Raw genomic sequence first — 72089 nt, 5'->3', positions numbered from 1 at the left:
GCTATCTCTAGGCTGCCTTGTATAGCAGACCACCGATCAATACCTTCCTGAATTGGTTAACCCAAAGGAAGCTGCACAGTGCGAAAGGTAACTGCTTAAGGCACCTGCCAACCAGACAGATGTATATTCTGCTGCTTTTGTGGTTCTCTGCTTTAGCTCCCTGAACCACTGGGATCCAGTCTGGCAGAAGTGATAAAAGTCAGGCAAACCAAATCCCTTCTAGAGCAAAATATATTTTAATTTTTGGAATTAAAAAAAAAATAACCCTTTCTCCTAAAACTTTCATAAAACTTAATAATTAAAGGGAAAATGAAGATTAAGCTTTCTTTTCCAAACATGAGCTTTCCTGCTTGTTTTTGAGATGAGATGAGTAAGTAGCAGGTAAGACTGACCACAGCATCACTGCTCAGTGTGGCTTCTAGTTTCACTACTGGAAAGCTACGGTGATCTTGTGCAATTTTATGAGAATGTAAGCATATGAAGAACCTATACAGAAGGATCGCAGGACTGAAAACATTTCCAACATTCTCCTCCCATTGGTTTGAGACTTTCCAAGGGAAAGTTGTGAACAAGAATGTAAGTCTTTCATCCATTTGTCAATAGAGTAGAGTATGATGGAAAAATGTCTTTAAAAGAGCTGTCTAGTGATGTGTTATTGTCAGTGACCTGTTAGGACACATATCTCAAAGAATAAAAGAATTGTTGAAATCATCAACAGTTTAGTCTTTGGAATTCCAGAACACTACAGCTAGAGAAAAATCAAAGCAGAACAGAAAATTAACAGTTATTGAGCTTCCACTCTTCTTCTCAGCCCTCTGGGGAAGGAAAAGTGGAGATTATTATAAAACTCTGGCTCAGAGAGCTTAAGTAATATGCCCAAGAACCCCTACCTGTCTGTTGATGTGAAACTGGAACCTAGGGCTATCTGGTTCTAAGGTGTTAACTTTGTATTCTCAAACATAATGGATGAGAAAACTAAGGCTCAAAAAGAGGGAAGGAACACATTCAAGGTTTCACTGCTAGTTAGTAGTTAAACCAGAACCAGATCCCAGGTCTCTTGACTCTCAGTTCAGTTTGCTGTCCCTTCTTTGTATTGTCTATTTCACAGGCCACCCATAGCTTGTGGTCTACGTTGGAAAGTGACAATGGATTCACCCTGGCCTCAGGCTTTAGCAGTAAGTCACTGGAAAGGGTAGAGATAACAGTTGCTGTCACTGATGGGTGGCACTCATCCCCCCTTGGGAAGAGTTTGCAGACTGGCTAGAGGCCTGGTCAGCAGAGATTCTTTGTAGTTTCTTGACTTGATAAGATGGGGGCTGTTAAGATTCCCCACTTGTTGCTTCTCAGCAGACGTCTGTTAAGCAATTGAGAACTAGCAAGGCCCCTTTCCAACCGTGATACTGGGGCATAATCATGAGGACCTATATTTATTTGTTTGAGTTTGCATAAAAGAAAGCTCATTTGCCTATATGGATAATCCCAGGGAGGCCCCAGTGTGATAGTTCAGGCCATTATTTTTCCAGGTCCATTCTGGTTATCACACGTTCCACAGGCCTGGCTGGCAGAAGCACGTTCAGTAAACCCTCTGAAAATGTTTTGAAGGGACATCTTGATCGCTAATTGCTGCACTTAATGCTAGGGTGTTAGAAATTTTTGTTTCAAGTAATAGAATGTTTTTCATGATGTGAAAGAATTGCCTGCCTAATGAGCTCCATGTTACAATGCATTGAATACTAACTCTATGTGTGTGTGTGTGTATAAATGGCAGGGAAAATTACCACCACGGCAGGATGTTGAACTGTCTGGAATATTATGAGGGCAAAGAATAAATGACAGAAAATCTTTTCACAGACTCAGGGAGATTGCTGACAAATAGGAAAAACATGCAACAAAATTAGGATTGTTTTTATCTTAATTGTATTTATTGAATTGTTAAAGTGTTTGTCAAATATAGCATATGTCTTTCTATGTACGCTCTGTATAAAAATTAACTGGAGTGCAAGAGGATAACGTGGTGAATTCTGATCCCGTAGTGGAAAGGTCTTAAATTTAGAACCATACGAACCTGGGTTGAAATCTATGTTTGCCACTTAACTGTTGCGTTACCCTAATGACTGATGTAAACATTTTGAACTGTCTGTACAATTAGGATAAGAAGACCTAGCCATTATACATAAGATAATTAAGCATCTAAGAGCATGAAGGTCTTACGTGAGTGCCCAGCACATTATATAGATTGAGTTATTATCTTTAATTCTTTCCCTTTCCTATATCCACACTCTTTGCTGTGCATCTTTACAGTGCTATCTCGCTACGAGCACCCTTGCCTCTTGACTTAGGTTTGGTTGTGAAGTATGCTTTGGACAATAGCAGACTGTGACATCATGCCAGTTCCTAGACCAGGCCTCAAGAACCTGTGTGTGTTTCTGCTCTGCTCTTGCTACTCTGCCATCACTGCGAGAATATGCTAGCTTGATAGTCTGAGAATGAGGATAAGAGACATGGGGAATTAGTTAAGGAACTGCCTTAACTAAGCTGCTCTAGCCTAGAGCAGAGGCTCTGCCACTTCCATGCCCCAGCCACCCCAGACATATGAGTAAGCCTAGCCAGGAGGACCACAGCCACCCAGACAAGCTCATAGGTCAGACCTGGATTCCTCCCCTTGGCCCCTCTATGCAGACTTTCATCTTGATCATCCCAACTGCTTGGCTTTTCATTCCGATTGCTGATGGACACTGTCTTTCACATGATATTTGTCTTTATGCCAACAGCTCGAGGAGCCTGGGACACAAGTTCTGAATTCTCATTTCCCTAGGAAAAAAGACTGAGCAAGAATTACCCAGTATGATAATGGCTTAAGCAGCACTCTCATTGTAAGTTCTGTTAAAATCACTTGGCCGAACACTTCTTACTGTGGTACAAAGGCAAAACAAATCATTTGTCAATCATATCACAATTCTCCTCCCAGGCAAGTGGAAGACCAGAACACTGGAATCCCAGAAGCCTGTAATGGGCAGAGGGTATAGTGAGACTGAGATTTGGGTCAATAGAGACTAGAAATGAAGATGGTCCAAGAGACAACATTAATGAGTGAAATCAAAATCAAAATCCAAGTAGACAGTTCAGCCAAAGTGCTGATACATAGGACCTAGGCCAAAAGGCACAATCCAGGGTTGAGGCAACAGGTCAGAAACTAGAGACCCTAGTTTGCATGGGGATTTAAATATTTCTCCTGGAGAAGGAGATAGGTCCTGGAGAACTTCCCTAAACTATTCATGAAGCTTCCTGAAAGCTCAGCTATGGCTGGAGGAAAAGAACCCCATGTCACATGCCAACTCCAACTACATCTCCAATGAACTACAAATCAACTAATCGCTACTGCCGGAAGATCTCTAATGGCTCTTGGGCTGTATAACACACATTCAAAGAGTGAGTCCCATGCTAGCCATCTTTCTCCCAATTATCCCGATCATTCCACAGTAGAAAAGGGAACAGAGCAACTGCCCTAATTCACCGCACTCGGGGGACAGCTCAGCTTTCTCATTTCCCAGAGATCCCATGGGTGAAGGGAGACGTAGTTTAGAGTGGGGAGAGCTGCTGTCTGTATATGAAGAAAATTGTTCATATCTGCCCATGGGCCATGTGTAGTCACAGAATTTTAACACAGAAATAGGGGGAAAAAAAGGGCGACAGGGATGAGAGGATTTAAAAGGAATCTATCTTCCAAGAGGTTAAATTAGTGGAGACCTAGGTAGGGATGTAATTTCAAATCTCTAGCAAATCTTTTTGCCCTTCAAAAATAGTTTGCATCTCTGCCTGAAATAATATCATTAGAGATGCATTTACTTGGTTAGAAGACTACCTCACATATTTCTCCAAGAATATTCTACTATAATACAGTGGACCTTGGGAGGGATAAGAATCCAGCAAGAATCCACTAGTCGTTTTAAACCTTAGTGGCAATTAGCTTAATAGAAAGAGGTTGGGGATAGACAGACAGACCTGGTGGAATTTCATGGAGGGTACCATGAAGCTCTGAGCACCTGGATATGAAAATGATGGTACAATAGGGACCGACCAGGAGACAAAGAAGTAGAGGAAGCAAGGAAAACAGAAAAGGTGAGAAAAATTCACATACATAATAATCAGAGTGTTGGAACAAATAGGAGACAAGGACAAGCCAGGGGCCTAATCTTAAAATCTTCATAAGTGGACTGCTAGGAGGACCAAGAAAAATAATGTCTGTAAAGCATCTAGCACAATGCTTGGCAGGTACTAGGCATCCAATAAATGACAATGTTATTATTATAAGTAACTTTCATTTCACTAAGGAGATGCCTTTGTTTTGAAAACAAGTGCCCAGACACCAGTCTTTGAGGGTCAGATCCTAAAGCTCTTAACCTCCTCCAGACCCACATCTTCAATCCTTATTCTACCTAATCCTCCCAGCTACTGAGTCTGCTGTCCGTCTCCCATGTGAACCTCCCACCCCGCCTTCCATCTGGATATACCCTCTGGTTCCATGGTCCTTTCTTCTTGCCTATTTTCCTTTTACTTGATTTGGTCAGTGTTTACATGGACCTAACACCCTTTCTAGAAAAAAAACACCTTCCAGATTCTCCTTCTATAAACGGTTCCCCTTGTGGACACCTTTCTAGTCTGTCCTAAACTCAAAAGAACCCCCTTAATGGAAAAAAACTTGCACTTTTGAGAAACCTAAATGTGTCTACAGCCACACCACTCGCAACGTGCCCAATCTTGTCTGATCTCAGTAGCTAAGCAGGGTTGGGCCTGGTTAGCATTTGGATGGGAGCGACCTGAATGTGAGATCTGGCCCTGCTTCTTGGTAGCTATGTGACCTTGAGAAGCTCACTTACCTCTGAGCCTCAATTTTCTCAACTATAAAACTAGGATAACATTTCCTGCACTATTTATTCAGCATTCAAGCCATATTTATTAACAGCGTACGAGGTAATGAGGATACTACAGTGAGTAAAATATAGGCATGGTCCTTCTCTCTAGAGAGCTTATAATCCAGGGGGCATTCAGAGATTAGTCAAATAATGTAAATAATCATAAAATAAGACATTTGACTTACAAATAAAGATAAAATATCAACTGTGGTGGCAGGTGCTATGAAGAAGGGGTATTGGATGTATAACTGAAGGATTTTATATAGTTATAGAATCAGAGAAGATTGATTTTTCTTGAGGAACTGAAGTTTGAACTAGGGTTTGAAGAACAAATATGGGCAAATTGGACCAAAAAAAAAAAAAAATGAGAGAAGAGCCTCCTGAGCAAATAGAACAAGATAGTCAAAGATCTCGTGGTCATAACAAATTTGATGGCCCACCTGACCCCCTTGGAAAAATGAGAAAAATACTCCTTTTTTCTAGATACTTTATTGCCATCTGCCAGAAGACTGTTAAAATTTAGAATGATAATGATGTTAATTGATACAATTTAGTATTATGCATTACAAAGCCTGCAAAACAGTATGAGACAACTCCAGTTTAAGAAATGAAAGATCTATGCAGCTCTCCATCTGGGAGAGTTAGGGGAAGCCTGGTGTAGAATAAGTCAGGAGGGAAAGACAGTGGTCATGTGTCCTTATTTTACAAGTTTTAGGGAGTCACATGATCAGATCCACATTTTGCAGAGAGTACTGGCTGCTGTCGGAACAAAGGATTAGAGTGGAGTCAGAAGGACTACAGATAGTATACAAATTAGGAGGTTATTAATGCAATCATTCAAACTATGATGGTGAGAACCTAAGTGCAGTGGTAGTAATGTTGGAGAGAAAATTAGACAAATCAAGGCTATATTGAAATGGTAAATTGACAGAACTTGTTGGAATACATAGACAAGTGGAGAGGGTTTTAAGAAAGATCTCCATACTTTCTAGTGGATAAATGACAATTCCATGCACTGTGGGACTGTCAAGAACTATAAAAAGTCTGAGATTTTACTTTACTTAGAAATTAACAATTTAGTCTCCCATAGTTTTACAGATGTTGGCAGAAGCCACGAGACTCCTGGTTCAGAGACAACTTTATTATGCATGGCATGGCAAGCAGTATGAGCTTCAGGTTTGCATCAGTTGCCCTTGCCCACAAGTTCCACGGGGGTTCACAGGTGTACAGGTGGGTGCTGTACACACAGTGGCTTTGCATCACAGCTGTGTAACAACTCCAGGCTTAGGAAACCCAAATCTTTCATAATGTTCTGTATGAAAACCTACCGTTTGCCCTGGAAGAAGACATAGTCTTTATTACACTGAACAGTGAACAAATCCGCTCTTTGTTCCAGATGTTGGCCCTCACTATGGAAACATCCTTAATAAGACAGTCCACAAAAAATGCTGTCAGTGCATCTACAAGATATACAGAAACATGAGAGAGCCATGCAAAGGAAACTGTTTCACAACAATGGAAAACCCCCCAAAATACCATGAGATTTTGTGACTACCTTGGCAGATTTCATGAGACTCAAACAACACAATGGATGCTAAATTGCCTGCAAAACTATGAAGAAATAAGCCTTAGTAACCATGCCACCACTTTTTCTTAGTGGAGTCATGCTACGCATTTCACTTGAGGCTTCGTGATCAGCAGGAAGGAAAAGAGTACATACAGGAAGGGAATTGGCATTTGGTAGTAGGAAAATTATTGGGAACTTCCTACGTGCTAGGTTGAATGCTAAGATATAATATCTTATTTAGTTCTCACAATCGCATAAAATTATCTCTATTTTGTGGATAAGGAATCTCAACTTCAGAGGGTCAATAAACCTTCTTACGGTCACTTTTTAAGTGAGTGGTGAAACAGGTATTCAAGTCAGTGTTCTTTACCACTATGTTACACTATATACCATTTTGCTCCTCCTATATCCTATGTTATATTTTACATATATTATTTCATTTTCTCTTTACACAGACTCTATGACAGGCGTCCTCAAAATACGGCCCACTGGCCACATGCAGGTGTTTTTGCCCGTTTGTTTTTTCACTTCAAAATAAGATATGTGCAGTGTGCATGGGAATTTGTTCATAGTTTTTTTAAAACTCTAGTCCAGCCCTCCAACAGTCTGAGGGACAGTGAATTATCCCCCTGTTTAAAAAGTTTGAGGACCCCTGCTCTATGAGGTTGGATTATCATCTAACTTTTTACTTAAAAAAAACTAAGGCTTAGAGAAGTTGAGTGATTTGCTTGATTTTTACACAGACAATTTATAGATTATAAAGAATCTATGTATTATATGTATCATTATAGGTTATTAAATTACATGTAATATTATTGTATACATTATTACATAAAAACAATAAATGATAAAGTTTCATTGTTGGGTCTATGTGGTTGCCTGATTCATGTTTGCTCACTTGCCTTCCTTCTGATTTTCTTAATTAATCGTATACCTTTTGAAAACTCATTGTTTATTATACAAGTAACGTATGTAGATCATAGAAACCTATAAAATACAGCTAAGCATAAATAATCTCATAGTAACCTCCCATCTAGAAATAATTGCTATTTATACATTATGTGGATATGGTGGTTATATAGACTGACAAGAGACGAGAGGGGTTCTAATGTCCCATAAAGAGCAGATGGCATTTGCTTCTGTGAGGTACAGAGATCTGATGGGCCACCCTTCCTAAATCTCAGTGATCAGAATGCTAATAAATGAAGAGGAAGGGGTCATGGCAAGTGGCTACCTGGCCTCAGCCAATACGGGCAGAACTGGCATTAATTGGTTCATTTTGGGTTGATTAGCTAATAATTATCATGGGTGAGTTTTAGGTGAGTCTTCTAGAAATGACAACTTCTCTGATAGCTCTTGGAAAATCAGTAAACAAGCCTTCTTCTGAATTTTTTTTATATAATTAAGCATTGCAAAGACACCTAACATAATCAGTAAGAAACTAGCTAAATAGATCCATGCTACGAGATACTGTATCAGACATTAAAAAATAAGGTAGATGTACACGTATTAACATGAAAATAGCTTCAAGAGACCGGATGTGGTGGCTAATGCCTGTAATCCTAGCACTTTGGGAGGTTGAAGTGGGACGATCGCTTGAGCCCAGGAATTTGAGACTAGCCTGAGCAACATAGACCCCATTTCTACAAAAAATTTAAAAAAAGACTAACTGGGCATGGTGTTGCACAACTGTAGTCCCAGCTACTCAGGAGGCCGAAGCAGGAGGATCGCTTGAGCTCAGGAGTTTGAAGTTTCAGTGAGCTATGATGATGCCACTACACTCTAGCCCTGGCAACAGAGCAAGACAAGACCCTGCCTTAAAAAAAATTAAAAAATAAAATAAGCTTCAAGATATATTAGTATGTAAAGAAAAAGCAAGTAATGAATAATATTTACATTATTTTCTAAACTTATGTAAGAAACAAAAATGAAAATTTATGTTCATGTGTGGCTATATGTAGGTAGACTAATAGAAAGAGGCTCAGAAACCTCAAATCACAGTCAGCACCAGTTGACTCAGCAGAGAATATGTGTGGAGGGACAGAGGGACCAGTGAGGGGGTGTGCCACTTAGAGCCACCTTTCCATTTTGCTTTATATATATATATATATATATATATATATATATATATATATAGTATACATTATTCTTACAATAAGAATGTTTTTCTATATCACTTATGAAATTAAATGTAAAGATAAGAAAAACTACTTAATCACCACTTATATTTGTCACTTCCAAGTGTCTTCCATGTGCACGGTATATGATACATGGACACATTTTTAATTTTTACTGCATGATGTGCATTTAAACCAAGTGCTTGAATTTTGCATGTGCCCAAGTACCTTTTCACCTTGCCCATGGAAGGATTGTCATTTAAAATATGTTTTGTACTGCTTTTGAAACACATTTAATCTCTCTCCATTAATCTGCTTTCCGTAAACCTTTCCCTAATTCTTCTCAAGGATTTCCCACCTGCTGGGCAGGATACACAGAGTGACTCTAATCATGTTTGGAATTATTTTTTATCAATTTAATACATATTTGGCAGTTAATTTCGTTCCAGAGTCTTAGACAGTTTAGGCTGTATGCTGATCAATTTCTCAGTGTTACGTGACATTGGCAACAGATCAGGTAATAAATGGGTAATTATCTTTTGAAAAATAATAGCACCTCACATAGGCTAAGCCACACTTAGATCTATCAAATGTGTTTGAGACTTTCCAATTGTGGAAGGTGTCTATAACCAAAAATAATGCCCTTTTACCAGATTATATACTTTTTAAAAGTGTGTTTGTGGGTTAACTGTTTTGGCTGTTTGAAGGGATCCTTTTTGATACAAAATCTGGTTTGAGACTTTAAATAGACAGAAGGTCAAGTGGCTCAACCTTTGAGACTGCACCTATCTAGACTGGACCAGCATGTCCTCTTGTCCTTGAACAGCTGGGGGCAGATCCCTCCTGGGGTGGTCACCCCCTTGGCTGCTGATGCTGAGTTCTGCTTTCTCACCTGGCTTTGAATTCACGGCGCGCCCCTCACTGTTTCTTCCTTTGCAGGAAGCAGCAGCCATTGGGAACATGGGGAAGCAGTGAGATTGGCATCAGAGAGCACACGGCCAGCCCTGTGGGATGCATTGTTTGATTTTGTTTGTTTGTTTGCTGTTCCTTTGGCAGGGATGGGAGCTATGAAATGACACCTGGCCATTCTGATAGGAGGCTCTGTGTTTTGAGCCATGGAGTTCACTACCTATGTCACCTGCTGTGTGATTTGGACGCTGTCTTCATGATCTGTCTGTGCTATGAATTCTGACCTTCATAAAATTATATCCGATAATCTTTTTTTAATACTGTTGTAAATCACTGAAGATCCTTTACGTAAGATAAGCCTCACGATGATGTAGTGTGTAAGGTCTTCCAGTATCCAAGTTTTTATGGGTCCAATTGTGGCTCTGCCCCTTACCAGCTGTGTGACTTTGGACAAGTAATTTAACCTCCTAAAGCTTCACCTTCTTCATGGCTACAAAATGAACTGCCCTTGTGAAATTGTAAGGAGAATAAAATGAGACAAAAGTAATGGAGCCCTGAACCCACCCTACCTCTGCACTTCTCATCATGTGAAATAATAGATTTCCTTATTGCTTAAAATTCATCACCTGGGGATTCTTTTACTTGCAATCAAAAGCTTCCTGAGCTACATGCCATGCTTGACTTTTTTGCTTCCTGCCAAGAGGCTTATATCTCAACAACTACAGCCTAGTCTCCCAGGATTCTTCCCTGCAACAAGAGCCATCCATACCTCCTGCCCCTCTTTTGCTACATCCTGACAACAAACATCTGTTAGAATCTAGACTTTTTCTTTCTAATTCTTAGATATCAGGTTTCAGAATTCTCACCCTGTGTTCTCTTTAATTGCTTCAAAGGGACAAATTCTTGACTCTCTTAACTATTCTACTTGGAATCCAAATCCCAGGGTTCGCTGAGTACCTATCATATGTTTGTGTCTCTGGTCCGACATTCAGCCTCAAGTTCCTGTCACCTGGTTTCCTTCAAAGCTACTGCTGTGACTTTCCTGCTGAACATTTTCTGCCTGCTGCACTACCTTCCTCTGCAAGGGGGACCATGCTCCTTGCTGCCAAACATCATAATTTCTCCACAGCTCTTCATGAGGAAGACACTGCTTGGGAAAAATTAAACAAAATGATTGCATTTTCTTTCCAGTTTCCCTTTCCTATTAAACATATTCCTTTTCTTTTTCTAGTCATATATTAATGCAGCAACTGATATGTATGAAACACTTAGGCCTCAATTTTCTCAGATTTCTAAGCCATTTCATCAGATTTTTTCAAAGCTCTCCACTTCTTCCTCATCAATTCCTCGTTCAACTGGATATTGTGTGAAATGATCTATCTGACCCGGAAGTGCATGCTCTACACCACTGTATTTGGCTAGAGGAGGACCAACTTTCCTGACTACTGGACAGATGAATAGATTTCTGCTGCCTAATAAGACAGTTCCTTGTCACCTGTGATTTTTAAATTTAAATTCACTCTAGTTAAATAAAATTAAGATTCAGTTCTTCAATCACATCAGCCACTTTTTCAAGTGGTCAAAAGCCACATGTGGCTAGTGGCTACCACATTGGACAGCACCGATTGTAGAACATCTCCATCAATGCAGAAAGTTCTATTGGACAGCACTTGCTGCTCTGGATCATGAAATGTCAAATTTCAAAATCTGAGTGTCAGGTTTCCAATTATGAAAAAGATATGGGTTGAAATATGGTGATAACTTGTGCAGCCTCAGGCTCACACCTTTGCTTCCTGACCTCACTAACCATGTGACCTTAAGCAAATCACTTTACTTCCTTGCACTTTAGTTACTCCGGATCTATAGAATGGTGATAAAGCAGATTACTTACTTCCCTAAGCTGTTGTACAGGAACATGCTTGTATTCACAAAACTCTTCTTGAATTTTGTTGGAGACTGTAGGTGGGGCTCATAGTAGACATGATCACCATGTGACTATTGCTTACTCTTCAAATGCAGGAAACCATTTCAAGACCACTCTCGCAATAGATGTAGGGAGGGGTGTGGTAGCGGCCACAGCTCTGCCAGCCACTGGGCTGGCCTCATGCTATTTTTGACAGGTAGGTCACATGGTCAGCCTCACCCAGGAACCCTGGTTCTGTCAGATCCTAGTTGTGTGTTCTCAGTTCTTGGGATGCTCTTGGCAGGCGAATGACCAGACACACCAAAAGTAAGGCAAACATGAAACAAAGTTTATTGAGGAAGGGCAAGATAGGTTTGCAGAGCAGGAGCAAGATACATTCACCGCAGATGAGGGACAGGCCCTCCTGTTGCAACAAAAGGGCTCTGGTTATGGTCTGGGGTCTTGTTTTATAGCATCTGGATTAGGCCTGCTACATGGTTCAGATGTCACCACTGAACCACTTTGATGGACAATTAAGACATGACGATTAACCTTAGGTTACTCTAGGTCACTTTCCCGATCCCATTGTGCCCCCTCCCACCTCAATGCCCTGCATTCTTTTGCGGTTCCCAGGGGTTCCTCCTGCCCCCAGGTGTGGCAGTTGCTTGAGGCAGGATCAAGGTGGGGCAACACAAAGATGGGCCTCTGTCTTTGTCCCTAGGAGAGCCAGAATCCCTTACTGTCTATGTAACAGTTCCATTTGGTGGCTGATGGTGACTTTCTCAAGACCAAATGTAGGGACTATTCTTTCCTTTGATACCAATGCAAAGGTGCACCAGTCACCCTGGGCCAATGTTCTCATACAGCAGCATCAATGAGCTGACTCTTAAATAATCTCATCACAAACAACATGCAAGCCATTTGCAAAGTCCCACAATTTATGCCATTTTCCCATGGAGGACATTAGAAACTCAGCCCCATTTCATTATCCATTTGAATAACTTTTTCAATTTCGAGCTTGCTGCCTAACCATGAGGGATGAATTATGACTAGATTCTTAGATTCTCCCTCTATCTTCCTCTCCATCCCTGCCTCGTGGGAGCACTAAATAGGTAAATAAAAATCACTGCAGAATAATTGTAGGTGCTGTGGGCTAGAAGCCAAACTGGGCTGATCCAAAGCCTCTGAGCCTTGTCTGTCTGAGTTTTTTTTGTTTTTTTTGTTTTTTTGGCCCATCATTATAGGGGATTCAATTATTTCCATGAGCACAGTGGAAGTTTGCATACATCAACCCTGGGGCATTATTCATCACAATGCATTTTGAGAGTGAAAGTAAAAGAAGGAGACATCTCTGGTTTTCCCTAAAGCTATATTTTTCATTTGGAGAGTTGGTCAAATTTTAGCATTTTTAACCCTCCCCTAAGTCCCCTTCTCAAACATAAGCTATTCTCAGAGTGCTCACATGCAAATGCTGGAGTATGAAAGCAGGGCTTGTTGGCATGTCCTGGAGAGGGTGGCTCTCCAAAGAAGCCAAGCAAGCAGAAAGAAATTTAACCCTAGGAATTTTTCCCTTTCCAGGCAGGCTTTTGGGACTTCAGGATGATCTTAGGGAACGTTTCTACTGAAGAAGAGAGAACTAGATCTGAAGGAGTCTGCTTTTTCCAATACCCATAGCCTCTCCTAATAATGACAGCCTCCACTGTGCTCCCTCCGGGCCAGGCACTCTTCTGAATGCTCTAGAAGCATCAACCCATTTGCAATTCACAGAACTCCTTTGAGGAAGATAGTGTAATTATTCTTATTTTGCAGAGACAAACCTACAGAATGTTTTAAACCCTAGTCCAGTTCACAGAGCCAGTAAATGGTAGAGACAGCCTTGCTCTGGAGCCTCTGTCTCTAGCTGCTAAACTCTCTGGGATCACAGGTATTGCTTACTGCCCTTTGGCCTTACTTCTGGTGGCCTAACCTAACCTAACCACAAACTGCAACCACTGAGTTTCCAGCAAAAGAGGTATGTTCGATAGGGACATCTTCAAGCCCTGCCCCTAAGATTAATATTATGAGTCAGAGCAAAAGAACAAAGGGAGGTCCACATACTGTATGTCCAATTATTTAGAAGATATAAATCCAGCTGGGCATCATGGAGCACACCTGTAGTGCCAGCTACTCAGGAGGCTGAGGCAGGAGGATCATTTGAGCCCTGGAGTTGGAGGTTGCAGTGAGCTATGATTGGGCCACTGCTCTACAGCCTGGGTGACAGAGTGAGACCATGTATCAAAAAAAAAAAAAAAAGAGAAAGTTAATAACTCACACCTAAAAACTGTTAAATAAGCTCTCCTTTGAAAATAGCTATCTTCATAACAACCTGGAAGACTAGGTATAAAGTTAGAATTCTCCCATTCCCAAGAGTTCTGCTTTAGGACTTGACAGTGTAGGGACAGCCAATCTTCTAGCCCAGGCCAGCCCCCACCCCTGGTTCTGCCCACACTGTAAGAGGCAACACTCACGCTCCTGCCCACATGTCCACACACTACAGTGCTCTCCACAAACAGCTTCCCCATGGGTGGCCATCCTTCAGGACTTTGGGTGTAAGTACTGGCAGTGTGGTCTGCAGTCAGGTCCACAGACCTATGAAACCTAAAGGGTCCCATTTGGGTACAGAATTCCAGTGTCCCAAGTACCCAGAGCATAGTCTCCCAGAGAGGGTACAGGCTCCAGGTGGGCAGGTCACCTTGGATCCTGGGTTCCTAGCCCCATGGAGAGGGGCCATAGGAGGGTCAGAATAGGGCCCAGTACAGTGTGGAGCCCAAGCAAAGGATCTGAACAGATATATCTCCAAGGAAGATACACAAATGGCTAATAAGTACAAAAGAAGATTCTCAACATCATTTGCCTTCACACACACTGGGATGTCTAAAATCAAAAAGAAAATAACAAGTGTTGACAAGGACGTGGAGAAATTTGGAATCCTCATACATTGCTGTTGGAAATGTAAAGTGATTCAGTTACTTTGGAGAACAGTTTGTTGGCCCTCATATTGTTAAACACTAAGTTACCATGTGACCCAACCATTCCACTCCTAGGTGTGTACCCAAAAGAAATGAAAACATATGTCTACATAAAAACGCTTTTATAAATGTTTATAGCATTATTCATAATAGTCAAAAAGTGAAAACTATCCAAATGAATAGTTAAATAAAATGTTACATAGCCATACAATATCTTATATATTGATATTATATATAGATATTGGTAATACCTATGGTTGGTAATATGTATCAAATATTATTTTCCAATAAAAAGAAATGAAATACTGATACGTCCTTCAACATAGATGAACCTTGAAAACATTAAGTGAAAAAAAACTAGATACAGAAGGCCACATACTATATGTTCCTATTTATTTGAAATGTCCAGAATATGAAAATCTATAGAGACATAAAGTAGATGAGTGATTGTCTAGCATTTAGGAGAAATGGGGAGTGACTGTTAATGGATATAGGGTTTCTTTTGGGGTCAAATGATCCATTCTAATATTGATTGTGATAGTTACATAACTCTGAAAAGTCACTAAATCATACACTTTAAATGATGAATTTTATAGTATGTGAATTATATTTCAATAAAACTGTTAAAAAATAATACAAGGTTCAAGACAGAGGAGGTTTCTTAACAGGAGTGTGGGCTGAGCAGGTCTCAGAGCATTCATGTGTCTGGCTGGGAGAAATTAAGTGAGATATCCCCAGGAAGACTAAGGATCCCAGGCCAACAACTTTAAGAAATGGAGCTAGCTTGCATCTGATAAGACCTAGCTCAGGGATCTAGGCCAAAAGGGTGGGAATGGCACAAGAACAGCAGTCACTCCTGTGATCATCAGCATCAGTGTCATGAATCAGAGAGGTTGATACAAGACAAGACAGGATCCAGCTCCCCCTGCCTACCAGAATTGGGAGGTTCTTGCAATGAAGGCATCAGGCCCAGCTAAAAGAACCAAACAAGGTTTAGAAGACAAACTCAAGTACTTCTGGGTACCTTGAGTGAAAATCAAGAGTCAGAACTTACCTAGAAATTCATGGTGGCCTTGGATACCTGTGGAAGGCAGTTTCTAAGATACCCCCTAATTACCGCTGCTTCTGGTATTTACAATCTCTGTAACCGTCTCTCCTTGGGTGTAGTTGGACCTGCGATTTGCTTCTAACCAGGAGAACACGGCAGAAGTCTTGATTTGTCACATCTGTGATTAGGTTACACAAGATAGTGACTTCGTTCTGCAAGCAGACTTTTGCTATTCCTTAATGGCTTACGTGCTTTGATGAGGCAAGCTGCCACGTTGTCAGAGGCCCAATGTGGGAAGGAATTGAGGGAAGTCTCTAATTAACAGCCCACAAGAAACTGACAGGCTCAGCCCAGTAGGCCCAAAGGAGCTGAATTCTGTCAACAATCACTTAAGCTTGGAAGTAATCCTTCCCAGTGGAGCCTTCAGATGAGACCACAACCCTGGGTTACACCAAAGCAGAGGAATCAGCTAAGCTCTGCCTGGAGCCCTGACCCACAGAAACAGTGAGATAATAAATATTTGTTGCTTTAAGACAGTAACTTTGTGACAATTTGTTATGCAGCAATAGATAACTAACACAATACTTAGGTCCTGTTCACCCTGAACACACAACACTTCTGCATAGAAAGAACAAGGAAAAGCATAATATCAGACTTGGCTATCTTTAGTTCAGAACGTGGAAAAAGTTAAACTTATAGTCAACATTTTCATCATGGACACCTGGGCATGGACAAAACAGTCTCGGAATGCTACTTTGCATTTGCTGTAGATACTTGTATCGACCCGGTAGACTCTATTCCTAAAGGCAGGAAGCAGGCACATCCTGCTCATCTCTGTTTCCATCCCTGCAAAGTGGTTCCCACAGGGCAGATATTCAAAGGAAGTATTTTAAACAAATATTGAACCCCAGTGGGTGGTAAGCTCCTCAAAAGTAGGGATGATCTCTTCTCCATATTACTTACTGAATGAAGAAGAGAATGGTTGGATGAATGACTAAGGCAGTAGGTCCATGACACCCCCAGAACTGCTAAAAGTGGGCAACAAATACATAAACAAGGAGGAACTGGCACACCCCCAGTCTCAGGCCTCTTCCTTGATTCATTATCAGACTACTTAAAAGAATTACATAGACTTGCTGCCTCTATCTACTCACCTCCCACTTGCCCCATGACTCCCTCCATTTTAACAGATCCCACCAGGACCACCCATGATACCCCTGAATCCAGTGGGCCCAGTTCTCTTCTCTGGCCCCCAGCAGTTCTCAGCACCATCAGCTGCACCCTCCACACAACATTCAGCCCTCTTGGCTGCCATATGCCTCTGTTTCCTTCTTGTCTTTCCCTGAGCATGCATTCTTAACCTTCTTCCTAACTTTTGAATGTGGCAGTTCCTCAAACTACATTCCTAGCCTTCTTTCTCATTTCCCTGCATTCCCTAGGTCAGCGGTCCCCAACCCCCGGGCCTCACATCACCACCTGAGCTCCACCCTCACAACCCCTAAGAACACCCCCATATACGGAAAAATTGTCTTCCATGAAACTTAGAAACTAGACAGCACAGGAGGTGAGACGCAGGAGGTGAGTGGTGGTCCAGTGAGCAGAAGTTTCACCTGTACTTATAACCACTCCCTCATTGCTTGCATCACTACTCGAGCTCTACCTCCATCTCCCCTACCTGCACCCGATCCGTGGAAAAATTGTCTTCCATGAAAGCGGTCCCTGGTGCTAAGAAGGTTGGGGACCGCTGCTCTAGGTGATCTCAAACTCACCCTTGGCTTCAATCGCTGAGTAGACACAGTACCTGCCAACGCACATGTCCAGCCCCATTCTCTTCTCTGCATCTCAGCCCCATGCATCCAACTGTGGTCATCCCTACTTGGATGTCTCAAAAGTGCCTCAACCCAAACCTGTCTAAAGCTACCCCCCACAAACCTCGACTTCCAGCAGTTTCTCATATAATGGATGAATTCTCAGTCTACTTATTCAGATCTCAGTTCGAAGGGCACTTCCAGGAAAATCTGCCCTGACCCTTCACTTTGGCTCTGCGTGTTCCCTCCACAGCACTTACCTCTCCACTTGTAGTTCTCCAACGGTGTGACCATTTCATCAGTGTCTTTCTCCTCTGCTCGAATGCAAGCCCACAGGAGCAGGGGCTGTGGCTGTTCTGCTCACAATTGGCTCCCTTGTGACCAGCACAGTGGCTGGAACTATAAATATCAGTTACATGTGTAAGTGCAAACTGAATGCCTCTCTCTTTCTCCTCCACTACTTTATTTAGTTGATTGATTTGTGTCTGAATGTAGCCAGATTTATCTCTCCTTCCATAGAGTAGGGCTGCATGATACTATCGTCCTATTTTGTTCTTTGTGAATTCCTATAGAGGTGTAACACAAATAGGATTGCCCAGAGCCATTCCCACCTCAGTAAGGAACTGTAGTTGAAGATCTGCTTACCACCAGCCTGACGTGTTTTCCTGGTTATTTAGATAATGGCAGGCTCTTAGTGCTGGGATGCATTTTAAAGTATGAAGTCTCATTATTTCACTTGGCTTGCCCAAGGTAATGGATTATTAGCAACAATAAAACCATACTCATGCTTGCTTGAAAGCTATGCCACGGTATTTCTCATGTGGTATCTAGCTAACCTGTCTAAACTCTCCCAGGTAAATTTTTGATGCATCATCAAGAAGGCAAAGGTAACAGAGATTTGTCCAGTCTGGAGACCCAGGCCAGGCTTCCGTGGAGCTTCTGTTTTGTATGGAGGGATGGGTCATTAGGGTCAATACAATACGGAGCAGTGATAAACGAGGGAGGAGCAGCTTACGGGACAAAGGAGTTCAGGCTGTCCTGGATCTAAGCTCACAGATACCTTCCATCCTTCCTGGGCCTGGACACAATGTGCAAGCAGGGAAAGACTGGTACTCAGTTGACCCCACTCAGTGAGGGTGGAGAGCCATTCCCCAAGGAGAAAACATCAGGACTGACAGCAATGGAGCCTCCAGAAGAACAATACGTGGGAGCCAGAGCCAAATTTCTGCTACCGTTGTGAGCAGATTTTTCCCATGTCTAATAGGAACTGAGAAAACATGAAGATGCAAGTATCGGCTTTACCCTCATGTGCTGTTTCTCTTCAGGAATGCCTGGAGACAGAGTGGGACTGGCAAGGTCAAAGATAGCTGGGTCCGTGCCCCAAGTATAAACTTCTCCACTAAATACAAGGGGTAGGTAGGGAGCGTGCAGGGGAAATTGTAAATTTAACAATACAGAAAAAAAAAACAAAAAACTTAGACTTACAATCAATATGGCAGAATGAGCTAACAGGAAGGATCCAGTTCCTGCTTCAAACGCATAGAAATGCTGGGGAAATTTTAACAACAGTCATAAAAGTAGATTAAATGCATGACTGCGTCTATCAGAGTTCAGGCAGAGAAAAAGAACCACTAGGAGTGGCACATATAATAAGGGATTTTATTGTAAGAATGTGACTTTACGTCACTGTTAAACAGATTGCTGAAGGCTTTGGGTCTGAAGTGTGAGCCTGCAGTCAGAACAGCCAGTCAGGAAGAGAAGATGGAGATGAAGTAGGGGAGAATAAGAGCAAACTGGGACCCAGGCTTGTATGAGCTGAAATCCACAAGAGCAGTTTGGACCCACTGGGAACTCACTGTATCCAACCCTCCAACTTCCACGGTCCAGGGGTCTTGTAGAATGTGGTGTCCTTTGTCCCTTGTCACAGAGCTAAACGCCCACCTGAGCCAGGACCTGGAGAAGCTGAAGGAGGCTCCAACAGGAGCTAGAGAAGCTGCGGGCCTGGCTACTGCCCCACGTCAGTCAGGTGGGGACAGCCAAGTGACAACTCACATCAGCTGCAGCAACCCCTGGTTCTTCTCCTGCAACCAAAATCACGCCAACCTCCCGTATGAGTTTCCTATTGCCGCCGTAACAAATTGTCACAAATGAGCAGCTTCCATACAACACAAATGTATTATCCTACAGTTCTGGGGGACACAAGCCCAAAATGGGTGTCACAGGACTAGAATCGAGGTGTCAGTGGCTGTGCTCCTTCTGGAGGCTCCGGGGAGGAAGTCATTTTCTTGGTTTTCTCAGCTTCTAGAGGCTTCCTGCATTTCTTGTCTCATAACCTCTTGATCCATCTTCAAGGCCTGCAACGTAGGATGGCGAGTCCTTCTCGCACTGCCACCCGTCTGCTTCTCCCTACTCTCCCCTACCCCTTCCACTTTTAAGGTCCCTTGTGATTACATTGGGCCCAGATGGAAAATCCATGATAATCTCGCTATTTTAAGGCCAGCTGATTAACAACCTTAACTCCATCTGCAACTTTAATTCTCCTTTGCCGTGTAACCTGCCAGGTTCACAAATTCCAGGGATTGGGATGTGCACACCACCGGGGGTCCATTACTCTGCCTACTACAGCCCCTCACCAAGAGAGGATACAAAGACCCTTTATCCATCTTTAGTGATTTCATTCTTCTACCTGAGCTGTTTAATGTCCTATCATTTAAATACCGAGGTGGAAGTTTAACTACTATTAACACATCGTATGTTAAATTGTAAGGGCTTCTGAGAAGAGAAGAGAAGAGAAGAGAAGAGAAGAGAAGAGAAGAGAAGAGAAGAGAAGAGAAGAGAAGAGAAGAGAAGAGAAGAGAAGAGAAGGAGGGGAGGGGAGGGGAGGGGAGGGGAGGGGAGGGGAGGGGAGGGGAGGGGAGGGGAGGGGAGGGGAAAAATTGTTTACATATAAACAGATATTTTCATGTCAAAATAAGAAAGCATGACTCAAAACTACTACAGTCCTCATGTCTGTGTCTGCATGTGGTTAGGTGGTCATACCTCTTATTTATAACTATTTTCTTATGCTACCCATTCTATATTGCCTTTGTGCTCAACAGATGTGTTGGCTGGTTGTGGTTCCTTGCGAGGTGGGGTGATCTAAACTTCATTCCTGAAGAATCTTGATCCTAAGCAGTCCTGCTTGTATTGGGTGGTTGTAGTTTTCCATTTAGCCTAATCGTAGGGCAGGGGAGTATTAAGAGGCTCCGGGGGGAATTTCTTACATTCCGGACATAGTCTTCCTCTCTCTTTTTGTACAGTAGCAAATGTCCCCCTGGTAGTCAGGCCCAACCACCCCAGGAAGTATAATAACTCCCTTCTCTGCCTGTTGATTCACTGTTTTGAGGATCCCAAAATAGCCAGACGTCAGTTTCGGCTTCCACTTTCAGAGAACCATCGCTGTGCCCCATGATGGAAGCATTTCTCCTTGGGAAAGTAAAACCTCTAGAGCAGTAGATGGCACAGTTGTGGGGATGGGATGCAAAAGTGATTCTTGTGGGTCACTAGGGACAATAGAGAGGGGAGTCTCTGCCATTGCCGCCCCTGAGCATGGTCCCATGAATCCTGTCTATGGGAGAAACCATATATTGGTTGCTGATTTAGAGCACATATAGCCTCCTAGAGGATACTTTCCCAGCCCTGCTCTGTTTTTCTACCAAGCTGACACTATCTGAGCCTTAAAAGCCAGTCCACTATTCTATCAGGCCAGCCAATTTAGGGGTGACTGGGGAATGTGGTCAGACCATGAGCCCATTGCTGTGCCTTGTTTGCTACAGAATGGGATCCTTGCGGACACTAGGCTGCGTTGACTATTATGATGGTGAATAAGGCGTTCAAAAGTCAGTGAGTGATGGTTTTGGCAGAAATATCATAGGTAGGGAAGGCAAATCTGTATTTAGAGTAAGTACCTATTCCAGTGAGAATACAGCTCTGCTCCCTCCACAGTAGAAGTGCTCCAATGTAAACAGCCTGCCACCAGGTGGCTGGCTGATCGCCCTGGGGAATAATGCCACATCAGGTGCTGAACAGGTTGTTGGCAGATTGGGCTCTCTTTGGTGGCAGGAGGGATTTGGATTTCATGAGCGGAAGGCCATGTTATTGAGCCCATGCATAAATTCCTTCCATGTCACCATGGCAAATTTATTTGTGATCCCAGTGAGCGAAAATGGAGGTATCTGAGGAAGGAGACTCACTGAAGACCACAAGAAAAAAGTCCTCTTGTCCACCTGATTAAATTTACAATAATCCATAGTCATGGTCCATGATCTATATGTCTTCTGCATTGTTGAATAGAGATGTGGCAGGAATCATCATGCCTACATCTTTCAGGTCCCTCAATGGTGTCACTAATCTCCATTCTCTCTCCGGAAATGGTATTGCTTTTGGCTTACTATTTATGTAGGTAGAGACAGTTTCAGTGGCCTCCACTCGGCCATTATTACCATAATAGCTCCCATTTCACGGAGGGTGGCCAAAGTAGAGATTCTCCAAGTTTCTTAGTATTTCCATTCCATTTATACATTCCAGGACTGAGTACATAACCAAAGTGGTTTAGGTGCCCACCAGACCCACTGTGAGATGAATCAAACCTCCGTTGACCGCTTGGCCTTCCCAATCCTTTACTCTGACTGTAGATGCACAATGGCATCGGGAGTCACTAGTCATTACGATCAATTCCAAACAAGTGCAAGTATTTCACCAAAGTTTGATTAGTCCCCCTTCCCCCAACTCACAGTCACCCTTGAAAACATCTCTAGGTTCCTTTATGGATGGCAAATAAGATTTATAGTATAATTTTTTCGTTGTACAGCAGGGTTTTTATTCAAGGAGACATGACCTCCCTGTCATCCAAGGGACTACTCTGAGTCTGTAAACTAACTCAAGTCCTGGAAGTTGTGGAGTGGCCATGACATTCGATTGTGATGATTTAAATTAGACTTCTGTTCACCAGGCTTGGTATTCTTCTGCCTGCACAAATCAAGCAAGACCTTTGTAGATCGATTGCCCATCTATTTCACTTACAGCGACACCATGATAACAACTAGTCAACACTAAAGAGGTCTACAAGTCAGATAATTCTTATGACAACTTTGGCTCTACTGCTTATTTTAGTGACCATGCTCACTCAGTCTTTGGCAATTCAGTGCCACCATGAATTGTCTGCCATATGGAAATCCTATGATTTACATTGTATTCAGAAAAACTTACTTAATGATGGCAATTCTTCTTGTCATCAATAGCCTTTAGAAAATGACCACAACAAAACTCTTTAAGGAAGCCGAAGCCCCTCTAGCAAATGTATTTTCCACAGCCTTGTTTAGAAAGAAAAGATTGTGTTTATCATGTTGCAGAAGACATGAAGAGAGGGTGTGTGAACAGATCTGGCATGATCAGCTCACTCTAGCATTCCAGTTCTCTCTAAAACTTTGTGTTTCTTCCTCTACAGTAGTACGTCAAGAAGCTTCTGGCTTTTCCACTTCATTTAGTATTGGCCACTTTTAGGCCTAGGTTTCAGTCAACAAGTTGAGCAAGCTTTTAAAGCCATTTCTAGCCCCTCAATCTAACACATTGAGTCTGCAAGCCCAGCCCTGCACTTGCACAACCCTGAGAGTTTTGTGCCCTTGGGTGCCTTGCTTACCTTTCTCTAGCCCTGACCCTGGAAGAATCAAAAAGCAAAAGAACCTCTCATTAACTGAAAAAGGTGTATGTCATGTGTTGTTAGGCAAAGAAATAATTCTCACAGTTTCGAAAACTGGAACTTGGGCATAAAGAGCTCACCAGAGACTGCAGGTTTTGCTGAAAGGAAATTCATGGTCCTACTCTCAAAATATTTAAAGCTAGTGGTAAACAGAATCTAACTAATGCTGTATTAAATTATAGAGCCACATAAACTGTTGTATAAGAGATAGAATAAGCATCAATTAGTGCCCTCATGAGAAAAGAGATATGCTCTTTTCTAAGGGTAAATATCATTTGGTTCAGTTTCTACACATTTTTATACACAATGTCCGTGTATAATTTTTGAAATGATATTATCAAAGAATAAAAAAAATGTGAGCAAGGGAAAAAGAGAAAATGTTAGAATTTTCAAACAGGGACTTTAAAACAAGTATAAAAATATGTTAAAGGATTTAATGGAAAAAGGTAGACAACACATATTAACAGAGAAGATATCTTTGCAAAAAGATGAAAACTATAAAAAGGAACAAAGTAGAAATTCTAGAAAGGAAAAACATGATACCAGAAAAAAATAATTTATTCAAAAGGTTTTACAGCAACAAGAGAAGCAGAGAAATTAATCAGCAAACTTGAACAATGTTAAGTAGAAATTAAACAAACTGAAACACAAAGTGAAAAAAGAATGGGAAAAAATGAAAAAGCAAATGAGAACTGAGAAATAGTATCAAGTGACTTAATTACATTTGTAATTGAGATTCCAGAAGCAAAAGTGAGAGAGAATGGGGGTAGAAAAAAATATTTGAAGAGGGAATAATTAAAGAGCTAAAAATTTACAAAATTGATAGAAGATATCAGACCACCTCTGCAAAATGCTTTGCACACTGCAAGATAGGTACGAATTAAACCAAATCTAAACACATCATACGCAAATACACTAAGGTTAAAGAGAAAAATCTTTAAAGCAACCAAATTTTTAAAAATACATATTATATATCAGAGTATAATGGTAAGAATGATGGCTGACTTCTCAAAAATAATGGAGGCCATAAAAAAATGGAAAGACATCTTTAAAATACTAGGAAAAAAACCTGTCGACCTAGACCCTCATATGCCCCAGCTATCTCCTTTGTAACTGAAGACAAAATAAAGACATTTCCAGATATACAAAAGCTGAGATAATTCACTCCAACATACATACACTAGAATGTATGCTACAAGTAACTTATCTGCTGAATGAGAGATTAGGCCACATGGAAACCAGATCTATAGGAAGGAATGAAAACCATCAAAAAGAGTAAATATAAAATATGTTTTTATTACCTTTATTATTTATATTTATATATGTGTGTTTTAATATCTTTAAAAGACTGCCGAGCATTTGAAACAAAAATAATAACAATGCTTCATAGCATTTATAGCCTACGGACAAAAGTAAAATACATGATACGAGCATAAAGGATAGTGGGGTAGTGACATAAATTATACTATTTTAACATTCTTATATTGTTTGGGAAGAAGTATAATATTTGAAAGTACACTATAATAAATGAAAGACGCAACTAGAATTTGAAAATAAAACAAAGAAATATACCTGAAAAGTCAATAAAGAAGGTAAAATGGAATGTTTAAAATTATTTAATTCACCCAAAGAAGGCAGGAAAGGCATAACAGAGTAAAAAATGAAATGGAAGGGACAAATATAAAACAAATACCACGCTGATAGTCTCTCTCTAACTGTATCAATAATTACATTAAATGTAAGTGTACCAAACGTTTCAATTAAAAGGTAGAGATTTTCATGCTAGATTAAAAGGCAAAAGCTAACTGTATGCTCATGTTAAAATCAAACATATAGACTAGTTGAAAATAAAATTAAGAAATACTAAGCATCAAAAAGCTATCGTGGTTATATTAGTATGAGGCAAATAGAATTCAAAATAAAGAGAATTATTATAAATAAAGCAGGGTATATCATAATGATAAAAGGATCAGTTCATCTAGGAGATATCATAAATCTAAATGTGTTGACTGCTAACATTGTATTTCAAAATACATAAAGCAAAAATCAATATGACTAAACAGAAATAGATGAACACTTAATTAGAGTTGGAGATTTTAACATCCTCTTCTCAATAATTAATAGAATAGTCAAATAATCAGTATGTCTATGGAAGATTTGACAACGCTAACCATCCAATTAACTTAGTTGATATTTATGTAATAACACATCTGACAACTGTATAATATACATTCTTTTGTTTTGGACCATAAAGCAAATTGAAACATTTCTAAAGATGTAAATCATAATGTATGTTTTTTGAGCATAAGAGCATTAAATTAAAAATCAATAACAGCAAGCTATGTAAAAATGCCTCAATATTTGGAAATAAAGCAACACTCTTTTAAGTACCCCAGGGTTTAAAGAAGATAGCATAAGGGAAATTTAGAATTTCAAACTTAAGTATAGTGAAAATACAATAGATAAAAATGTGTGGCATGCTCAGAGGAAAATTATGAATTTAAATGGATATATTAGAACTGAAGAAAGATATAAAATCAATGATCTGATTCTCCTCCTTAAGAAGCTAGAAAATAAAGAATGAATTAAGTCCAAACCCAAAATAAGTAGAAGAAAGCAAATAATAAAATTAGCACCAGAAGTATATGAAATAAAAAACAATTAATAGAGAAAATCAACAAAGTGAAAAGGTATTACTTGTAAACGAATGTTCATGGTATCTTTATTCATAATAGCCCCAAACAGGAAATAACATAAATTTCCGTCAACAGGTAAATGGGTAAACAAATTGCATTATATTCACACAATTAAATATGAAATGAATTACTGATTATATCCAATAATATAGATAAATCTCAAAAACATTCTATCAAGTGATAAAAGCCAGACACAAAAGAGAAAATATTACATGATTCCATTTACATAAAATTTAGAGTAGGTAAAGCTAATCTTGCAGTGTTCGCCTAAACCAGAGGGCAGGACAGATGGGGATTGACTGAAAGAGAGTACAAGAGAATTCTGGGAGGGATGGCAATGGCTTATATCAGGAATGGAGTGATGTGTTTTTCAACTGTACACTCAAAATGGGCATATTCATTTTTTAACAGCTTTATTAAAGTCAAAATACCATACTGTTCTCCCTTTGTTGGATGATGTTTTAGTAAACGAAACATCTGTGCAACCATTATAATCCAGCTTTAGAATAATTCTATCACCCCAACAAGTGCCCGATCTTTCATTTGTAGTATATCTTCACTTGCATCCCTGGTCCTAAATAATCACTGACCAGATTTTTGTCTCTAGAGTTCCGCCATTTTGAAATTTTAGATAAGTGAAATCCTAGGATGAGCAGTCTTTTGTATATGACTTCTTTCACTCAGGCTAATATTTTCGAGGTTCATCCATGTAGTTGTATGTATCAGTAGTTCCTGCCTTTTTGTTGGTTGGTAGTATTCCATTATGGAGATATTCTATGTTTTATTTATCTATTCATCTGATGATGGCCATTCAGTTTGTTTTCACATTGCAGATATTACAAATAAGCTGCTATTAACATAAGCATTTAAGTCTTTGTGTTGGCATTAGAAGCCAACAAACCTGAACTGACTTTCCAACCCTGGGTACCTAGCAGCTGAGCAACTCTGGAAAATGCATTTAACCTCTGTTTTCTCATCTGCAAATGAGGGCAAATAATTCTGTATTTTATCAGTGTTGTGAGAATTCATTGAGATAATGTTTCTAAAGTGCCTAGTAAAATACAAAGAGAAGGAGCTTAATAAAAGGTGGCTAAAGAAAATAATAAAAATAGATAGTGCCTCACACACTTTGTTATTTGGGGACTAGGATTAGCATAAGCAGATGGTCCACCGATATCCCCAGATTCCCAGCCAGCTCAAACATACGGTAGGTGTGGTCTGAAGTGTTTGCTGATGTTTGTTTTCATTCTTCTGTCTTTTCTGGATCCTCACTGAGCATATAGACAAGCAAAACCCTTCAAATGCAGGCCACCAGATAAAGGTGTTGATAGGCAGGAAACCAAAATGCAGGAGAATACAAACCAGGAAAACAACAGTAGTCTTACAACTGTGTCGAGAAAAACCTTGGATCTCAGAGGTTCTCAGACAATAACAGGAATGGAAAAAGGCATGTCACCTTATCTAAATCTAATGTAAAAATTTTATCTCTGCACCTAATATGTGCCTAGGAATAGGTTGTTGGGGTGTTCAAGACACGTGGAAGGACTATAAGTGTTCTTCAGCATCAAGAAACTTCTATCTAGTTAATAAGCCTAACATCCAGGAAAGAGTCATCCATCTATCTACACAAATTAGTACATAGCCAATGCTCAGTTATGTGTTCCAGATTCATTCACTGTGGGAGTCTGGAGGGGGAAGATATTTACGTAGGAATGATGGAAACCTTTTTGAAGAATGTAGCATTTGAGGTGGATGCCAAGATTTCCTCTTTTAAGACAGATAACTTTAATGAGGACTCAGAGAAAGAAGAGATACAGAAATAGCAGACAGATGCTTGGAGGGCAAAAGGGTAGAGATGAATGTACTGTGATCACTCAATTCCAGTAAACATGAAGCTTTAAGACATAAACCGATGCCAATATGGCCACTTTAAATGGATTTAATGTCCAGTTTAATATTCACAAATCAAATAATTATGGTTTTTACACTCAATGATTTTGAGGTTAGGTATCAAGAAAATAGTCACCTTGCAATAGAGAATATGCCGAAATATTTTACAATTATGTACAATTAACTGCATGCTGTACAGCATGTACATCATACTGATTGTATGGTAGATACAATGTGTACTGTGGGAACTTCGAAAGGCATAAATATATACATATAAACGACAAAAGGAAATTAATTTGGCCATAATCCCATCAGCCAGAGAGTATGCTGGTTAGCAATGTTGTCATTATCATTTCAGAACTATGTGCATGTGTGAATGAAATTGTTAGGTAGATAGTGAGGGACCTCAGCTCTCCTAGGCACAAAAGCAGGCACTCAACTTTGGTGCCGCCCCACCTTGATCCTGCCCTGTGAGCCATTGCCACACCTGGGGGAAGGAGGAAATCTGTGGAAGGATGCAGGGAATTCCCCAGCCTGCGGTCAGCTAGCCCAGGCACAATAGTGTCTGGAAAACGACCTACAGTAACCTAAGTCTAATTATCATGTCATGAACTGTCCATCAAAGTGGTTCAATAGTGACATTTGGACCATGAGGAGAGCCCAACCCAGACAATATAAAATAGGACCCCAGACCATAACCAGGGCCTCTTGTTATGACAGGGGCCCATTGGTCATCTGTGGCGAATGCCTCTTGCTCTTCTTCTATAAACCTATCTTCCTCTTCCTCAATAAACCTGTTTTTGTGGTGACTCTGTGATTGGTGTGTCAGTCATTCTTTGGCCAAGAACACACCAAGAACTGAGAACTCGACAGCATGGCTGTAGTGAAATCCCATACGCAGTCTTGCACTGCACATTAAGACTCCCTCATCCTCCTCTCAGATGAAAATCAGATTACTTCAGGCACTTGGTTATAAAGCAGTAAAATCAACATCCTCCTTGGAGTAAAATACCTAAGCTTCGATCTTTACTTAAAGGTTAGGCTCTTTCACTCCCAACACCTCCCCAGCCCTCAGCTTGGCCCCGTGTATAGTGGCTGGTTGCAGTGGGAAGTGAGGGCCTCTTCTTTCCTCACCCTGTCCTTCTAGTTGTCCTCCAACTTGCCCGCTTGCTTTCTGACACCGTGTGGCACTGGAACATGGGGAGGGAGAAAAAGAAAGGGACACAGGAGAATTTTGACCTGATGGATGCTGTCATGAGTTGGCCTTAAGACTATCCGGACCTAGCAAGTACTTAAGCTCGTGCCTTCTCTCTTGGAGCATTTTAATGGGTTCTTTGGAGGTCTCCCACCATGCCCTGTTGCTCAGAATTTCACTCTTGTAATTCTCTTGATACATGTTAGATGCATTTCTTCTAGCTGGTTGCTTACGATGCTTTTCTGAGCCTCTAAGCATCTGGCAGTACATCTCCAGATTGCTTCGCTGAGGTTCCCAAGTGTCTCTAAGTGACCCCCCCCTGGACAAGATCTGAAGCAACTGCTCACCTACTCAAGTCTGGCCTGCGAGACACACACCTCGTACCCAAGACAGAAGTGAAGTTACTTCCCAAAGTGCAAAACCTTTGGTTCACTTCTGCCAGCTCTTTACCCCAGCTTTCTCTCCCTTTAGACTTCTCAGACAGGAGTCAGACCCTCTGTCTGTCTAATATACAGAGGATAAATATTAAGAACCACAAGTGAACTCACTGAAATCTCTTTGCTAGCCTAGGTTTAAAAATGGAGGGAGAGGCATGGGACTTATAAAACACTGAAACTCTCTCTCTCTCTCCATGTTCTTTGATATTATTATTTATTTACCTTTTTATTTCAGGGAATTAAGAGAGTGCAAACATTTTGGTTACATTTTATATCTTTGCCTCTCCCTAGCAAGGGTTAGAGGCATGACTCTCCAGGTTCTTTTTATACAATTAAGGTGGATAAGAGGTTGGGTTTCAAGGCTGTTTTCAACACCTCCTTTCAGATCCTACGTGGTGTTCTAATATCTCACATCTATTATCTTAGGGTCTCAGTTTAGATTGAGACGAATAGAGTTTTATGTGTTCAGGTATAGGTGGATATATATATATATATATATAATATATATAAACAGCATTTGGTTTCTGTAATGCATGGCATTTGGCAACCCGCTGTGGCAGACTAGATAGTTGTTCACCAAACCATTTCTTCTTCTTCTTCCTGGACACACAGTCATAGGACATTTCCCATTTTCCCTTGCACTTAAGCACTCCGACACGACTGTGACTCAGTTCTAGCCAACAGAGCATGACCGGGCGTGACATGTGCCACCTCCGGGCCTGGCCCACGAAAACCTCCCATACACCATCCTTCTAGCTTTTTCTCTCCCATCAGCTTGTACGGTGGAATGCAAACATATTGGAAGCCGCATGTTGAAAATGGTAGAGCCACAACTGGGGAAAGTTGGGGCCCTGAATCTTTACGGGGAGAAAAGCCTCCACCAATGATGGACACTTACGTATTGTCTTGGTCCACTTGGGCTGCTGTAACAAAATACTTTGGAATGGGTAATGTATAAACATCAGAAATTTATTGCTCACAGTTCTAGAGGCTAGGGAGTTGAAGATCAAGGTGCCAGCAGATCTGCTGTCTGATGAAGGCTTGTTCCTCAAAGACGGTGCCTTCTATGTGTCCTCACTCAGCAGAGGGACAGAAGGGGCTAACAAGCTCCCACAGGCCACTTTTAGAAGGGCACTAATCCCACTTGTGAGGGCTCCACCCTCATGACCTAGTCAGCTCCCAAAGGCCTGATCTCTTACTGTGAACACATTGGGGATTAGATTTCACCATATGAATTTTAGAGGGACACAAACATTCATGCCATAGCACTAATGTTAGACTTTAAGAGAGTGAGAAAGAATGCCTGTTGTAATAAGTCACTGATACTTTTCCGTTTCAACTACTAGCATCACCTTAATTAATATACCTTTTTATGTTGGGGTATTGGGTTTCTCCTTAATGGTTCGAAAGAGCTCTGTGCATTATTTAAAATATATAATGTGTATCATAAATTTTGCAAAATAAAATTCTCAGCTTATTTGCATTTAAAATTGTCTTTATGGCATTTTGCATGCCTGAACGAATAAAATTTTACACAATGAGGTCTGGCAATTATTACTTTTTTGGCTTGAGCTTTGTGCCATTATGTTTTTTTTTGTTTGTTTGTTTTTTTATTTTTATTTTTTTTTTATTTCGGCATATTGTGGGGGTACAGATTTTAAGATTTCAATAAATGCCCATTTCCCCCCCTCCCCCCAAAAGTCTGAGTCTCCATCATGACCATCCCCAGATGGTGCACATCTCACTCATTATGTATGTATATACTCGCCCCCTCCCCCCTCCCCCCTGCCCAATACCCTATTACTGTAGTACCTATGTGTCCACTTGGGTGCTACTCAGTTAATACCAGTTTGTTGGAGAATATATCTGGTGCTTGTTTCTCCATTCTTGGGATACTTCACTTAGTAGTATGGGTTCCAGCTCTAACCAGGAAAATATAAGATGTGCTATGTGCCATTATGTTTTAAAAGGTATTTAGGAATGTTGATAATCATAAACCCAACTGCCAACCTCTCTGATGATGTGCTGGGTTTCCCCGACACTCTGAAGTTCTGGTTTGGAGGCTGCTTATCTAGAGATACACTAAGATTTTGAAATACTTATTTGAAACTCACTTTGAGATATTGAGTGAAAAGTTCCTCACCCAAAGGGGGGAAAATATGTGCAATTGTACCTCGTGGATGAGACTAATCTCATAACATTAAAGAAAAATATCTTGTCAAAATTCATGTAAGGGAAGTCCAACTTTAGGGTTTTGAAAATCCATATCTTCCTCCCCATCACCCGCCAGACAGCCAACACTCCTGAGATAATTTCTGGCTGGCTGGGGATCTTCAAGAAACTTCTTGTTATACCTGGCCTCTTCAGCCATGATTCATGCACCCAAGTTTCATGATGCCACCCTCAACCTTCCCTCCCACACAAAAGCTGTTTTGACCTATATATTATTTCTTTGGGTAACTGCAAGAAAAACAGAATCTGCATTAATATGAGCCAATCTCTCTTATATCTGTATTACCTGTACCCCCAAACAAAGCAGCAAGGAACAGAAGAATTTCTGCAACCCTGAGGAAGGAGTCCCTAAAATCATGCTACCTCAGGCACCCCCACTTCATTAATAGAGAGGGATGCCTTGAGTCAGACAGTGATAAATGTAGTCACTTAGCTATTTCATCACACACAGAACAAATCCAACAGTGTTTTCAATAGCCTGATTTCCAGTGTCATATACTCAAGATCTTGGTGAAAGATATGTTGTTATTTAGGAAAAATGATGCATATTGAATGTACCTGCCTTCCTGATACCTAACATATAACAGTGCTAGCATGTAAAAGTCATTCAAAACCTGTGTATTAAACTAATGTAAACTTTTGCCATCCCATGACACAAAATGTGGCTTGAAGGTGTGGTGTGCAGGTGCACCTGAGGAGAGAAACTGGAAGGAAAAAACCATGCTCTAGCAAGATTTTTATCTATTGTCCAGAGGCATGTGAACCTAAAGAGGGCACAAGCTTAGGGCATCAAAGCAACAAGAAGGAGGAATGAAAAGACTAAAGCCCAGGGTGTGATCACAAGTCACTACAGGTACTAAGATAAGGGTTGTACAAGTAAATGTCACCAGCTTGAAGAACTCCCACTTACAGGAAATCAAGAGTTCCAAGGAGAAGAAAGAATCTAGGAGAGAAAGGATATGGCAGAGAACCGCTCCAAAGGCCCCAGGGGACAGACGCAGAAAGATCCTCAGCCCCTTTTTGGTGATGCATGAGCTCAGTCGTCACTCACTGGAGGACTCCAAGTTGCTCACAAAGCACAGGACTTCCGGTCACTGTACACACACTTAACATTACCATGTGCGTGGACTTCATTTTCTGTTCATTCCATCCTTTGCTTAAGCACCATCCTGAAGACTTCCGTGAGCACAGCCAGGGCAGCAAGGGGAAAAATCTTGAATACTGGAAGGGGACTTGAGATAAAGAAAAATTTGAGACTTTCCTCCCAAAATATAAAGAACATAATCAGGGCACCTGTGACATAATAATTGCACACCTGAATAGGATAAGATCTACGCTTATAGTGATTGCATATGAAAAACCACACCATACGTACGTATCTAAATGTGTCGCAAATATCCTTGGCATTTAGCAAGCACTCTACTATCACTTATTATCGTCCCATGAATTTATTAAGTCAGAATAGCTTCTCAAATTAGCTTAACGGTGAGCAGGTGTGGGAGGGTCAGAGCTCTAGGGGAGCTTAACTCCGACAAGGAGCTAGAAGGTCTAGGACAGTGGTTCTCAAAGCATTGTCACTGGACCAAGAGCAGCAGCACCACCTGGGAACTTGTTGCGATGCAAATTATTGGGCCCAGCCCCAGACCTACTGAATTAGAAATTCTGGAGGTTGGGCACAGCAATCCGTGTTTAACAAGTTCTTCAGGTGATTCTGATGCATGCGAATCACCCAGAACCACTGATCTAGAGTAGAGGAGGGTCAGGGCTCAGCAAGCCTCCTTGATGAAAGCTCTTAGGCATCCACAATGGCACTGGCTACCTGGGCAAGTGCCAGGAGGAAAAGAGGAACTATAGACAAGGAAAACCCATGGCCCTTTTGCCTACCTCAATATCTGGCTCAAACCTAAACCATGAGTCTTTTTGTAGACAAGTTTAGACTTCAACTTGGAAAAAAAAAAAAAAAAAAAACAAGAGAAAGAAATTGAAAAAAGAAGCACTGCAAATCAATAGAATGACCCTAATTCTGAAACCAAAACCCCAATTTGCAGCATAATCTTGAGTGATTTATGTAACTTCTCTGAGCTTCTATTTCCTTATCTACAAAATAGGAAACACAAAAATTTATTTTACAGGCTTGTTTTGAGAATTAGGTAGAATAATGGTATGTGAAATTTGCCCAACAAGGGCTCTGGCATATAGTAAGTGTTCAATAAATGATAGCAGTTAAGCTGGGATATGAGTTATTTGTATTACCATTAGGTTAAGCCACCTGAAATGATGGTATGCAGCTGTTTTTCGACCTACAAAAATGAAAGCTTTACATGGTTCAACCTGAAATGTCCCTCCTCATAATTTGGGCACAAGCATAGGAAGCTCTAGTTACAACTCTCTCAAAACTACTTAACGGCCTCATTGAACAACATTATGGCCAGTTGATTTGCATCTTTGCCTCATGGAATTATTGGATACTCCAGGGTCTTAGTTGACTTCAGGGTCCCGGCACCTTGTAGGAAAGCCATGTGAAAAGAAAGTACTGTTATGTAGATGAGTTCAAACCCTGACAGCATGGGCTGATGGCCCCTGTATTTGGGAGGAAAAGAAGAGCCCTGTCACCGTTATTTGTCAGTAGACCCTTGGCCAACCTTAATGGTGGCAGAGAGGAGCTGAGGAGTCATCCAGGAGGGAAACCAGCTCATAACATATGAACTCGCTCTCTAATTTCTTTAAAGAACTACATAGTAGCAAAGCTGTTATAGGGAGCTGTACACAGACAACTGTGGTTTTTCCTCTAGTGTCTCTCAGACTTTAATGTGCATAAGAATCACCTCAAACTTGTTAAAATGCAGATTCTTATTCAGTGGAGTCTGGGGTAGGGCCCCAAATTCTCATATCTAACCAGCTTCTGGGCCATGCTAATGCTGGAAGTCAGTTGACTATACTTTGAGACCTCAGAGGATATGTTAAGGACATGATACTAAATTGGTTTGCTGTTGGGTGGAAGTAGGAGCTGTTGAAAGAGGTGAAGAACACCCGGAATTAACTGAACATTGATGGCAAATGGAGGCATCAAAAGCATATGAAGACAAAAACATATTAGATATACCAGGGATTAGCAAACTGTAGCCTGCTGCCTGTTTTTGTAAATAAAGTTTTATTGGAACACAGCCATGTTCACTCATTCACGAACTGTCTATGGTTATTTTCACTCTACTATGTCAAAATTGACTAGTTTCAGTGGAGTTAACATGGTCTGCAAACTCTAAAATATTTACTACCTGGCCTTTTATAGGAAGAGTTTACTGACACTTGAGCTAGATACACATGCCCTCCTCCTCCGTAGCAGATACTCTTAAAAGGAGGCCTGCTTGCTTCCTCATTAGTGTTCAATCTTGCAGAAAGTAGCAATCATATAGAGAGTCTCAGAACCCATACCAGAGCCAAAGAGGACAATAGGCTGTGCATTTGAGGATCATACCTGTGTTTACTATACGCCTAGGTCCATGTTACACTCTGTAGGGAGTATTTAAAAAGTCAAAACAATGTCTCAATTTGAAGAGGCTCAACATCTGGTTGAAGGTGATTTTCTCTTTCCCCTCATGGTTTTTCTCTATGCCCTTTTCCTGAAGTTCAAACACACCAAGCAAGTAGCCAATTGACCAATCTCCAGGTACCTAGAGAAAAGCAGTTCCTCCATTAGCTCACCATTTAAATAGGATGCATTTTTATCATGTTTATTTAAGCTTTCTTTAAAGTTAAAGATTTTTAAATCAGTAATAATGGTGCAATACAATTTGATATTATAATCTGTATCATAAACATTTCTCCATGTTGCTGTGTGGCTTTCATAATCTTGATTTTTATGCATAATGTTCTATCAAGTATACAACTTAAATTTACTTAACCTTTCCTTTAATATGTTATTGGAAATATATTTCATCTCTAATAGCTTATACTTTCAAATACTAGAAATAATCATTTTTTGTTGTATAGCTTTTTCTATATTTTGGACCCTTTCCTAGGATAATTTTTCTGAGCTGTTATGGTACCAAAAGATATAAATACCTCTAAAACATGTTATGTGTGTTTATAAATTTCTTCTAGAAAGATTATATCAATTTACATTTCTATCAGCAATGACTAAGCATGATAGTTTGACCACACACATACCAGAATAGGGAATCATTATTTTTGATTAGTGTGGAACAAATATTAAAGAACAATTATACTACAAGTAGAGGAGTCATTAAATCTTCATCCCTGAATGAAAATTTCTATTCTCTTTTCTTTCTTTGTACTTGAAAGTAGAACATGATTTAACTTTGCCAATTCCCTTCATTAAACTGGAACCAGAAACTAGAATCTTCTTGTGACATTATTTGCTCAAGAATCAGAACAAGGCATGACTGCTTTAAATCACATCTAAGAGTTTAGTTACTTTGGTTTAAAAAGACTTCTTAATAACAACATCACTTAGAAGGTACTACCAGGGTATGATCCCTGAAGTGTTAAATGGAGGTTTCAATATGAAAAGAAGAAAAAATAAGAAAAGATAGAATACACCACATTCAATCCTTATAATCCTTCATATTTGTATAATAGCTATTTACTCAATTCTTTTACATCTGTTATTTCATTTGTGTTTCAGAAATACCTCTATGAGTAGAATAAGTACTGTTTGTACTCTAAGTCTGAAAAGGCTAAATAGAACAAAGCTTGGGAAGGTTAAATTGAGTGGCCTAAGGTTACAGAGATACTTACAGTTGAGATTGATCAAAAACTTAGAATTTTTATTCTTCCTTCCACTCATAAACTCATCCATTCTTTCATTAATTGAAGAAATAATGGTCGAGCATGCTATGTTTCAATGCAAAGTCCTGAGGCTAGAGCATGGAACAAAATAGAAATGGTTCTTGCCAACACAGAGCTTGTTGCTAGACAATAGTAAGCAAACAGGAAAGTACTCAATTACATAATACATAAATCCATCAATTACATAAATTAAATTGTGGTAAATATTCTAGAGGAAGGACACAGGGAGAAATAGTGAGAGCTATTTTATTTAGATAGGATGGTCAGATGAAGCCCCACAGCAGAAGTGATATATAAGCAAAGATCTAAATGGTAGATCTAAGTGTATTTAGGCAAGAGAAAGAGAGAATGTGTGTGTGTGTGTGTGTGTGTGTGTGTGTGTGTGTGTGTGTGTGTGTGTGATGAAAGGTAGCTTCCAGATAGATCATGATGTCTAAAGCCCTTGAGATAGAAAAGATCTTGACAGGTTTCAGGAACTGAAAAATCACCAGTCTGGCTGGTACAATTAATTCACAGCAAAATATACCAGCTCACAGAGCTGGCAAGCAGCTTTTATTAACTCTATTTTAAATACAAATAAATGAACAAGAACAGCAAACGTTTTAGGAACATCTCCACAATAAAAGAAAAGACCAAAACCAACAACAAGAAAAGGAGAAGGCAGAAAAATCTCACAATCGAGTGAAAATTAATATTCTTAGAATGATGAGAAATGATGGGATGTCCATCAAACAAAAATAGGCTGCTATGAAAAAGTAACAGAGAATAGGTAAGAATCGTTGCAGATTATAATCTGACAATTACATTTTAAAAATCAGTTGAAAAGTTAAAAGATGAAATAGAAACACTCTCATAGATCATAAATTAAGAAACAAAAAAGGATAGATAATAAGTAAGAAAAGAGAAGATACTAAGAAGATTGATGCAAGAAGCCCAGCATCCAACTAATTTGATTTAATAACAATTCTCCCATTAAAAGATACATTCATCCAGTTTAAAAGGGACCATTAACTTCCCAGCACAATGACTGAGGTAAGACCTACAACATGACACATTCCATTGAGAAATTTAAGAACCCAGAGATAGAGGACCCTAAAGCTCTCCTACAGCAAGAAAATAAACGCATACAAGTAGAAGGAATCAAGATGACACTGGACTTGTCAACAGTAACATCGAAAATCAGAAGAAAATGGAGCACCCCTTCAAAATTCTGAAGGACCATGAGTTTTAACATAGATTTATATTTATAGATAAATTATTAACCAAAAGAATGAAGATATAATAAATATATTTTACTGATTTCAAATATTCCAATGTACGTACTCTTTCTTAGAAAGTTACTGAAGGATGTTCTTCAGCAAAATGAGGTTGTAAACCAAGGGAGAGAAAGGGTGCCAGGAAATATTTTACTTAACACAGGAGAGTGATGAAGGGAAGTCACAGATGTCAGCTCTGCAGGAAGGCCAGATTGGATTGAGGCAGGAGGAGAGAAGCCCATGGGAGAGAAGAATCCAGGAAAAGAAATGGAGTTGTCGGATTATCTGATGTGCTTGAGGTTTGGAGAATAGTATCAAAAGACTTTTAACAGAATTGTTGGCCTTTTTGACTCTGTGCATATACTTCTTTGATAAAAATGAAAATAATTTTTTGAAGACATGTAAACCGGTGGACTGGATGGCATTGCTCAGGGAGAGAGAAATGCAACTAAAACTGAGTCCTGAGAACATTCTAATGTGGAAGTTAGATAAAAGGGAAAAACGGGTAGTATCATGTTAATCAGATGAGAGCTTAAGGAAAGAGGGGTTGACTGCGGCTGAGATGTTGAATAAGTTGAGGATTGAAAGTTGTCCATTTGCTGTGGCATCCAGAAGGTCTTTGGAGACTTTGGCCTGCACATTTCCACTGAGATAATTGGGCGAGGGTGGGGGCAGGGAGGATGGGAGAGGGCAAAATGTGAAACTGAAGTGGGATAAGAGTGAGCGGGAAGCAGATGTTTAGACACAGATCTATTTGTGAAGACTTGGGCTCTAAACCCAAGAAATGGAGTGGTACGTGGAGAGATTTGGGGTCAGTAGGGACTTTCTGTTTTGTTCTTCTTTACATAAATGCAGGAGATAACAAAGCATGTTTATTGATTGTTGGGGCTGATCCAATAAGAGAGAGAGGAACTAATAATGTAGAACAAGGAGATACCCAAAGTAGGACAGTATTTGAGTGGCTAAAATCCAGGGTGTACATGGAGGCATTGGGCTTTGCTAGGCCGAAGGATACTTTTACTCATTTTAACCAGAGCAAAGAAGGAGAAAATGGGCCCAGATGAAGATTGCAGGTTTGGTGAAGGGAAGATGATTTTTCAATTTTATCCATGAAATGAGAAGTCATCATCTGACACTACAGTACAGAATGTAGGAGATTTCAGGAGAGAAGAAAAGGTATAAAATAGTCATCTCAGGGAATAGGAAAGTCGTCAGGCAACAAGAGGAAAATAAAAGGCCCGCTGGGCAGGTTTGAGTGCTCACTTGAGATGGGAGATAATGAATTTAGTGTGATGCAGATTTCTGCCTTGCATCTTTTCTATCCACTTTGAACAGCATGGGCAGAAGATCAGAGTAGGAGGAGGTAGAGCAAGACCCAGAGCTGGGGCCTTGTCTCCTGAATGAGATGGAGAGAGAACGAAGCAGAGGTTTTTGCAAGTAAAAAATGTCAGATAGAGAGGGCGTGCTGGACTCTAGACGGATCCTACAGGAAAAGGCCTGGCTGAGGCAAAAGGTGGTAGGATCGGTAGGCAGGAAACCTCCCCACCCCAGGGCTTGGCAGACTCCAGGGAAAGTGGGCATTTGAATAGTGTATTATGTATCAATATCATGTAATATATCCATAAAATATATTTATTATATCTTCATCCTTTTGGTTAATAATTTATCTATAAATATAAATAGTGTATTATGGTTCGATGTTATTATTTTTGCTGGGGTGGCATTTGGGAGAATAAGATTGTATGCTTGTCAAAAGAACCTGTGAGACTTTTCTTAAGGCTGTTGTTCTAGGGCAGAGCTAGAAGTGCCAGCTTGTGAGTTATTGTCTTCCTTCTTCAGATGCCCAGGGGAAATAATTTACTTATATGAGGGCTGGCCTAAAGCTGACGATGTCTCTTCCAGCCTTAATACTGTCTGTGGTAGAGAAGCAAAGACACAGGGTGCATATAAACTGGTGTTTCAAATCCTGGGGCTGCCACTGCAGGGACTGTGAGGCCTCGGGAAAGCTTCATCAACTGCCTGGACATGAGAAACACCTTGTGTGTTTGATGTTTTTCCTAAAGCTCTGATGCCCGTTTTGAATGAGCAAAATGCATGTGTCCCATTACAGAGAAAGTCATGAATCTCTTAAACATAAATGATAGGGCTTATTACATCAAACGAGGGGTGGCCTCACTGAATAATTATTGCAAAGAGGAAGAGCAGTGGATCAATTATCCCAAAACCAATTCTCTTGGTTGACATTTCCAGCCATAACTGTATGGTAAATACTAGCCCTGTAAGATGTGGCCATTGATTACTCTCTGCCTGATCCTCACTCACTCCAGAGCCAGGGGTTTTGCACTGAGAATGTTTTTCCCCTGATGCACCCCTATTCTCATTCTGCAAGTCTCATTTGAAACCACCTTCTCGGAGACACCTTCCTTGACCACCCCCTGTATATATACCCAAGCCCCTGTCCTAATCTCTCTTGTAGATACATTCTGTCATTTTCTTTCTGGCATCTAGTGCCTTTTATAATTAATATATTTATCTGTGTGTCATTTATCATCATATCTCTTGTGTGGTGCCCAACAGATGGAGGACATTAAATTAATATTGAATAGTGGTAAAACTGAAGGATCATAGTATCTTGGGCATGGAGATTTGTGTGTGTGTGTGTGACTACGTGGTTGTGTGATTAGTGGGGTCTCCCACGCTGGGCTTCCATCTCCACTGGGACAATGAGCCTATGCTTTTGTTCCCAAGAGTATAACTAATACATGACAGGTGCCACAAATATGCATTGGCTCTATAAATGACTAAATATGTGAATGGCATATGTTTCACAAATAATTCTTCTAGGAAAAACAACATTGCTCAAATGTAAATAGTCTATAGATTTTTTTTTTTTTTTGAGAGTTTGTTTTAGCCAAAGTGGAAAATAAGTTATAATACAATGACCTTAAAATTTTTTTTCTGGCCAAAACTATTTCATCCTTGCTATATGAAGTATAACTTAAGGCCTAGATTCAGAAGAGCATTTTTGGAGAAGAGTCCTGTTTTTTTCTGAAGCTCAGTCACCTGAGAGTGGAGCTGAGAGGGCTTTTATTCAAGTTGTGTCTTTGTTAAGCAACAGTGCCCTGTTTTCAGTTAACTCATTTGGGTCTCCACTCAACCCAAACTCGCTGCTGGCTGAACGATCTCTAACTCATGGCTACTTAGCATCTCCAGAGAAATGGCATAAGGAGATGATGACGGAGAGAGGTTTCTTGGAGGACACACAGCTCCTCCTTTTTTCCATGTTGTCCAAAATGTAGTTCTGAATCAAACCAAAGCATCCACATGCAAGATGCTAGACTATTGTCCCAGAAGGACCGTGTTACTGAATTATACTTGGTTTCCATGCATGGTTCGTCACTGTCCCACTGTAAACATAGCCTCATGAAAGCCATCCTTGCGACCATTATGAGTAACTGTTTAAAAAGTCATTCATTACAGCACATGATATCCCCCATAGGAAAGGTCCCGGGAGATATCTTTGTATGATCTGGATGTGAAGAACAGTTTGCTGTCTTTGAAAAGTGTTTGGTTTTTCAAGTTGCATAATCACTGTGAAATGTCCAACTGGATAAATTCCTCCTTTCTTGTTGGCTGCTGGGAAGTTGAGAACCAAGTATAGCTCACTGCTAGCAGATGCTCAATTCTTGTGTGCTCACAGACAGCCTTCCTGGCTCTACTTTCTCTGTACCCAGATGTTTCTTTTCGTGGCCCACATTTATTTTATTTTATTATTGTTATTCATTTTCAAAATAGAGTTTCACTCTGTTGCCCAGGCCAGAGTGCCGTGGCACCGTCATAGCTTGCTGCAGCCTTGAACTCCTGGGCGCAAGTGATCCTCCTGCCTCAGCCTCCTGGGTAGCTGGGACTACAGGCTCACACCGCCATGCCTGGCTTTGTGATCCACATTTAAACTTGCACTCTCTTGTCCTATGTTAGATATTCTTGGATGTTGCTTTAGATCACTTTATCAATGAAACTATACTATGAGTAACTAAAATTTAATAATAATGTCTATCTTCCCGAACTGTTGTAAGAATTACTCACAAAATATATTACAGAACTTAAAGTTTAGAAGGTATTCAATTCACGATACTGGTGCAGCTACTATTGCTTCTGCTGCTATGCTATGGCTGCCTTCACTCTATGATTTCCACCTTAAATTTCCTTACCTTACTAATCAAGTGCCGGCTGCAGCTTTAAATAGACTCTGGTTAGGTTATTGTTTTAGCTTCAACTCTCAGTTCTCCCACACAATTACCCTAATGACACGTACTGGATAACAGCTGGAGAGTATTAGGGATGTCAGTCTGGTTTTAATTTCATTAAGAGCTATTTGGGACTGCTTCACAGATCTGGCCACTGACTACTTAGTGGGAAAAGAGAAGGTACCGAGCTTCAAAAGGAGCATTCTATTCATAAGCTAGTGAATAATGTAGAAGTGTTGGGTGTCGGCTGGCCTCTTGCCCCCCCCCCCACGTGTGGTCAGGACGCCAACAGCATCGGCACCACCTGGGCGCTTGCATCTCGGGCCCCGCTCTGCACCTACTGGGTCAGTATCTGCAGTTTAGCAAGAGCCCTAGATGATTTGTATGCACCTTCATGTTGAGAAGCACTGAACTGGGACAAGCTAGGCAGTCGTGGCAGCCTGCATTAGCTGATGGAGAAGTGTCGTGATGCCAACCCACTAGGCAGAGTTTCGATGGGATTATGGGAAGAGCACACACTGCACTCTGATGAGTGGTTCCGATCCTAGCTCTACCACTTGCATGGCATTCAACTTGAACTATTTGCTTCATCTCTCAGAGCTTCCATTTCTTCCTGTTAAACAGAAATAATAACAAATCCCTTGCAAGGTAGTTATAAGGATGGGATGAAATAATGCATGTTAAAATGCCCCCCAAAGAAATTAAAATATATTATATAAACATGACAATTTCTAAACAATTCCTTATGAAGCTTGGCTGCAGTCTTTGCCCCAAGGATGCTAAGTGTTGTGGGGCATCTCTACACCACAGCTTCTAGAAGGTGAACATCCATGGACTGGGTGCCAGGGTTCCCACAGGCCCTGTCTCTGGGCTTCTAGAACCATCTGGATCCCAGGCATCTTCCTTTTGTCTCTCCAAGCAAAAGTTAGCTGGGACCTTCTTGTTTGATTCTACCCCAAGGGGGAATCACCTGGGAAAGAGTAGCCCACCACGAACAGTAGGAATTAAGAATCCCATTTGATAAAGAGAGGGAAATGGATTGGCCCACAACTCACAGACTGAAATTCAGACTTGGTGTGTGGACAAAGCTCTTTGACCCCTGTCCTGTTTCTGCTATGTGCTTTTATTATGATTATTATGGATACATCGAGGAACCCAGCATTGCAATTGGGAGTCTAATAATATCAATCCAGTTATACCAACCCCGGGATAAGGTACCCTCCTCTCTAATGCCCATCCAGGGTACATAGTCTATGTGCCAAAATTAGGAGCCTCTTGTTTAAACACTTTAGTAAATACAAATGATATCCTCTTGTTTATAACTCCCTTCTATCCCACTGGCCTCCGGGCTCTAAATTGGTTTTATGGCCCTGTTCCTTACACTCAGGAGCTTATATCGCACTGAATCGTCTTTTTCCTTAAGGAAAATGACCAGTGGCTTCCTGGAGCCTACCGTACGTGATTAACTAGATAATATTTCACCTGCATCGTCCTGGGCTAAATAGCGTCAACATTTCACATCAGGACCTTGATTTACTAACCATCTGCTCGGAAGTCTGTCATCGACAGGGATGATTTCTTACTCTCTCCAGACTGAAAGACTTTGCCAAGGTTCTAGTGAGTCAAGCCCTGACCTTGAAGGCAGAAGGCGAACCGTACCTCCCTTTTTAATTGGTTTGATTGTCTGCCTGCGAAGGTAGGCAATGAGCCCTTTTGGTTTTTCTTTCCAAACTTCCTACACGTTAGCGCTGTGACTTCAAGGCAACCTCATTTGGGGATCTCCGAGGAATTTCTCCTTTACTGAGACTCTGTTGTTAGAATCCTTGATACAGGGATCTTTAAGTTGGAGGGAAGAGAGGGTCACTCAGGTGCCTCTGGGAGGGAAAAAGATTTCATGAAAAGATATCTGTGAGTGCCAACCCAGGCAATATTGAAGAAGCAGGCAATGAACTGGGATATCTGAATCTTCTCTGCTGATTATCCTTTCAAAGGGATGCCTGTTCTGTTTTAATTTCCACCATGTTTAACTGCCATTTCCTTCTAACTTTATCCCACATGCTACATCACGGCCGACCAATCCCTCTGCTCCATGGATAACATTTGATACTTAGGCCTCACTAACTGGTAACAGCCTCTCAAGTCTCCAAATGGCAAAATTCCCTAGAAAGAAATCAGACTGACCCAGTTGGTTTTCCCGGGTCAGGCACCAGGCTGCCTTTGAGTTGGGTGCCCTCCCAGATCTAAACGGAGTGGGGGTCCCTTGTCTTCCCTGTCCAGTAGGGTCCATGAGGGGGGGCAGATGCTCTTGGGAGATATCATGGGCTGAGTGCCCTTGTCATTCCAGGGCACATCATTGCGATTCCAGTTTTCTGGCCATTGCTTTAGTTGCAGGGAAACCAAATATGCGCAAAGTTGCCTCAGCCATAAATACCACCTGGCAAAGTCCCCTGTCCCTGGTGACCTCAGAAACACCCAATCACAGCAAGAGGAACGGAGGGGAGGGCAGAAAGCAAACACTCGCAGTGGCAGGATGCCTTGTCTCTCATGGCATTGCCTTGGCTGAATCACCCGGGCGCTGCGGGTCCCTCTGTTCTGACCAGCGAGGCCTGTGTCTTCCTGACTTCCCGACTCTCAGCGTCCCCCTCTGCTTGTAGTTACTCTGAACCTCTGACCCCGTAGACCCTAGCCGAGAATTCTAAGTTACAGAGTTTTCATGTACAATTCCTGGCCTTCGATGTTCCCCTTCTTATATAACATGTTTTCCCTTCCATTTTCTCATTTCGAAAAACCAACATGAGGATAACATACTATAGCATCTGCCTTAATTATGGACAGCTAGCACAAGGACAGTAGTTAATGGAATGATGCTCATAAAAATAAATTGACTCTTCTAGAAATAATGTGATTGCGATATCGACTGCATGGAATATCAAGTAGCCATACACATTAAGAAAAATTATACGTGAAGAAAAATCCTATGATAGAGTATTAAATTAAAATAGTATAGAATTGTTCTTACACTACGGATATTACTATATAAAATATGAGCTGTGTGGATTAGGAGAGACAGGGAATACATTTAAAGAGAAAAGAGTTGTTCTGGGGTATGAGACCTAGGGTATTCACTCTGCAGGGATTTTTTGGTTTTTTTTTTTTAATTCTTTGGATTTTGGTTGCTGTATTATTTTTACATTTTGACCAAAAAAAAAAGGGGGGGTAGGGTAGGAGTGAGAATGGTCTGAACCTAAAGAACAAGCTATCAAAGGAGAAGGAAGAAGAAGGAAGTTCTTTCTAATTAGCCAGGTGCAGTTGGATGTGCTAAGTGACCCCACAGCTTTCTCTTTCTCCCTTGAAGAGCAACAGAAATATTTCAAGGTGCTTTGCCAAAAGTGACCATTAACTTTTCCTTCAAGTCTGCTTTGTTTAACCAATAATTTAGAGGGTGGAGTGTGCTATCCAAAGGCATGGAGGTAGGATGGGTGGCCTGTTTGGAGGGGCAGGGCTGGAGTTGGGGCTTGGACTTAAGGAACAGGAGCATTCAGGGCATTTCCAGGCAGGAAGTGCCAACAGGATAAAGCAGAAAGACCTGCCACAGTGATGTGTCTGGAGTCCAAGGGACCCAGGCCCAGATCACCAAGGCCAGGTGACTAAGGGATGGCAGGCAGTCTGGGTGGGGAAGTCAGCCCACTTGAGCTAATGCCTGTCCAGCCATCAGAGTTATTAAAGCAGACTTGGCCAGCTGGGCTGGGTGTGCCAGGGACAAGCACCTCAAAAGCCTCATTACTGGAATCACCCCTGCACTCAAGCAGCCCAGCCGGCTGCTGTGGCTTCCTGCAGTGCCCTGCACTACACCAAACAGCAGTCAACACAGGCAGAATGTGTGTGTGTGTGTGTGTTTGTGCTGCATACAAAACTTGGTCTGTATCATATAGTAATGACTTTAGACATTCCAAGGAGGCAGCCCTTCTGTTGATGAAGGTCACGTATCAGAATCCCAGAGAACACTTGTCTGCAAGATTTCAGGATTCTGGGCCTTGACTGTAACCCTTTGCACTGGCATTAGGTGACAGATCTAGTGGCTCCTGGGATGAGGGTGTTAGTGTATCTGGGTGAGTTCCCAAGCCTGGTGGATGCCAAAGAAGCATGGATGAAAAGCAAGATGATCGATGAGCAAGGTTGTTGAATTAGGAGTCCAGGAACTGTATACTCTCAACTGTTCTGCGGCTCACCCATCGTACACCTTCAATAGTTACCCAACCTTTGGAGATGTGAGTTCCTTTACTATCATATGGGAATGGAATTACTTCACATTTGTTTTAAGTTATGTTAATTACTACCGGATTGCCCTGTCACGTTAAAGCAGTCAACCCATCCTAGGATCCCCAGAACCCAATAATAATGAGCCCCTGAGACCCTTAAGTGAATCATAATCTGCATCCTGAAGTGCTTCATCCTGTTCAGGCTGCTTCCCAGCTGGTCACTGCTTGCCTCCTGCCATCTTTGTCGCCCATGAACGGTGAGATGAGCTTCTTGGGGAAGAAGCCTAAGTTGCAAGTCTGCACCTTCCCCACACAGTCTCCTCTTGGCCTTGGCTTGCTTCTAGACCCTTCCCAATAGCATGGCCCATTTTCACTGCACCTTCCCAGCCCCAGCAGTGAGAACTGGTCAACCATTTCTTAGTGCTCAGTGATTTCATTCAGAGCCCCGCACTGAATCAGAACGTGCGTTACCGTAAGAGCTGGGCTTTGCTTCTTCTCTTGCTGATTAAGAAATATTCCCTTCACTTTTCACAGTTGTCTGAATTTGGAGACTGGCTAGATTTTTAAAACATAGACAACCAAAAAAAACAAAACAAACTAAAACCAAAACCAAAAATCCCTGAATAAACCTTAGAACACTTTGTTCCAAAGTTCATTACATGTAAAGTGAGCCATAAGAGACATGAAACTGTGCCCCACAAACAAAACTATTTTGTAGACAGAAAGTTTGGAAAATGTTGTATCATGCATGAAAGCTCTTTAAAGAGGCCTATTTAAATTTTCCTAACCCAATATTTTCCACATTAATTTGACCAAGAATTCTTTGTTCATGAACACCTATTCATCCATGCCACAGCACTGGAATTGCATGAAACATACAAGGAAATGCAACTTTAGAAAATTAAGATATCTGTAGCGTTCTCTCTATCTCTATCTCTCTCAACAATGTCATCATTATTATTTAATGAATCTCCAACTTGCTGCAGGTTATAACATATTGATAATCAGAAAAAGATATGCAATGCTGTGAAAATATTGTGTTTATACATGGAGAGCAGCCAATGGTGGTACATTGACTGTGTTGCTTAAAGATGACTTAATAGTTACCAGCAGGCATCAATCCTAAAAATGTATACAGTAGTCTCCCCTTATCTATGGTTTGTTTCACTTTCTACAATTTCAGTTAACTTCAGTCAAATGTGGTCAAAATAGTACAATAAAATATTTTGAGGGAGACCACATTCATATAACTTCATATAACTTATATTACAGTATATTATTATAATTATTCAATTTTATTAGTTATTGTTGTTAATCTCTTACAGTGCGTAGTTTATAAATTAAACCTTATCATAGGTATGTATGTATAGAAGAAAACTATATATAGGGTTCGGTACTGTCTACAGTTTCAGGCATCAGCTGGGGATCTCAGAATGTGTCCCCCATGGATAAGGGGTGACTGTGTTAGATACTTTGGTAAAATGATCAAAGTCAAAAAGAGAAGACTTTAGGGGGCTTTTAATCAAATTAAAAGAAAAAAGTATCATATCACATACAAAACGATTTGAAGATAACTCTAAAGAAATCTACTACTACCTGAAAACTATGGAGTTAATCTAAGAAAAGACTGGTCAAAGTGAGTGGAATTGATGTCAGAATTAACCTGGAGACAAATACAGGGATAATTAGCAATAGAGCTGCGGAAGCTGAAACTCACTTGGGCAAGGCATAAAGAATGTGGCAGACTTGAGAAAACTAATTCTAAACTTGCAAAGAAAATTGCTGAAAACCCATCTGATTTCACAGAATCCCCCAAAGATTCAGGAACTGTTCACAGCAGTTACCGTAGGAAATAGGGTAGAGAGAGATGTTGGGTTGAAAGTCTAAGGAGCATTTAGCTCTCTAGGTCCCCTTCCTATTTCTGAAATCCCAGGAACTCCCTGTTCTCACCCAAAAATAAGAGACTAAAAAGGGTAAAACAGAGTTTGACTTGGAGAAGGTCAGCACAGTTGGGGGGGGGTACCATATTGAAATTGAGGCAGTTAAGAAAATGTAGACATGGTCAATGCTGAGAGCTCCAGTCTCCATAAGCCAACCCCAGTCTTTCTTTAAAACAATGACAGGGAAGTCAGGCATGTATTATTGGAAAGGTCTTTTCTTGGGATCTTAACTGTCCAAGAGGAAGTATCTAAACATAAAAGCAAGGTGACAACCAAGACACAGGTTATCCAGGGAAAGCCTCTAAATTGAAAGTTCAAGGCCAAAATAAAAAGAAATAGGCCACTTGGAGAAAACAGAGACTAAGCAGAAAGGAGAAAATTTCAAAATATTGTCATCAAGGTACCAAGAGAGAGATTAGAAACTACTTCAACCATGAAACAAGAACAGTGTACTCTAAAAAGGATCACTCCAGGAACAACCATCATCACCTCTTGAAAATTAAAATGAAATATTATAGAAGGAAAAAAAGACAACTGATAGAAGTTGTCAAAGAGAAGTGAAGAAAAATTCTTAGAAAGACAAGGAAGAGAGGAGAAAACATAAGAAAATTAGCCATTCCATGAGGCCCAATGCCTGAAAATTCTAGAATGGAAGAATAGTAAAAATGCATCAAAAGAAAACAATTAATAAAATAATTTTTTAAAAATTTCCAGAAATGAATCTAAATTTCCAGTTCCAAAAAGCTTATTAAGTGCCCGCAAAAGGGGGTAGAAATAGACTTATACAAAGAACATTGTTCTGAATGCTGGAACACTCAGCTCAAAGAGCAAAACATACTTCTAGGAGGAAAAAAAACAGGTCACATAGGAAGGACCAGGAATCAAAATAGCGTTGGACTTCTAAGAATTAACATTGGAAAGTATAAGGCAATTAAGCAATCTCTTCCCTCAAAACTCTACGGGAATATTGTTTCCAATCTAGGATTTTGTAATCAGCCAAATTCACATTTAAAGAGGTATATAGTAAATATTTTTAGTCATGCAATATCTCAAAACATTTACCCACCCAAGACAGTGGAAAACATTGGATACAGGAAACTTCAACACAGGAAAGGAGCAAAGGGAACTCCCAGGGTGGGAGTGGGGGAAAATCTCAGAATGGCAGCTGTGTACTCTGTGTGGAGAGCAGCCAGTCGACTTTGGAGCAGGTTAGACGTCTCTCATAGAGAATTCGTCAGGAGATAAAATTGGTAAATTTGACTAGAATACCTATTGCATCTAAATGTCAAGACAGGAAATTTGTAGACAGTTGGTGAGGAGTTGAGTTTGGCATTGAATTAATGATAAAACACAGAAACTGATCAAAGAAACAAAGCAAATAAAAAACTATCGTTAAGCAAAAACAACCAAGGAGCAGGAAGGAAAAACTGTCTCCATTTTGAATAGCACTTGCACAGTCTGTAGAATGAAACACTATGTAGTCTAATCTAACTCACATTATAATATGACTTTATTGGGAGGGTGGAGAGAAGGAAAAAGTGGGTGTGTGTGTAGAAGCAAAGAAGGAAAGAAAGATAAGTCCTTGTCCTTTATAATGGGAAAATAATACTTATTACTAAAACTGAAAAATCAAGAGCAATGCAAGCATATTTTCTGGTAATCTTGAGGTAAATATCAAAATAACCAGCTAAAAGTTTTTGCACATGGAGAGAGAAAAATGTAGGGGGCACTTAGAGATAAAGGAAGCTTTTTTTGAATGGATAGCAAACCTTAGAGAAACTATTTTACTCTTTAAAGTGTTCATATTTACAACTCCGATTTAAAACAATCTAAGAGTAAAGAAAAATAACAAAGAAAAAATGAGGAAAATTTTTACAACTCATTTTATAAATTGATATATACAACCTTGAAATATATGAAAATGAATTTATAGACCAATCTCAATTATGAATACCGATTGGAAATCTTGTATAAAATATTAGCACATCTCATTTACTAGTGTTTTTAAAAATGCCATCCAAGTACATTTACTCCCATAAATTAAAGAATAAATAAACATAAAAAATGGAACACATTGAATTAACAAATTAAAGTAGAAAATGCAACCATTTTAATAGAGTTAGGAAAATCATTTGATAAAACTCTACTCTGAAAACAGACCCTTACAAAACTAAATTTTGGAGACAATTTCCTTATTCTGATGGTGTTTATTCAAAACCAGCTCGTATCATACATTATACCTCATGAGAAACTTTAGAAGCAATTCCTTTAAATTTAGAAACATAACAAGAATACCTACTATCACCATTTCTAAGAGTTTAGCCATTGCATTAAGATAAAAAAAAAAGTATAAGAATAGAAGAGAAAGGAGATGGCAACAAATCATTAAAGATTATTTGTACTAAAATCAGCAAATATGTATATGTTTGTGATAAAGGAAATCCAAAACTAGACTGAAGCATGTAAAAGATTGTCTGAATTAATAGAAAGTTATACCATGTTCATTGGTGGGGAAACTGAATGTCATATATATGTCAGTTATCATCAAATGAATCTATAAATGCAACAGTTATTGATCAAAATCCAGGGGAAGTTCTTAGAACTGTACAAGCTCATCCTAAAGTTTATATGGAAGAGAAAAAGGTTCAAAGTAGACAATATAGTTTTGAAAAAAAAAGAGTAAGGTTTGTTGGGGGCAGTATTTGTTCTATCAGATATGAAGGTGCTTGATAAAGGTATGTTAAATAAGACAACGCATCTACTGGCATAGAGACAGGCAAATAGACCAATGGGACGATAGAGTCCAGAAATGGAGCTATCAAAAAGGGAAAATTGAGCTGGGCACAGTGGCTCACACCTGTCATTCCAGCTATATGAGAGGCTAAGGTGGGAGGATCACTTGAGGCCAATAATTGAAGACCAGTCTGGGCAACACAGCAAGACTTGTCTCTTAATTTCTTTTTAATTTTAAAAAATGGAAAATTTATATATAACACAAATGGCATTACGTATCAGGGAGAACAAATCTATTGTTAAAAAATAGAATGTGGGGAAAATTGGCTATCTATATAGAAAAAGACAAAATTGGATTCTTATATCACACCATATATAAATAAATTCCAGGTGGACTTAACACTTAACTGTAAGAAACAAAATTTTGTTTTTTATAAAAAGATATACAAGAACATAATTATGACCCAGGATAAGGGAAGATAATATAAACAAGACACAAATGCACAGTCCACGAAAGAAAAACATTGTAAATGTGACTACAAAAAAAATTTTAAATTCTGTTCAAAAATAAACCCAATAAAGAAATTGAAGAAAACAAAATTTCAGGCTAGGAGACAGGATTTGCAAGGCATATAACTCACAGAGAACTGATGCTCCGAATCTAGCACAATAAGACAAGCAACTCGGTGGGAAAATAGCAGACATTCCAGAAAAGGGTAGTCCCAAATTAAAAATAAACAAGTGTAACAATGTTAAGCCCTACTAGTAATCACAGCAATACAAAACTCTAGATACCCCATCATCCCAACCAGATTGGCAAACTTTAAAGAACCTGACAACATCCAGTGTTGGCAAAGATGTAGGGAAACGAGGACTCTCAATACTGCAGGTAATTGGCACTACCCCTCTAGAAGGCAATTTGAAAATATCTAGAAAGGTTGAAAATGTGTGTGCTTTACAGCCCAGGTCTTCCACTTTTAGTATGAACCCTAGGGAAACACCAAATGTGCACAAAGAGCCATGCAGAAAACGTACATTCCAGCATGGTTTGTAACACCAAAAAACTGAAATATGATCTTCCCTCACAATGGCTACAATGTCCTTTGGGCGGAAAGATTGATGCCATGACATACCCTGTGTGGCTGCATTAGATATCTCCAGCGTAGCAGCTCTGGAATTTTAGAGTCGGCCATTTCACCTCCAATATCATGTGAGCTACACATGCTCTAAAAAAAAAAAAAAAAATTCCCCTATTCCACTTCACAGTTCTGTGCCTGTTATCAAAAGGACAAAGTCATATCATCATTTGGAACAGAGCTCAGGCACCTTGGTAGTGACGACTTCAAAGTTGAATTGCAACCAATTTAAGAGAATGCAAATGTAATCTTTTTGGATATGAGCAAGCAAAGATTGACAACTATGTTAATAATATATGTGTGAACGGTAAAAATGTCTTTTGATTTTGTATATTTTTACTGCAGTGAAAGCTGCAGGTTCTACAAGGGAAAATGTGGTCGGAAGGAATCAATTCGAGCAGACTCCCTGGTGATCGCCGGTTTCCCTGACCGTCCCAGGTGACACGTCTCCTTTGAACACTTAGTACTTTGGGCGAGAGCCACCCCTTGGACCAGGCAGCTGTGCTTTGCAGAGCCTCTCTGAACATCTGTCCAAATTGTGGCACAAAACCTTCCTGTCCCAAATTGACCTCATTACTCATTTATAAACATACAAATGGATGATGGGGGGAAAATCATCCTCATGCTCCACAGGAAATGCTCACTACACTCCCCATCAGCTCGGCTGCTGGCTTGCATGGCTGGGGAGACCTGGAAGGCTTCTCCCAGGGCAGCCTTAGCAAGCCCCACGTTTCCACTTTGGATGCAGCGTGGACACAATGAGCCTGGAAGCAAAGAACAGTCTTTGTCCTCCCTGTTCAGAGATGATTCACATATGTAACGTGAACGCATCCCCCGAAGAGCTCGCTCTTTGATGCCTGTTTCCTGTTTCCTCTTGTAACGAGCAGCCCAGGTTTCCCTGTGTCCTGTGGGCTTTGTGAGCCCCTAAATGGTTTCTAGGGAGCTTCCAGTAGCATTAGCTGGTTTAGTAAAGCATTTGGACGTTTGCCCAGTTTCCACTTCACCTTCAGATGAGGAGGAACCCATGCGAAAGCTCTGATCAGACTCTGTGTTTCCTGTACTTTTTTATGCAAGTGCAAGGGCAGCCTGTGAAGAATGAGATTTGTCTATTCAATTTTCAGACCAAATCCAAGTAGCAGGAAATTACCAATACTCACTACTAAGCATGAGCTCCCTCTTTGTACAAAGGATGCTTTGTTTTAGAGCTAATGTTTTTTTCTCTTCAAGACAAAATTGATCCATCAGTTAACAAGTATTAAAACATTTAAAAACTGCCTAGCACCAACCACAATGAGTGGTCAGTGGTGTAGACAGCTTACATTTGAACCTGACCTCTCCTACTTCCTAGTTGTGTGGCCTTGGACAAGTCATAGAACCTCTCTAAGCCTCAGTTTCATCATCTGTAAAATAAAGATAATACCAGTAGCTACCTCGTAGGGTTGTTGGGAGAATTAAATGAGTTAATATACACACTGTGCTTAGAACAGTGCCAAGCACATGGCAAATGTTCAATAAATGCTGGCTACTATGATTACCTAGCATTTTGCTGCACATTTGGGGATAAAGGAAATTATCCTGCACTGCTGCTTCCCTCAAAGGTATTTAATTGAAAGAGACAAGTAGTATTTATATGAGATAATTAGTGCACAAAAACATTTCCTTTGTCAGCAGCATATGCTGAGGTAAACACCCAAACAGAGTGGTGCAGACTAACAGGCCTGCACCTGCCCTGCCATTTAGGCCACGTGGTTCTCAAAGAGCTAACAGGGTGACAAGACCCGGGAGCAATGGAAAGATGAAGAAAACCTCACGGAGAAGATAGAACTTGAACTAGGTCTTGAAGGTTCAGCAAAATATAGACAGGTAGAAGAGAGACATGGCAAGACCGTTTTAGAAGAACCATGTGAGAGAGGAGACAGATGGCGCAGACAAGGCATGGCAGGAAACAGTAAGGCAACCCTTAAAAATGGGATCTGGGTACCTCTCTCTTTGCAGCGTCACTTTCTGGACCGTGTGCCTGCAAGGACTTTGTTCATTGCTCTTCCAACCAACTACCAAATGCCCCAGTTTCTGTCTGTGCTACTTCTTCCCCCCATTATGGCTTTTCTTGGACCCAACAGACCTGACACTTCTGCCTCCTAAATACAATAGGAATTTTCCCCTAGCTGAGCAGCCTCTGGGCATTCTTGTGACATGCCCTCCCACCTTAACCTTGGCCCTGGTACCCATTTCCCAGGATGGTGCTCCTGTTGGATTTGCCCCAGATGAACATACAGGAAATAGACACAGGTTCGTCAGTGACTTCACTGTCAGCTGCTTAGTACAATGCACATTTTCATGTGAAACCTATCTAAGATCCTAGTCATCCTTCCTTTACTTGCAGATATGGTCAGGTTATTGCTTAGAATCAGTCTTCTCTCTCTTATAGAATTATTTTTAGCATTGTTTGATAATCTCCTCACCAAATTCCCGGGTAAAAGATAAAGGAATTATCTAGGAGAGAACTTTATCCCAAAAAAATGAATATCCAAACAAAAATAATCTGAACTTCCTTCAAATTTTCCCCCCATTTTCCTTTAAACGAAAATTTCATGTTGATTAGGTATCTTAAGTGAAAACAGAAACACCTAGAAACATGCAAGGGCAGGAAATGGTACAACCAATGAGCGCAACACACTGCTGTCAGTAACGCCCTGAAAACTAGGCAGGAGGTTTGCTTTGTGATAAAACAAAGATTTTTCATCTCCAAATGGGGCTTTTCAGCACCTGCCTGGCATCACTCTGTAGCGGTTTCCAGTCAAAAAACAAATCTTGAGTCTTGTCGTCACACCAATAGTAAAGCCTCTGGGTACACTCGGATCTCACTCTCCCTGGAGCATGGTCCTTCCAGACGAGTCTACAGCTTCCAAGCTCCAGAGTTGTGCTTTATAGGAAGTGGTGCTGGGAAGAGAAGAAACTCTCTAGCAGGGGAAATGTCCCATCCAAAGCTAAAGCTCTTCTTGATCCTCACAAGAAACTCTGTAAAGCAGTTCTCCTTCTCCCTCTAAAATGCCAGATTCTGGCAAGAGGCCTTTGAATCAGGATAATTGTTCTGCACAAACGTATGGCAATGGCTGCCTCCTTCCTCGGGAATCCAGTGGCCTACGATGCACTGGAAACTGGTCCACAAAGGAAACACAGTCGAGCCAACAGTAAAAGTGATGACATTTTTGCCTTTCTGTATTATAGGCCAAAGGGTTTTACATGCAAGGTGAAGCAAAACACAAACATGGTCTTAGGCCATATGTCGGGGTTGAGCAGCCAGACCAAGAGAAGTAACCGAACTGGTCAGAGCATCTCGAGAGCACTAGACCTGAAATGCTTTCAGTCCGTGGACCTTTTGTCAGTATTTTAGTACCTGCAGGGATTTGTGCAGAGCCTGCCACAGGTAAGTATTTAATAAGTGAACAGAATTGCACATGGATGGCTTAGAGCATCTGCACAGAATCAAGCAGAAGAGTGAGAGACTGAAGACTCAGGAGGGTTAATGGGGGTAGGATTATGTTTGTTTAGTCCACACATCACAAGACCTGCAACATTCATGAACTTAGCAGTCCAGTGTCTTCTATGCAGGAGGGAACCCAATGGGCCATCCATGGTGTAGGGAATTTTCATGATACTCTGGCACTAAATTGAATTGCATGTGCTGATGGGTCAGTGAGTGTGATCCCATCAAATGGCATCTGAAAGGGCCGGCAGACTGCTGGGATCTGGCTTGTTTTCCCTCTACTTGTTTCTATGTATTCATTTTATGGGAGAAATTGCAAGAGCAGATTTGACATCCCAAAGTTCCTGAGGATCTCCTGTCACTAAAGACTTGTCCTACAGAAGAGGAAGGAGGCGACTTCAGCGCTCTCCTACTAAAGATCCAATTAGAACCAAAAGGCAAGAGATGTAGAAAGGAAATGTCAACACCAGAACAAGTTTTCTTCCAGGGGAGATTGATGATATTCAAAGACATCCTGCATAGCCAAATTGTCAAGAGTTTTAGGATCAAGGGAACCCATGACATTTGTCTTCAGACCTCCACTACTTAGCACAGTGGCTAGCACATAAAAGGTCCTGGTAAAACCATAAAATAGTAGAGCTACTAAGGCTCTTAGAGATCATCTTACCCAACCATACTTCTCACTTATGAGGCAGAGGAGCCCAAAAAAGGCTGACCGCCTCTCTCAGTGTCTCACACTACAAACTGACCGGTAGTACAGTAGTAGAGCCCAGGCCTTTAAATGCTATCACATCACCCTTCCCGACAGCAAACCACTGCACATTTTTGATCATAAAAATACTCTTGGGCATTAGATATCCTACACACATTGAGTGGTTTCTCAAGCTCTTTCTACAACTGCCTTGAAAGAAATGGCTGTGTCAGGGCATGGTGATTTGGAGTTCTCTCTTTCACCCCCAGCCTCACCACTGCCCTGCCATCTCCTCCACAGCAGGGGTTGCCATGGTGGGACAGGGAAAAGGTACAGAGGGGCTTCATCACCTCCAAAGGCTTAAAAACCCCATCTAAAGGCCGGGCGCGGTGGCTCATGCCTGTAATCCTAGCACTCTGGGAGGCCGAGGCGGGAGGATTGCTCAAGATCAGGAGTTCGAAACCAGCCTGAATAAGAGCAAGACCCCGTCTCTACTGTAAATAGAAAGAAATTAATTGGCCAACTAATATATATATATACAAAAAATTAGCTGGGCATGGTGGCGCATGCCTGTAGTCCCAGCTACTCTGGAGGCTGAGGCAGGAGGATCGCTTGAGCCCAGGAGTTTGAGGTTGCTGTGAGCTAGGCTGATGCCTTGGCACTCACTCTAGCCTGGGCAACAAAGCGAGACTCTGTCTCAGAAAAAACAAAACAAAACAAAACAAAAAATCATCTAAAGAACTGGACTTCCATAACTCAGTTGGGGAAGGAGGTATCACTTCCCAATTCCCCCTCTTTTGTTTGACACAGGTGCATGGAATTGCAACCATCCATTCGACAAGGATTGATAGCATCACTTATGCTCCTAGCACTGGCCCCTGTGCTGGAGGCTGCAAAGAGAAGTGAGATGCTGATGCTTCCCATTAGCCCAGAGAAGGAATAAGACAACTTCTCTCATCACACAAGCATAAAGGGACAGGTGAAGGGCTGGGGAAGCACCAAAGAGGGGAAGACCCCATCTCTTGGGATATATTCATGAAAGTCTTCCTGGTCTTTGAAGGAGGAGTAAGATTTGCAGGTGTGGATTCAAGACCATTCCAGGCAGAGGCAAAGAGGCTGGAAAGCTCTGTTCTGTATGTAAAATACTGAACCAATCTGTCAGAAATGTAAGATTTGTGAGGAAAGAAAGGCAAGCACGGATAAGTTGTTGGTGCTGAATTACTGGGACTTTGATGTAGCTAAGGAGCTTAGAGAGTTGAGGGAGGCATGAATGGTTGCTAAGTAGAGCAGTGATCGAGCAGTGCCATGGCAATGCTGAGTTGGCCGCATTGTGAAGGTCAGTGTAGTGGACACTGCCAACGCTCTGTCAAATGCCCAGGTCCCCCCAGATTCCTCGTGCTATTTCTCCATGCCAGGCCCTTCCTGTATTTGTATGCTTTGCTTCTACCAGCTCACTCCTGTGACTTTGTCCAGAAGCCTGCCTTGGGCTACAGGAGGCTCTTTGACAAAACAAGCAGAGTGCTGGAAATGTTGGGAATCTACATCCCTTGGGGTAGCCCATAGCCAGCGACGGACAGCGTGGAGACAAGAAGGCCCAGCTCCCTCACTTGCATTTGGCACAAACTCTGAGGAGTATCTTACATCCAGAGCTCCCTGCGGGATCAGGCTGAGGCTGGGACTTGGCATGCAAGTTCATCTCTGTGAAGTGTCTTCCCTTTACCTGTCTTGCTTCCTGCCCTTACCAGTTTCTCTCCGGTGTACCTCCTTAATGCACTACTTATTCATGGATCCTCTGCTTCAAAAGGACAGTCAGGTTGGAATGAGAGGAGTGTTAAAGTTAGGACAGTTACAAAACTCCAGGCAAGAGATCACGGAGACCTGTACAAGGACAGGGGCACTGTGATAAAATAAAGGCAGGAAGGGAGGGTAGAAATATTCCAGAAACAGATGGACAAGACCTTTAAAATACGAAGTAGAGAGAAGTGCGAGTCAAAGAAGAATCTGTAATTTCAAGCCTGGGTAACAGGATTCTGTTGAAAGAGTCGGAGAACCTTGGAAGGAAGAGCTTATTGGGAAGGCAAAACAGGCTTAGAGGAAGAGAAGGTGGCATGAATGCTGAGCAGCAACAGAAGGTGTCAGGGCTGGAGATCTTGCTCGGACAGTCAAGCGCTGAGCTATACACTAAACCCATGAATTAGGAGAAACTTCCAGAGAGAATCTGACCTTTGTGTTTTTGTATAGAGGTCCCCAAAGAGGAAAACACCCTATGCAGTTTTTTCTGGAGAACCAAGTCCAACATCAGCAGTAGGAAGAGCAAGGTCTAGGATGGATCTGAGCTCAGTTCTATATCAATGTCTATTTTGTAAAACATCCTCTGTGATCACTCTGCCTGCCAACTAATCTCTCCTCTCTCGGCCCCTCCCCTCAGAGCAGGGGGGTGACACATCAGAGAACGAGCCCTGACAGTTCTCGAGGATGTCAGTCTGAGGATAACATTGTCTTTGAAGAGTTCATTGGGAGATTTTATAATGAATCTGCTATATTAATCTAATGATCTTCTCACAGGATTTTAAAGCAGGAAAAGACCTGAGAGGTCAGCTCAGTCATTTTACAGATGAAGAAACTGAGGCTGAGAGTTGCATGCTCAGTTGGGGCTAGATCATGACCAAAGAACTCATGCCTCCTAAGCCGAGTGCTGGACCCTTTCCAAAGCAGTGCCCTCCCTCCTCCTGTGCTCTCCTTCCCTCCTGCCATTCACACTCTGACCATTGCATGGGAGGATTTCTGCACAGAGTAAATTTTCCAAATGAAACGATGAGTTATATCTACCGGAGCGTCGCAATATGTCACAGGACTATTTATCAAGATTTACTGAGATAAAGGACGTGAAAAATGTCTTAATGTAGTAGAACACTATTTAAACCTACAAGAAGGTCAAATGTCTCTACTTTCTGGCTCAGTTCCTGAGTGATGGTTGGAGATGTAGATTGAGATCATGAAATGAAGCCACCAGACCTGTGAGGGACCAAGAACCTATCTTCATTCACACAGGACTCCAACCAACCAGCCAACCAACCAACCAACCAAATGGCCTGTGCCTCTATGGAGAAGAGTCGTGTTTAAACCCACAGTCCTAGTTAATTAAGTCGTGTGGATATCCCTTCCGTGAAATAATCAAGCCCACAAGCATTTACGGAGCAGCAAACATGGACCAGGCATCGTCAGAGGTTCTGGGATAAGAGAAGTAAATTACAAACTATGCCCTCAGGAAGTCACAGCCTAGCAGTGGCAAAAACTTACACACAAAAAAAATCAAAATACAACATAATAAGTGCTATGATGGAGAATCATGCAACATCGGGTAGTGGCAAAGTGGGAGTGCTGGCTGTCACTGGGGAAGGACTTGATTCAGAGAGGTTGTTGCTTGACATTGGACTTGGATGAGTTGGGGTGAGCTAGACAGGCAAGGCAGGGGATAAAAGACAGTGAACAGCAATAGCAAAGGCAAATGGGTGGGCAGTAGCTTTGCTGATTTCAAGAACTACAAGGAATTTAGTATCCATACATGCTAAATGAGTGATTGGATGGTAAATTGAGTGACTGTCAGCATGGGGTAGCAATGGACGCTAAGGCTGGAATGGGAGAAAGCAGACAAGTGGTTGAGGACACTGTATGCCACAATGGCTTGCTGGCTTTATACATTCTAGAACAGTGGTTCTTTCTTTTCAGCATATTATGGGGTATAAATGTTTACGTTACGTATATTGCCCTTGTCCCCCCACCCGAGTCAGAGCTTCAAGCATGTCCATCCCCCAGACGGTGCACATTGCACTCATTATGTATGTATATACCCATCCCCTCCTCCCACCTCCCAGCTGCCCAACGCCGGATGAATGTTATTCCTATATGTGCACTTAGGTGTTGATCAGTGAAACCAATTTGCTGGTGAGTACAATGTGGTGCTTATTTTTCCATTCTTGGGAAACTTCACTGAGTAGAATGGGTTCCAGCTCTATCCAGGAAAACACAAGAGACGATATCACCATTGTTTCTTATAGCTGAATAGTACTCCGTGGTATACATATACCACATTTTGTTAATCCACTCATGTATTGATGGGCACTTGGGTTGTTTCCACATCTTTGCAATTGTGAATTCTGCTGCTATAAACATTTGAGTGCAGATGTCTTTTTTATAGAATGTCTTTTGTTCTATTTGGTATATGCCCAGTAATGGGATTGCTGGATCAAATGGTAGATCTACTTGTATCTCTTTAAGGGATCTCCATAGTGCCTTCCTCAGAGACTGTGGTTCTTAACATGTGGTATCCAGACCACCACCACCAGCAGCAGCAGCACCTAGGAAATTGCTAGAAATGCAAACCATCAGGCCCATCCCAGACCCACTGAATCAAGAACTCTGGGGGTAGGAATCTGTGTTTCGGCAGGACCTCCGGGTGATTCTGATGGGTGTTCAAGTTAGACAATCACTGCTCTAGGCACTGGGGAGAAAGAAAAGGTTGGAAAGTGTTTTACTGGGACAGAGAGCTACATTAATGTATTGGGGCTAAAAAGGAGAAAAAAAAAGCATTGACTTCTCTCTACAAAAATGCCAGCTCAATTCTCCAGAAGTGCTCAGCCAGAGCCATCCAGGGTCCTGTCTAGGTCTGTCCAAACGAGTGCTCCTGTCTCATCAGGTAAGTAATCTTGTAGCAACAGCACCTCATTACCCTCCATCAAATGGGCAGTGAGGAAGCACTTTTCATTTGAGAGCCAGATGACTGGAAAGATTCGTATTGCAGTAGATGGCAGTGATTTAAGCTAAATTCAGCTCTGGAAGACAGCTGAGCTGTGGGACAACTTGTGTAAAGTTTAGGCCGAAGTATCAGCAGGAATGTTGAGCAGTGCACTCACGCCCAAAATGGCAGGGATTAAATTCATTCATGAATCCTCTTTCAAATCAATTTCTATATTGAAGAAGATAGAAGTCTGCACCTGGCTCCTCTGTTGAGGGCGAAGTCAGAGAGGCCACAACTTGGGTGACAGAAAAAGCAAACAATCAATGGCCACTGTCACCATCCCCCCCATAAAAGCACTAATGAAAGAAAATGGAAAAATCAGTAGAGAAGCCAAATGATTCATAAAAATCAATTTGAGTGGCATGAGATAAGCAGAAAGCTGAAATTAAAAAATAAAAGCACAGTGAGGGCATTAGATAATTCCAAAGGAAAATAAATTTCTTTAAGCTAAGATTCTGGTATAACCTTGGGTGATTGTATTGGGCAGGATTTGACCACAAAATCCGTGGTTAAATTCCAGAGAGATCTCCCCAGCCAGGGATGCATTATAACAGACCAAATAAGGTAAAAGGAGCAATTCGAAGATCAGCACATTGAACAAGGACTTAGGGCTGATGGACGGACAGGTGGGAAAATGGTCTGGTGGAGGTGGGGGAAGCTTTCCCCTGTCCCCATGACACGGGCTGCCCACGCTCCTGACCCTGGCAGCTGGCGCGGGTGTGGAAGCCGGCAGAGCACATAGTCAATAGGCAATTACAGTAATCGAATCTTAGAGGAAGTGACACAAGCGTCAATAGCCTACTCCCAGTTGGCCTGTGAATAACGTGACAACAACTTGAACATGTTTCCCTCCATGGGAACAGGGCAACCTAGTCACTTGGGGTAAAATTCATGAGAGAGTATCCTACTCTATTCGCATGCCCAAACTCTCAGTTAGTATTGGCTGGAGGAGGAACCCTAGCTAGGAAGGAAAGAACAGGTGGGGGTGCCCCTGGAAATAAGAGAAGAAGCATGTGTTAAAAGCACCAAATATTTGGAAAAGGCCTTGCACAAGCCCTATTTTGTAATCCCTTTTAGACAAGGACACAGGCTCAGAGTGGTAGTTTTCTGAAGTTAGGTCCTCAGCTCTTCCACCCACGAGAGTAAGACAGTGAACAGGGGCTTTAGGAGAGGCAAAGAGATGCACGGGTGTATGATCAAAGGACATTAATGAAAAGCGTCCTGGATCCAACCTTAGTCGCCACTCGTGGCCCCCAAGTCAACACCACCTCAACCGCTATGGCTGTGTGTTCACAGGGGTGCTCAGGGGTGTGGAGACTCTCTAGACCTGACCTGCTAATGTGACCTCAGAAATAAAAACAAAAAACCCACCTCTGCCTTCATCTGGGGACTTAAGGGACAACAGACTAAGAGACATGAAGATTCGGGATGTGGCTTGAAAAGTGAGGCTTGGTAGAATAAGTTAGAATGGGAGCCATTTAGGACCAACATGACTTCCCCGTGGGGCCAGGGCTGGGAGTTGCCTAGGTCTTGCTTTAAGTGAGGCTAATTTTAAAGTAGAGGAAAAGGGGGGTAATGATTACAGCCCTCAGAGGACGGAACCAGGTGCTCTGGAACCAGAGCTCCGAGTCAGAAATAGGCATGAGGATGGAAAGCAAGCTTTCCAAAGGGAGAGAATATGGCGTGGGAGGCAGAAGAGTCTCTTTTTTGTTTCTTTTTTAAGAGATGGGGTCTTGCTGTGTCACCCAGGCTGCAATGGTGCCATCAGAATTCACGGGAGCTTTGAACTCCGGGGCTCAAGTGATCCCCCTGCCTCAGCCTCCCAGAGAGAGTCTCATTTGTTTTGACAGAGACTGAGGCCTCAGAGAGAAGGGCTCGTGCTCCTGACTGCGGCCCCTTGTGTCACCCACGTCACCACGAGCGAGGGGAGAGAGTTCGGTCACTCTGCAACACTCCTTAAATGTGAGAGAAAGTAGAGTTGGGAGCAATGGGGACAAGACATCCAATGACACCGGGGGGCACTGTCACACCTGGGTGGGGGTTAAAGGGACATGCCCCAAAGGCCAAAGAAGGGCGTTGGGAGCACAGGAGTGTTGAAGGAGGATTACAAGCTCTTGGGTATGGGGTGTGATGTGAACTCCTTTTCTGCGTCTACAAATCTCCTCCAGACTCTACATGCGCACTGATGCTCTTCCACGGCGAAGTGTTATTGGAGGTTGGTGTGGTCTGGGAAGGAAGCCGAGTTCTGCCACCTGCATGCACACAGAAGCCTGACGCCTGGGGAACAGCCTCCCTCGGGGTCATACCTGGCCCATCTCATCGCATGTTTTCAGCAACTCGGCGGAATAGATACTGTCGCCGCCACTTTGGATGTGACGAGGCTGAACCTCCGGGAGGTCTAGTAATTTGCCCAAGAAGCTGGACCAGGTTTGCACCAAAATGTTAGCAATGCCAAAGCTCACTCACTCCAGCTCCATATTAATAGTTCTCAAAGTGGGGTTCCCGGGCCCGAGGCATCTGCATCGCCTGGCAACTTGCCAGAGATGCAAACTCTCAGTCCCCAGCCCGGAGCTCCAGGGCGGGGCCCGGCATCTGAGCTTGAACAGGCCTTCCAGATGATTCTGATGCACATGAACGCTTGAGCACCGTTGATCTACACCACGGTGCCTCTCAGAAAGTCCGCACAGCACTTCAGGTTTGACGGGTCCGTGGCTCATGGCCGGGAGGTGACATTCCACCTGACAGCCTGAGGCGCCTGAGTGAGCAAAACCTGCAGAGACGCGGGCTTCGGTCACACAGCTGCGAAATGAGATACAACCCAAAGCCTCGGAGGCACTGATGGGCTCCGACGGGTGGGCAGCGAGCAGGGATGGTGAGAGCCAGTGTGAAATTAAAGGCAATTGTGTTTAAACTTTAACCAGCAGGTTCCGCCTCCAGGCCACCTCGGCAGTATCTATCCTTGAACATGGTTGTCTACCCTGAACTTTTGTTTTGACTGTCTTAGAAAACCAGGGAAGTAGACTGTCAGATTTTTGGATATATAACATATGCGTAGCTCAGGAAACCTGAACTATGGGCTGAACTATAGAAAAGCAGGTGGTATATCGGGAGTACCTATAGGATGTTGAGCCCCAAAGTCAGGTCTTAACTCTGTGGACTATAATCCCTGTGGTCTCAGGCCACTCACATAACCCATTTGCAAAGTGAGGATGATAATAACATCTATCTCTCGGAGTTTGTCACAAGAATGAAAGACAATGTGTCGAGGTGATGCTTTGTAAAATGCAACATTATCTGTTATTATTTTAATTCCACTTCCCCACCCCCAACCTTCAAACTCTACAACTACGTACCTTGCTCCTTCAAATTTCTCCTCTCTCCAGAGTCAGCAGTTGACAGCTGGCGTTAAGCTGAGATCAATGAGTCCTTGTATTCTCTTACCCGTCCCAGGTAACCCAGTGCATTTGCCTGGAACATGCTAGAGAGTGCCGGGACAGGCCAGGGGATGGAGGGGATGTTTCTGTCCTGGGAGCCTTTTAGCCAATTTTCCTGCAGAGAAGTCACATTGGTTTTGGGGTCAGACAGTGGCACTTGGAAATCATGGTGTTGTCCTCCCCCACTGTCCACCCACTTTATTTATAGAAGAGGAAACAGAGCCTGCAAGGGGAAGTGGCATGCCCAAGTAGCCTATTTCTTTATTTGTAAATTCTGAACCGGGGTGTCTTCCAGCAAGTAATGGGCCCTGGCAGGAGGCACTGAGAGAGTAGCAGCTGCCAAAATGACAGAGCGAGTCGCCCTTGGAGGAGATGCTGGGTGAGGCGAGAGCACCTGTCGTGGGCAGTAACATCAGCCCCACCCCTCCCCGGGGTGCTGACGCAGGCCGTTCCTCTGTGGCATGGTACGTGACTAAAACCTGCTCCTGGCCAGCAGCTCCTTCTAATTATATTGTATAACCCAAGAGTCTGCTAGATTGCAAGTTGACACGGAGCCTGGGGAGGAAACGATACATTCAGAAAAAAAGAAATTTTTAGATGCATTATGGTTACAACAAATTTATAACCTCTGAAAGGTAACATGGTGGTAGAAAGAATGCTAGTCTTAGGGAAAAAAATGAGGGCAGTCTGAAATTAAATAGTATTCATCATAATCATAATAATTAGCATTTTCTGGGTTCTTGCTAAGTGTTGGGCCTTACGCTAGAGTGTTTGCATGGATTAGCTCATTTCCATCCTTCAAAGAGTTCTAGGAAATAGGTACAAGTATTATCCCCACTTTAAAGATGGGAACCCTGGAGCTTAGTTAGGTAGAGGAGGCTACAGAGGTGACTTACCCAAGGCCAAGTGGGCTTGAGATGAACCAAGACATCATGAACCACACGGTCAGACTCCAGAGCTCGAAACCGCTTTGCTCACTTTGCTGTGCTGTTGGCAGGGGCCACCCCTTGCAAGCTGGGGGACTTGGACCAAATTAGTTCACCTCTCTTAACGTCATCTAAAAACACCAAAATAGTAGTAGTCCAGAAGGCCTCACAGGGATTTTTGTAAGGATCAAAAAAGAGTATAAAAATCACTTTGTTAACTTACTAGACACAAAACTAATTACTATAAAAAGAATAAAAGACACATTTATTGTAGGGCTAATTAAAATGAGGATAAAGGAACAAGACTCGTACCAGAAGGCCTAAGGTAAAGTGAGCTACTGCAACTGTTCCATGAACAAATTAACTTGGAACTCCCCATAAGTCAAGTCAAAAAGAAAAGATACCTTTATAGCTCTCACTAGCTTATCAAGAGAGAAATGATACGTTATCAGGAAAGATCAGCTTTTTTTTTTTATATGCTGCGTTCTAAGGATTCTAATTTATTCCTGGTTATTTCATAAAAGATATTAAACAACACAATAGAAGTTAACTATAAAGATATTAACACAATAGAGGTTAACTATAAAGATATTAAACAACACAATAAAGGTTAACTATGGTGGTGGTTGTACAAAAATTTCTGGAAAGTTTTTTGAGGGATCTTTCTTGTAAAAATTGAGGGCTTCCTTTTCATTCTAGGAAGGTGTTTTGATAAGTTAAAATAATGCAATCAATGTATGTGTAGCTTTCTGCTACCTTAATAGAGAAATAGAATCTATTTGAAGAAGAGTTTATATTTGCTCTCAGCAACATGGAAGGGTTTTAAATATAGAGCCTTTTCCTTTGGGAATATGGGTCCAAAATTTCTCTAAAACTATTCATCCTTATGCCTCCCTATATGCAAATATACATAAAAGGACTTCTACAAGAGGATTGCCTTCTACAAGACAGGAGCACATCCAACCATGTGCCGAGGAGAGAGCTCTGTTCAGTGAAGGCATCAGCAGAGGGACAGGTGAGGGAAGGGAGGCTCAGAGAGGCAGATGGGATTGCAAGGATGCAGAGTGGCTGTCCCGAGGCACCCACCAAGAAGCTTCCAGGTGGAAGAGGCCATAGGCTTGCTTTCTGTAGCCCCAGGGACCAGAACTAAGATGAACTAATGGAAACTACTCATAGATCAATTGACTTTATCACAATGTAGCAGTTATCCTGCCCAAGATGGCACTCCTGGACGACCTTCTGAAAAATTAACTTGTGTTCTGATTTTCATGGCTATGATATCTCTGGGTGCTAGAGGTGGAATGGGGAAGAAGACACTAATTTGGAGGAAACTGAAGAACTTTCCTCCCTTTCCACCCCCACTGTGAGCCTTGGGAATACAGCACAACACAGTGTCCGGGGCATGAGCTTTGCCACTAAATTTCCTGGGTTCAGATCCAGCCGCTTTACTTACTGAGAATGACGATAATACTTACTTCTTCAGGTGGGTACCGGTTGTTCTTTATATACCAGTCCTCCTTCAGGTCCATTTCCACTCCTCTCCACTGTGCTCAGTACCCAAGAGGCTGAGGTTTGTGGATCACATCACCTGAGGCTTGGGCCCTCTGACATCCCCTGGGGCTCAGCCAACAGCAGGTGGAACGAGAGGGTCAGGGTATGTATTACCTTCCAACACCCCCCCACACACACACTCCATGCTAACTGAGATCTTAATTTTGGAAGTGGATGCTATCCTCTACAGCTACGGCTCCTGCAGGAAGGCTGCTTCCCTTCCATGACCCCAGCTTGCACCTGAGATGCTGAGAACAATGTCATGCCCCTTCTCTTCCTTATTGCTGGGAGTAGTTATGACTCCATTGTTGGTAGTCTATGCTGCTGCACCATTCCCACACACAGACCACCAGGATAAATAACCTCTTCCTTAAACTCTCTTCCATTATATGAAGAATATCGAATATGCCATCTGTTTTCTGGCAGGGACCCTGTTGATACAAGGTTGTAAGGAAGCTAATGTGCTTAGATAGCATCTGACACTTAGTAAGTGTTCAATAAATGTTAAAGACTGTATGACCAACAGCAGCCATCGTGTTGGTAATAGTGGTTGTGTCTACCCCAAGGGAAGTAATCAAGCTTTTTCTTATCCCTGTTGTCTGAGCCATGCAGGGTATTACACTCTGCCAGATGAACCATTGAGGTCTCTTGTGGGAGAAAATTAGCGAAAGGCACTCATTTAACTTGAAGGGACTAAAAAAGAAAGAAAGATAGCTCAGAGTGGGAAGCCTTCTCAAACACACGTGCCCACCCTGACATGCGGTCCATCAGTGGTTTGAGGCCCAGCGAGTGCAGAAGCCAGAGGGCAGGGAGAAGGTTGCTGGACAAGACAGCCCAGGAGCAGTGGCTGGCTAAGAGGAGTCATCCCAGACCCCGGCAAGAAGGTTTTCTCTGGGCCGCTGTCCCTGTGTTGTGGGATGGGATTTCCCCACAGTTTGATTCAACAACAGTGTGAAGCCAACCATGATGCCTCAGAGCTCTTGTATGTAGACCCTTCATGGGAGAGACATGAACTCAAGTAGTTGCACTTTAGAAACAGACTGGGAGCATCAGTATACTCCAAGGGTGGGACCCAGGGGAGAGAGTTCTCCTATTATGTGGAAGAACTTCTCATAGTAGGAGTTGGCCCAGGAGAAACAGTGGTGCTTTGGAGAAGATTCTCCCTCACTACAGTGCATACATGCACCAGGCCCACCATTTCAGAAGAAGGCTGCCTCGGTTAGGCCTGGGAGGAAACAGATGGTGAGGTCAAAATGGGTAATCAGTGCAGAATTGAATGACGAGACCAAGGTGGCTGCAGGCTGTGGGGAAGCAGTTGCTTGCCGCAGCCAGCTCACGGTGGGCGCGGGATGGTCAATTGTGCATGGCAGTCCCTTCCCAGCTGCACCTTGAGTGACATCATGTTGGTAGCTTGAAGTCGGCCATGACAGGAGCACTGACATCATGGACATCGGCAAACCCTACAAATCTGGCTCTTGCTTTTGCTCTTTGGCTTTTGATTTTGGAGAGCTGATTTCCCAGCACATCACTTTAAGAAGCGTCCCATGACTGTCCCTAGCTAGGATCTGTTACTAGGCTTGAAGGAACTAGAGAAGGAAGCAATTACCAGACCCTCCAGGTAAAGAGGCAAGTGAGCAAGGTCTCCTGACAGGAGCCGGGGCCTTTGGCAGAGAGACAGATGCAACCCATGGTCACCCCGCAGGGAAGGAGCCAGGGAAATACGTACCAGACTTCACTCTGCTCCCTCCTGCACAGAGGTCCCTGAAGTCAGCAAATAGACTCACACAGGTTAGCCCACCGGGTCTTGGGGGGGTGAACCCTGGACAGCAGATCTAGAGTGCAAAGAGCAGCCACACCACTCCCGTGCTAGAGGAAATTCACAATGTAACATCCAGTTGTAAATCTCAAATACACACAATAAAATGTGTTTATTTAAACATTGTAAAAAAATGTTTTTAAAAAGGATAGAGGTTGCCACTGAGGATTTGGAGCCCTTGCAACCTAAGGTCTATGATCAGAGAGCAGGTTTTGTAAGGTCGAATGGTTCCAGCAGGTGTTTAGATTTTTGAGGTGAAGGGCAGGGAGCCACGGCAGGCACCGAAGGGGATCCGGCCAGCAATTATTAGCCCACCTCAGTCTCATCCAGCCCAGCCCAGCCTAGAATCCAAGTCAGAACTCGACTAAGGACTCCCCTCCTCTCTGAAAACTCAGCCCTCGCCCCCTTGGAATTTATGATGAATCGCTTTTCTTTGGCTTCTGTTGTTTAGCACATTTCATACTAGAAGAGAAACATAAACATTTCCATGCCACATCTAATACAATTATAAGGTCATTACACATTCTGTAGCACAAAACAGCTGTTTCAGAGATCCTTATTAGAATTTAACAGAGTTTTATTTGTTTGGGGCAAAAAAAGCAATCTTTTAAATTATGATTTAATGAGGCTGTTAAATGTTCATCACCAAGTGGTTGCTTATTGAAGCTGCGTGGAGCTTGGCTGTTTGGGTTCATAAGAGGTTAAACTGAACTTTTCTCCCTGCATCAGCCCTACACACACACACACACACACACACACACACGTGCACACAGGAACAAAGCCACACTTTTTGATCCAAACCCTCTTTTCTCCCAAATTATCACCTAGTCTTTTAAAGAAAAACTTCATAAATCTAAATAGATCTAAACTTCACATTTCTGTGGCTGAGTTGGCTTTTAAGTCAAATTCATGAGAAGTATATGTAAAAATACCTTGGCTTCTAGAAATCTTCTTCCCAGCATCTTTGAAGAAGGACGTGTTTGTATTATAATTCATCAACTAACAAAATGTCTGTAACCAGGCCCAATATTTGGGCTTCTACATATACTGTAAGTTGTTGGGAGTTTTATATTTTTTCTTGCTGGGTTAAGAAACATTCCACACAGCCCTATTTTCTGAGACGAGGGTTGGGAGTGGAGAGAAAGGAAGGATTTTGCCTGATGACCTACCAGTGATCTAATACAGATGTGTCATTTTGTCAAACTGCAATACTGCAGCAGTTAATCCACCAGCATTTGTAGTAATTGCTGTATCCCGCAGAAACCGTACTGTGGCACAATGTATCCCTGGAATTCATAAGTAGGTTGTTTAAATGCAAAATAATTATTAAGCACTCATTCTTGGAATTCATCCTGAGATAAGTAGCCCTTAAGAAAATGTCTAATACAAAATGACATTTGGGTTTTAGAATATATAACCTTTTGTATTAATGGTATCCCAAGGTGTTTTACATAGTAATTGGATGGTAGCATGGTAAGTATTTCAGTAAGTGAAATGGCTCTTGGGACTGAAGTAGAGGTTTAGCTATTCTTGGATTTCAAGTTGGATTTCATTGACTATGGGGAGGTGGGGTGGAATGCCAGGCTGTTTAAATGTAGCTCAAGGCCTTCTTGAAACTTCATTGAAAACGTCAGGAAGCAGAAGCAGCCTCAGAGGTAAAAAAAAAAAAAACAAAAAACATATATATATTCTCCTCTGTGATAGATGAGGAACCCAGGTACCAAGGTGAGTCAGGGGGCCATGTAGGACTGAAAACTAGATCTCTAAGTAAGAGGACCTGACATATGATATTAGTTCAGGGTTCCCATTTCAGCTCTGCTAGGTCCTAGCTGGGGAACGCAGAGCAGGTGAATTAACATTGCCAGGCTTCCATTTACTTATCTGCAAAATGAGAAATAATAATATCTGCTAAGGCCGGGGGAGAGGTTAGCATAAATAACCGGTACAGTTCCTGGAACACAGTAGGTGCATCATTAATGGTGATTATTATAAATCCACGTCGCCATAAATCTTTCCTGCTTGAACATTTTCAGTATCGATTTGCATCACTTATCGTATTAATGCTGTTATGTTTTACAATTACAAGTTATAATTAGGCAGATATGACTCATCCAACTTCCCATGTCCAACTCTCAGCACTCCAACAGCACATCAAGAAACAAATCAAAATGCAATTAGATGCTGACTAGATGCTAAATAGAAAGTTTATAATTTATTGCCTCATAGAAGATCATATTGTGGAAGTGAATTGATCTCATGTCAGTAATGGAAGGGTTGAGACTGGGTCTGTGTCAAGTATGAAGAAGATTAATGTAGATGCCAATTTGACATGTTTGGTGGGAGAATGTCTTAAATTACAATGGATGGGTGTTAAAAAGTACAACCACACAGCAAAAGGCTGAGAGAGAAACTTTGCCTGGTATATTGAAACAGAAAATATTCTATATTTTTGTATATTAAAATACAAAGAGATATATTTATATAGAGACCTCCACCACCCAATTCAAATAATGTAGAAGTCCACATTTAACCTCTCCAAAATATTAAGGGTAATTATTAATCTTACCAAAGGAGTCATAACCAGTGGATTCTTTGAAATGCATCTCCCTAGTGTAAGTAAAGTATGATTTGACTCATTTTAAAATCAATTTACAAGTAAAATTTTCAGAAACACATCTGCTAGGTAAAGCAAATTCTGCCAGTATCCTGCAATAAAAGTGACAGTGATATGCTCAGTTTTTATAATGGATAAAATTATGTGAGCAGAGAACATAATTATATATTTTAGAAAGAACATAGAAGTACATACTTATAAACCTGGGCTTTAAAAATCACATTTTAAATTTCTAAATCAGTTTATAAAACTATTCAGGATTTACATATTCCCCCAGGTGAGTTCATCTTTCAAACACAGGTGAGTCATTCCACAAATATTATAGAAAACCTAATACCTTGGAGGTTGTTAGAGAAGTTACCAAGTGTTTATACTTTGGTGACCTAATTCAATCTTTTGACAACTTTATGCACTAGTGTGTCATTCTCCCCATTCTACAAATGAGGAAAGTAAAGCTCAGAAAAGGGAGCAATTTATACAAGTTCACAAGGCTGGAATTCTGGGCTGACCTCCTAAATAGTTCTAAAAACAAACCACTCCCCTCTTCTCCTCCCACTGCTCCTGTTCAGGACAAGAGCATCCCTCACCTCTACTCAACAACCTCCTCTTCCTGCCTCTGCCTCAGCCTTAGTCCAGTCCGTACTTCACAAATCCGACCACACCACTCTCTGCCAACTCCATCAGGGGCTGCTCCTTACCCATGGATTAAGTCCAAACCGGGTAATGTGCATTCAAGACTCCTCACCATCTGCAGCTCTGTACATGTCTCTACCCTTATTTCACTCCCCCCTGTTTTGTAGGTTTTCATTCCAGCCACACAATCTGATCGTAGGGCTCTGCAAATGCTGCATGCGTCACCCCCACTTGCTTGCCCATGCTGCCTCTCCTCTCTAAAATGCCTTTCCTGTCTCCCCTCTTTGCCAGGCTCACTC

The sequence above is a fragment of the Microcebus murinus genome, chromosome 6, assembly GCF_040939455.1.
Source record: "Microcebus murinus isolate Inina chromosome 6, M.murinus_Inina_mat1.0, whole genome shotgun sequence".
Lineage (NCBI taxonomy): Eukaryota > Metazoa > Chordata > Mammalia > Primates > Cheirogaleidae > Microcebus > Microcebus murinus.
Note: the sequence above shows the minus strand (reverse complement) of the source record.